The sequence below is a fragment of the Lepus europaeus genome, chromosome 3 (genome assembly GCF_033115175.1).
Source record: "Lepus europaeus isolate LE1 chromosome 3, mLepTim1.pri, whole genome shotgun sequence".
In the NCBI taxonomy this organism is placed as follows: domain Eukaryota; kingdom Metazoa; phylum Chordata; class Mammalia; order Lagomorpha; family Leporidae; genus Lepus; species Lepus europaeus.
In genome coordinates this window covers 4,126,769-4,197,161 of record NC_084829.1, presented here as the reverse complement: position 1 = coordinate 4,197,161, position 70,393 = coordinate 4,126,769, and the positions used below count along the sequence as shown (strand labels likewise).

Genomic DNA, 70,393 nt, shown 5'->3' with positions numbered 1-70,393 from the left:
GCTTCCCTCTGGGTTTTTGGCAGAAACTTTCCCTCTCAAGTTACATAAGCACAGACGTCTACAGAAAAACTGGATATGGGCAATGAGACTGTTGGGTGACATAATCCTGGCCGCAGATGTCCACGGTAGAGGACGGACAGTCCCCAGGCTGCAGGGCGGCCGACAGCCACAGTGACAGCGGCTCCACTTGAGCTCTCTGTGGTGAATCCACGCTCACGCTCAGAGCCTCCTGTTCCGGGTAAGAGGAAGTGGCACTAGAAGTCGGGACATCTGTTTCACGTGTTCCCTTTTTGACTGTACAACATGAAGGAGCATGAAACGGAATTTCCCTCCGAGTTCTGAAGCAGCCACAAGCAATTAGCCCTGATTTTATTTCAAAATCCTGCGGACTTCACATCAATCCACCAAAGGCATTTTTGGTAACAGGAGGACAGATGAGAGCATTTACAAAGGGCCTACTGTGTGCCAGACACACAGTGAGCTGGTTTTATGAGCAGTTTTCCTTATCATGCTATATGAAGGAAATGAAAGCTTAGGGGAGACTCCCCAAACGTGTAAAATAACAGAATCAGAGATTCAAATCTAACTCTACAATATTAGGTTTAAGTAAGAAATATTTGAATGCGGTAAGAGAAAGTTGAAATGCAGGCTTGATAAATTAGCACATTTGCATCCGGGCAGAAACCACAAATACTAGCACAACAAACACGATCGCTTGGCCTGCATTCTGTAACCCGCGGTCTATCCGCCACGCGCCTGGGCTGGTTTTGTTTTTGACAACTAGAAATAGATCCGTCCCAACATATCTGCAACGTGTTATCTAGTTCCTCTTGTACTCACCCGGGGTGTTTGCATAGCATTTGCCATTCAGCATTTTCTTTTCTTTTTCTTTCTTTTTTTTTTTTTTTTGACAGGCAGAGTGGACAGTGAGAGACAGAGACAGAGAGAAAGGTCTTCCTTTGCCGTTGGTTCACCCTCCAATGGCCACTGCGGCCGGCCCTCTGCGGCTGGTGCACCGCACCGATCCGAAGCCAGGAGCCAGGTGCTTCTCCTGGTCTCCCATGGGGTGCAGGGCCCAAGCACTTGGGCCATCCTCCACTGCACTCCCGGGCCACAGCAGAGAGCTGGCCTGGAAGAGGAGCAACCGGGACGGAATCCGGCGCCCCGAGCAGGACATTTTCTAAAGGGTGACTTGCAGAGTACATCTCAGCCAGGTAGTATAGAATGGAGCGCTAAGAAGTCTGGCACACACAGATTTAAGCCAAACAGATTTATTTAATGCAGGACTTTCCTGACTGCTAACATGCATTAGCGACTGTCAAGGGCATGGGGTGTCCTCAAACTTGATCTCTTTGTTGTTCTGTTTTGCTTTTAGTACCCCGTATATGCACACCTCCAAAAAAAAGTAGGGAACACAGCTTGGCAAAACCTTGGCTCCATGGTGTTGATTTTGCCTGGCACCTTATCTACAATTCCAGCAGCTGCCATCAAGGTGAACCGGGATGTTCTTCGCTAGCACTGATAACCTGGGCTGATTCTGCTTCTGGGAGTCCCAGCTGACTGTGCTTACGTTCTTCCCAAGCTGCAGTCGCTCCATGGATGTCAAACAAGAATAACTGTTCATGCAAAGTGCTTCCAAGTCTCCACGCTCCCGCCCACCTGGGAGGCACAGCCACCAGCGACCTGCTGATTCCCACTGAGAGCAGGGACCACGTCTTGCTCACTTCCCCCTCTCTCTGGTGAGCTCACTCTTGTCTGCTGACACAGACAAGAAACCCGCGCCCCTCTCCGGGTAGGTGAGGCTCCCACTTTATCTCCGGCTGGCCAGGAGTGACACGGAGGCACACGGAGGTGGAGCGCAAGGCCATGAAAGTTAGGAAAGCGCACAAACAGGACTCAAACTCATGGCTTGGAGCTTGTGACCCTGGACTTGAGAATCAGAGCATTCACAGCACACAGAGCTCTAAGCTACTGCTCAATTGTGCTTTAGAGAGAAAACAAGATTAAAGGTGAGACCGGAAACGACCAGGCTGGCCGAACCTGATGGCTGCACGGGTTGGAGGAGGCACAGCCCTTCCCCACACACAGGCTTCCTGAGCAGCCTCAGAGCAGCTGCTGCGAAGTTGAAAGTGTTAACGAGCAAAAATAACGAAATGAACTCAAGACGGGGAGAAAAGTAAAACAGAACCATGGTGCCAGTGCCCGCAGGGGGAAAAAACGCCTCCTGACATTATTCCTATGGACCATTTTGAAAGTGTGTTTCAAATAGTTAACAGAAAATAGAATTTAAAAATAAGTTTATTTAGGCCGGCGCCGTGGCTCAACAGGCTAATCCTCCACCTGCGGCACCAGCATACTGGGTTCTAGTCCCGGTCAGGGCGCCGGATTCTGTCCCGGTTGCCCCTCTTCCAGGCCAGCTCTCTGCTATGGCCCGGGAAGGCAGTGGAGGATGGCCCAGGTCCTTGGGCCCTGCACCCCATGGGAGACCAGGAGAAGCACCTGGCTCCTGGCTTCAGATCAGTGCGGTGCGCTGGCCGCAGCGCCGGCCGTGGCGGCCATTGGAGGGTGAACCAATGGCAAAGGAAGACCTTTCTCTCTGTCTCTCTCTCTCTCTCTCACTGTCCACTCTGTCGAAAATAAAATAAAAAAGTTTATTTTGATGCAAAAAAAAATCTATGCAGAGTCTTTTCATAATATGCATTTTTATGACTGTCGTGAGGACCCCATGCATGCATGGATTTCCAAAAAAATAAACTTACCAATTTATTTGCATTTTTTGTTATTTGTTTTTACATACTTGAACGACAGAGAAAGAAAGAGACAGACAGAGGTCTTCTGTCCACCAGTTCACTCCCCTGAGGCTGCAACTCCTGGGGCTGAACCTGGAACTCAGTCCAGGTCTCCCATGTGGGTGGCAGGGACATCACCTGCTGCCTCCCACGGCGCACCTTCGCAGGAAGCTGGAGCTGGAGCCAGGTCTCAACCCCAGGCACTGCATTTTGGGATGCAGGCTTAGCTTAGCTGTTGAGCTCATCTTTAATTCCATTCTCCATGAGCTTTTTGCAAGAACTCTGCCGGAAGTCTAAAACAGACTGCTCTCGCTCCTTGGCCCATTAGCTTGATCTAAGGTGGCAATTCCAAAGAAATGGAATATAGATTAAATGTAGGGAAAACACCGGTGTTTCTCCTGTGTGGCCGTGCAGGACAGGGCTCCCTGAGAGGATCTTTGAGATTTACTGCTGGCGGGGCCCTCTGGGGTCACTTCAAGGTTCTCTGTCAAAGCTCCCACGCTGGCCTGAGCAGAGAGGAAATCGAAGGATTGCCAACGACCCCTTACTGCTCCCAGGGCCAGAGAGGAAGGAAGGGGACGCACGCCAGGCCACACCCGGCTGTAGAGTTCAGAGGCTGAAGGTCAGAAAATGCTGCCTTCATCTAGGTGTTCTTTTGATTTCATACTTTCATCTTGGAAAAACCTAGAATTAGGAGCGAGTTTACTCCTCACTGTGGTTTGCAGGAACCAACCGTGTGGTGTCCACGCGGACAAGGGTGCGCATGCTCGTAAGTGGCCGACAAAGCCCAGGTTTGGAATAATTAGTACAAAACTTATTTCTTTTTTTTTTTTTAATTTTATTTTTTTTTTTATTTTTTTTAATTTTTTTTTTTGACAGGCAGAGTGGACAGTGAGAGAGAGAGAGACAGAGAGAAAGGTCTTCCTTTTGCCGTTGGTTCACCCTCCAATGGCCGCCGCGGTAGCGCGTTGCGGCCGGCGCACCGCGCTGATCCGATGGCAGGAGCCAGGGGCTTCTCCTGGTCTCCCATGGGGTGCAGGGCCCAAGGACTTGGGCCATCCTCCACTGCACTCCCTGGCCACAGCAGAGAGCTGGCCTGGAAGAGGGGCAACCGGGACAGGATCGGTGCCCCGACCGGGACTAGAACCCGGTGTGCCGGCGCCGCAAGGCGGAGGATTAGCCTAGTGAGCCACGGCGCCGGCCCAAAACTTATTTCTAAACTCTAGAGTGTGTCCAGGGATGGGGAAGCAGGTCTGAATTGATGGAGTTCAAGGACATCAGACGTGGCTAGGTGGGCCACCTCCTTGTTACAGGGTTGGCTGGACGAACACACAGCCAAAGAACAACACCGGGAAGGAAGCAGGTTTGCGAGATAACCTGGCCCAAGGCTTCCCCTCCTCTTGTGAGAAGCAGCAAACCATCACAGGGAAGAAGACAGGATCCTGGCTCTGCCGTTACCTGCTCTGAGCTGAGCAAGCTCCAGGAACACTCCGACGTGGGAGTGACTGCGTGGAGACACAGCTAAGAGCCCGGCACAGACTGTGCGCTCCGTAAGCAGCAGCCACTGGTAGCACAGTGGAGACCCAGGCGAGGGGTCCCTGCCTCGGCCCTGGGCTCCACAGGGCCCCCCGTTAGCCCCCAGTCTGCTGGACTGAGGCTGGATCCACCTGGAGCTCATGTGTCTTTTTAACTGGGACCCCAAGTTCCCCGCACAGTGTCCACTTTCAGGGCCCGCATGGATTGCATGCTGCGGATGGTCATACTCTCCTCCCAGGGAGTGCAGAGTGGCAGTGATTGGCGGGGCTGTGGGTGGAGCTTGGGCCTGCGACCTGGGGAGTCCAGGCACGCACATGAAAGACCACTCCTGTGCTAGGCTGAGAAGAGGAGAGCAGGCCATGGGCCAAGAGCCGGCTCGTCCTGCACCGTAGCGCGTGGACGCTGTTGTCTTCTATATTAGAGATCTCGACTTTGAAGCTTGCCTTCAGGTCGCGGGAGCCTCCGTTCGCAAAGGCAGGAGGGTAAGAGCCCGTTCTAACAGAGAGGCAGGCAGTTGTAAGCATTCGGACCGGCCATTTGTGCCCTGTGTGAGGTCCCAGCACATAAGCTGCAGAAGTGACTCCTGCAATCCTTTGTACTTCTCATCGCTCCACTCTATCAGACTACAGACTACCCTGCTGGACACCGACGCCCACTCTTCCAGAGGAGCGTCCTGGTGTGGCTTCACCTGTGTTTCTGCTTCACAGGAAATTCGAACCAAACCTTAAAGGACCAGCAGGAGCCAGCCGGTCACCGCTGGTCATCAGGGAGTAGCTTATCAGAACGTGGACACGTTCCAGGGTCCGCACAGCCCTAGCACAGTGACTGCTGGCTCCCTCGGAATCGGGCGTTGGCTGAGCCCTGCTCCGCGGCTCTGTCACTTGCAAGGCTCAGCTACTCCCTCTGTCTTAGCTTCTCTGTCTGTCTGCCATGAGTCAGACTGTGAAGCCCAGGATGACCGGGGTGACAGCAGCTGACGCCTGCATGGAGCAAGACTCAGTATCCACACGGGAGGCACTGAGGTTGAGGCTGTCCCCTGGGACCTCCGGGGAGGTGGAGCCCGACGCGGGGTGCTCACGTCCTGGCAGCTCTACCCTCTGGCGTGCATTGAGGCCATTCTCGCGGGAGTGGGGTAGTTCGCTCGGCAGTGTTGCAAAACCCAGTTCCCCGCAGGCGATCGCTGGTCTCTCTGCTCTTCCACCGTGAGATACCAGGGAGACGGCCCTTGCAAGATGCTGGCGCCATGCGCTTGGACCTCCGGCCTCCACAGCCGAAAGCCGAATGAAGCTCTGTCCTTTCTAACTTACCCAGACTGTGGTGTTCTGTTGTAGCAACAGAAAATGGACGGAGACAGAAGCGCTGGCCACACCTTTGTGAAGCAAGAGGCTTACTCAGTACGCACAATACTGAAAATACCAGAAACTATCCAAATGTCTAAAATTAGAAAATGATTGAAATATCGAACCGTCGTGTGATGGACTGTCAAGGAGTCATCGCAGGTTGTCTCTTTGAATGAATTCCAGTGGCGTGGGAACATTTTCACAATATAATTCAAATTCAAAAGCATGATATGAAATTATATTCAGTGGGGCGGTGCTGTGGTGTAGCAGATAGAGCTGCCAGCTGCAGTGTTGGAATCCCATATGGGTGCTGCTCCACTTCCCATCCAGCTCTCTGCTGTGGCCTGGGAAAGCAGTGGAAGATGGCCCAAGTCCTTGGGCCCCTGCACCCAGGTGGGAGACCTGGAAGAAGCTCCTGGCTCTTGGCTTTGGATCGGCCTAGCTTCGGCTGCTGCAGCCATCTGGTGGAGTGAACCCGTGGATGGAAGACCTCTCTCTGTCTCTCTCTCTCTAACTCTGCCTTTCAGAAACATAAATAAATCTTTAAAAAAAAAAAAAAAGTAATACAGTGACCACCAACTTATCTTAAGGTTACCTTTAAAAAAAAAAGAAATTACATTCAATATAAACCCAAGTGGTAAGGGACCCACCCACACATCAATTATTCTAAAACATACTGAGTTGTCCCCTAGAGTTGCGGAATTCTGAGCAATTTTTGTTTCCTAATTCACCCTTGTTGCAGGTACACATATATTACAAAAAAGTTTTTTTTTTTAAATAGAAAGCCCTATAAATAAAGTTAAAATCGAAAATTGATACTGATACCAACAGTTTTTGCAATAATATGACTCATAACGAAAAAACGGAGGTGAGTGTTTAGCCAGCCTCGTGGTTAAGACGCCGTGTCCCATGTCACCATATGTGGGTTTGGTCTCCAGCTCTGGCTCCCGACTCCAGCTTCTTGCCAATGTACATGCTAGGAGGCAGGCAGCAGGTGGTAGCCCTGCATCCATGTGGGTGACACCCGTGAGGTCCTGGCTCCGAGCTTTGACCCAGCCTAGCACCCACCACTGAGGGCGTTTGAGCAACAGATCCAGGCTTGCTCTCTCTCTCTCTCTCTCTCTCTGCCTCTCAAATTAATAAATAATTTTTGAAAGGCAAAAGATAGACATTGCAAGGAAAAATGGGTAAAATAGCTTGCACAGAGACCTCCCTGGCTGTGATGCCGGCTTTGTGCCAAGTGAGCCCGGCTGTCCAGCCACATGGTGCATTCCTGTGTCCCCATGACTTGGGTGTGACCTCACAGCCAAGTTCTCTGCCATGGAGGGTGACAGAGGAAAGCATACAGATTTTATGAAACAGTGGAATCCATTTCCCAAGCTTGGTGTAGGTATATGGGGCCATTAACATGAGCTCAGCGCTTTGCAGGCAAAACCCCGTTTAGTTCTAAGAATCCATGGGGCAGGTTTTGTTGTTTTTCCTACCGTCGATGTGAGAAAAGTGAGGCTGGAGACCAGGCTCACCCTGTGCTGGGTGGCATATGAATGAGGGTACTTCCTAAGTTCATGGGAAAATAGAATTAAAAATATATTTCGGTGATCAAACATTTGAAATCCATGCGCAGGTAACTTAATACTATGCATTTTCGATGGGCTTTCTGATGACCCCTTATCTGTATAGAAATGGCCAGGAAGACGATTCACTCAAACATTACCGTGGTTATTTCTGGACTTCCAGACTAAGTACTGTAGGTCCATGTTTTCTCAGTAAATGTACATTATTACTCTTATAATTTTAAATGGTATAAAAATGGAAACAGCAGCAATGAATTTGAATTTTCTTGATTAAAAAAATAGGTTGCAATAGCCAAAGACCTTTCAGAGGATCCAGATTTAAGTCATACCCTCCCCCCACCCATTTTCTCCAGTGTACTTTTAGACACAGAAAACAATTTCATTACCAAACTTAGAAACCACGTTTGAAAATTCCCCCGAGGAGGTCAGAATTTCTGATAGCACTGGGACTTCCACATGTCTGTCTTCTCCAGTGATGTGGCAGAGCCCAACCCATTTTTTAAAAGATGGATTATTTATTTGAAAAGCAGAATGACAGAGAGGGAGGGAGGGAGGGGAGAAGAGAGAGAGAGAGAGATCGTTCATCCACTGGTTCACTCCCCAAATGTCCATAACAACCCAGGCTGGGCCACACCTAAGCCAGGAGCCAGGAGCTCCATCCTGGTTTCCTACGTGGGTGACATGGGCCCACGCCTTTGGGTCATCTTCCTCTGTCCCCTGGGTGCATTGGAAGCATGGAGTAGCCAGGATCCAAACCAGTACTCCAGTATGGAATGCAAGTGTCCCAAGTGGCGATTTAACCCGCTTCGCCGCAATGCCCACCCCAGAGCTCTGCTCACTTTATGCCGCCTCCTGGAGGTCCCCACACTGTCCCTGATGAGCGACGGGAGGCCCTCGAGCTTGGGTATCCTTTGGCGTGTCAAGGTCAACAGCGGTTGCTGCCCTACGGGGGTGAGTGTGGTGAGGGACCAGTGCTGCCTTCGCGGGCACAGACCGCCGGCTGCTTCCAGAGGACAGTGAGACCCTCGGACTGACGTTGTCCTGTAACGAGGCGGCCTCCTGTCCCCGGTCCTCGAGTCCATGACAGATAGCGCTGTAGCATATCAGCGTGCTCTGAATCACGGCTGGCGAACGTGTTCTGTGAAGGGCCAGACAGGGACTATTCAGGCCTGGGGGCCGGTCTCTGCTGCAGCTGTGGTGGGAGTGGAGTCTGTGTCTGTGTCCCCGTAAAGCTCTACTGACCAAGACAGGGTTTATTTATTTATTTTATTATTATTTAAAAGTTATTTAATTTTTTTGAAATTTGAGCTACAGAGAGAGAGGGAGAGGCAGAGAGAGGTCTTCCATCTGCTGGTTCACTCCCCAGATGGCCACCATGGCTGGGGCTGGGCCGGTCTGAAGCCAGGAGCTTCTTCCAGGTCCCCCACAAGAATGCAGGGACCTAAACACTTGGGCCATCTTCCACTGCTTTCCCAGGCCTTTAGCATGGAACTGGATCAGAAGTGGAGCAGCTGGGAGACAAACAGGAACTCACGTAGGATGCCAACATTGCAAGTGGCTGCTTTACCAGCTGTGCCACAGTGCCAGCCCCTGGAGCAGGGTGAGTTACACACTACCACTCTTGCCACCCTACACCACTTGAAAGTATCATCACAGAACCAGCTCTGACTGGTTCCACTCTACCAGTCACAGCGGGGAGGAAGCCTTTAACTTCAGATAGCCAATGTTTTTCCCCGTGGAACCGAGGAGACCAGAAAATGACTGGAACTGAATGCCAAGGACCCTTCCAGAAGCAGGGGTCCGTTGACCCGGAAGACCTGGTGCAAAGCCCTCAGTCAGGCTGGCCCCTTCAGCACTCCGCACCCCAGCTGGCTCTCCCTCACCCACACAGCCTCCTCCAAACCCCAGCTCGAGGACCGGATCTGAGCCCTACCTCCTGTCTCCACGCTGGTCAGCCTTGCAGACACAGTCTCTCTTGTGCCACAGTATTGGTCTCTGGGCACCTGGGAGCAGGGAGCCCTCGCTCCTAATGTAGAACACCCCCGAAATGCAGACCAAGTGCTCCCAGATCTCCTGAACCAGATGTTGGTGAGATCCCCAGACGATCTGAGTGACTGCACAGTGAAGTTTGGAGAAGCGCTGTCACAGCGCTGTCTCGCGGGCCTGATGGCTCACGGGAACCACTGGAGGGGCTCTTGGAAAAACTGACGCTCAGGATAGTGAATGGGGCGCAGGCTAGAGCCCAGGTGCTGGGAGTCTTAAACACTCCCGGGTGGTTCTATCATGTGGCTGGAATTGAGAATCTATAGACACGGTCACTTGAAAACATCGCCTATCAGAAAGACCAATATAGAGTCAGCAGCTATGGCAAGAGAAATGCCCATTTTTTCACAGCTTGGCAGGGCACAGGCTGCACCCCCAGTCCTGGGGAAGCTGCCCAAAGGGACTTCCATCAGAAGCAGAAGTGGCCACCTGCTGATGACGATCTCCTGAGCCAGTTCCTGTGTGGCCTTCACCGCCTGCCTGCAGAGGGCCAGAGTCCCGGGAGCCAGGCCCAGCCACACACGGAGAACCAAGGGCTTTGATTTAGCTCCTGGCGCGCGTAGCAACACTCAGATGGCAGCCACTCAGAGAGAACAGAAGATCGTGGAGTCAGGACGGATCACGCGATGGGAAAGCCTAAGCCTGACTTTCGTTGCAGAATGAACTTACACAAAGAGCAAGCAGAAAGCTGCTGGGCACCATATGGAGCTTTGGGAAGTTCTGGGAGGTGGAGGCAGGCGTCATAGCACAAGAGGCGGTAATCAGTCTGCTGGGGGCAGGGATGGACCACCAAGGCGAGGCTTCCCCCGGGGGCAAAACATAGTACAAAAAAAAAAAAAGCTTAAAAAAATAGCACCAAACAGATTGCTACTCCTGTTCAAGTTCTGACCGTGGCACTAGGAGCTGTGACCAGCAGTGCGACACGGCGGTAACAGCAACCTGTTCCTGTGTGGAACCCGAGAACGGATTCCTGGGAAGCTTGGATGGGGTCAGAATCAGGAATCCTCGCTCCTTCTCTCGGCCCTGAAATCTACATCCTGCGCCCCGAAAACAGCTGTGCAAGGGTGCAAGGGGAGGCATGGGCCCCCCGCCCGGCTTGAGATGGTGGCAGCTCTGCACACAGGCCCAGCTCCTTCCTCATGCATGGTCCTGCCACTCACGTGGGAGACCTGGGTGGAGTTCCTGGCTCCTGCCTTTGGCTTGACCCTGCCTTGGCCATTGTGGCCTTATGGGGAGTGAACCATCAGATGAAAGATTCTCTCTCTCTCTCTCTCTCTCTCTCTCTCTCTCTCTCTCTCTCTCCTGCAGCTCAGACACTCCCTGGATCCCAGTCAGAGGAGGAAGCCTGTGAGTAAGCTTGTTCGACTATGAAGTTGTGTCCACGAGCGTAACCCGTGTTCACTTGGGGGAGCTGTGTTTATATTTTTACCTGTCTAATGAACAGCTGAAGTCTCTGATTAGCCGGAAGTGAGAACTTCTTGGGCGGTCTTGGGAAACTCACTTGGCTTCTTCCAAATCTAGAGAAGAGAGTGGCTTGGAGGCTTTCTGGGGGAAGTTAGTGTCCCTCCCTGGAGTTAAATGGCAGGGGATCCCTCGGCTGAAAGGTGACCCAGCTGTAGACTGGATCGTCCACGCTGGGACAGAGCCATGCACTGGGGCTGCTCTTGACAGGCACACAGGCACCTGCCACTTCCTGCTGCCATGCCATGTCCCGTGGCAGGGTTAGTGAGGTTAGAGGGGCCTCTACTTCTGGTCAGGCCCAGGTGTACCTGGCGCCCAAGAGGGTTTCCTAACACGTACACTCCCCTGGAAGGCCTCTGCAGTGTTATCTGGGCACACCTGCTGGGCCTTAGTGACATTACCCACCTTGGGGCACTGAACTAAGCTGCTACTTGCAACACCCACATCCCACATGATCTCCACTAAGTCCCGGCTGCTCCACTTCCCATCCAGCTCCCTGCCGATGCGCCTGGGAAAGCACAGAGGGAAGACCTGGATAGAGCTCTGAGCTCCTGACTTTGGCCTGGACCAGTCCTGGTCCATTAGCCTAGGTCCTAGTCCTGTAGCCATTGGGGAGTGACACAGCAGATGGAAGACTCTCTCTCTCTCTCTCTCTCTCTCTCTCTATCTCTCTCCCTCCTTCTCTCTCTCTCCTTGCCTTTGAAATAAATCCTTGCTAAACAGGACCCCACCTTTCCCCTAAACAGCCTTGTTTCTGGAAAGCTCCCAGTAGTGCCAAGCCGCTGAGTCCCGGAGGATAAGGATGCTCATCTCACACACAGCTCAGGAAATGGTTTACAGCCAAGACCGGGTATCAGGGCCTTGGTGCTGCCCCGGGCTGCCCCCGGGAGCAATCTAGATGTGTGCAAATGCTTCTTCATATGTCTACAGAATGCCAGGACAGAGCTGAGAGATGCCCTCCGGGAAAGGACTTTGTTTTTAAACCTGTGCTTGGCTGTGGGGACACTGAAGAGTGGGCTCCTTGGGATACAGCTGGAGAGATGGAACATTTGCAGACAGGTAAATAGGTTTGACGAGCAGGAGGTACAGCTAAACAACCAGAGAAACAAGTGCCACTCCAGACCAGATGTTTGCATGAATGGCAGCATTATTCACAACAGTTAAAATGTAGCGAATAAGTAGATACACAAAGTGTGACGCATCCATACAATGGACCACTTCGCCTTCACACAGAAAGAAATCTGATGCTCGCTGGCCACATGTGTCAGAGGGGGGAATCCTAAGGACATTTTGCTGGGTGAAATAAGCAGGTGAGACAAGGACAAGCAGTGACTCCAGAGAGGTCACCTCGGCGGAGCAAATCACAGAGGGAAAGTAGAGTGGTGGTCGCCAGGGGCCAGGGAGGGGTGCGGGGCAGTCGGTGTCTGGAGTTTGGGTTCAGAGTTTCAGTTTTGCAAGGTGGAGGGTCTGTGGCTGCAGGTAGGAGAGGCGTAGGGCAGAGTGAAGGAGCTGATTGGCACCGACCTGCACGGGTAACTCGGTTGAACGGTGCATCCTACCCTGCATGTGATACCGATGTGGGGCCAGAGGGGGCGCTCTCACTTGTTGCAGAATGCTTCCTGATGGTCCCCCACCTAAGCCCTTGGTTTCAGTTCCCCTCCACCCCACCTGCCTCACAGCCCAAGTAGATGAGCCCCTCCCCAGCCCTCCCCAGCACCCCGTGGGCCCTCCGGAAGCCAACATCTTAAAGAGGGACCCTGCACAGGGAGAGGGCGGGGCCCTCTCCTCCCTTCACACATGGCCACCAGACCCTTTGGGGCCTGTGCCCAGAGTGACAGCTACGGTTACGTGTTGCGGAACGAGGGGGTGTGCCCTGAGCCACGTGTCACTATGTGGCCATCACAGAGCGCACGCACACATACGTGGTCAGTCCCTGCATGTGGCCTCCCGGGACTGGTGATCCAGCGAGATGGAGGCTGCGTATGCTTTGTCATTTTAAGGAGAGGGAGCGCTTTCCAAAAACAATGATCAAAGTGTAGTAAATGCATAAACCGGTGACATCGGTGCTCGTCACCGTCGTCAAGCATTATGTGCCACTCATAATTGCAGGTGCTATGGTTTTATACGGCTGGTGATGCAGCAGGTGCGTTTACACCAGCGACACGCAAACACGTGAGTCATGTGTTGCCCTGGGACACTCCAGCGGCTGTGACGTCACTAGGAATTTTCCGGGTCCATTGTAGTCCTGCAGAACGCTGCCTGAAACACGATCGTCTGTGATGGACATGTCCTTATGCAGCTGGGACTGCGTTTGGTGGCAAAGCCCCATTGCTGTTGGTGGTCCCAGGCAGCGGCCGGCAGAAGAGGCATAATGACCGCAGGGGGAGCACGGGCTGGGAACACACTGGCCTCACCTCCAGCTGTCACCTTTGAGGGCAGCGCAGTCCTGGTGCCCTGGCAGGTGAGTTTCAGACGCTCACCCCAGGCAGCTGCCCTGGGCTCTGTGACAGTCCGGAAGGAAGAACTTCCTCCCAGCGAGGCTCCCCCCCACCGCCGGGTCGGCTCTGACAGATTGGTCTAGAGTCAGAGGCAACTGGAGGGAGCCCAGCGGCCCAAGGACAGGCGCTTTGTCCCGCTGAGCGGACCCCTCAGAGAGGCAGAGCGAGCCACTTGCCCTGGTGCTTTGGCAATGCCGTTGTTCTAACAAGGAGACCATCACCGTCGCTTACCTCCAAACACGGGCACCCTGAGCGACTTCAGGCTGGTTTGGACATGCAGGATTCGAAGCTAAGAACAGAACAGTCATTTACAGGACTAATTAGAACATGAGTCAGTGCAATTTGTCAGATTGGGCGATATTGCCGTATGTGCCAATTTGTAAATGGTGGAGGCAGTGGGGGCTGGGCGCCAGTGTTCTCTGTCCCGTTGCTAGGGGCAGAGGAATGGCGTGGTAGCCTGGTGACCAACACAAGTGCCCCTGGGAGGATGCCACTTGGGGATCTTATCTGGATCCTGCAGACGGCAGCAGGCTTGGCAGTGCGGGGCTGCTGGGGTCCACAGCTGTGGGAAAGTCAAACAATGCAGCCCTGTGGATGAATGAGGACTATCTGATACAACACTCACACACACACACACACACTCACACACACACTCACACACACTCACACACACACTCGCCTGCTTGTATAAAAGCAATGAATGTATGGGACCAGGGTTTAAAAGCAGGTGGGGCCGGTGATGTGGCTCACTAGGCTGATCCTCCACCTGCGGCCCTGGCACACCGGGTTCTAGTCCTGGTCGGGGCGCCTGATTCTGTCCCGGTTGCCCCTCTTCCAGGCCAGCTCTCTGCTGTGGCCTGGGAAGGCAGTGGAGGATGGCCCAAGTGCTTGGGCTCTGCACCCGCATGGGAGACCAGGAGGAAGCACCTGGCTCCTGGCTTCGGATCAGCGCAGCACGCCGGCCATAGCTGCCATTTGAGGGGTAAACCAGCTCTGCCTGTCAAAAAAAAAAAAAAAAAAGCAGGTGGGAATTTCAGTTAGGACCCCGGTGGCTGACCCAAGTACCCATGGACACGCTCAGCTCCCAGCTCTGATGAAGGGCAGGCAGCCTCGGATGAGCTGAGCCCGGGCTCCGTTGCACGCAGGCCGTCGGCAGCCAGCCGTGCGTGTCGCTGCACATCCTTACGGATTTCATCTCCTTGTGTTTTCCTGGAAGCAACGTCAAGCTGCTGCATGGACACCGCCCACAGTGGTGGGAAAAGGAAAACTGTAGCCAGAAGTGGCTTTCTTAATCAGCTGGGGGGAGGGGGAGATGCTGCAGGCATCTGGAGACCTTGTCCTCCTGCTTGCTGCAATGCCCGCTCACCTGTCTCCGTGTCTGGAGGAGAGAAGAGCTGGCACAAAAGACTCTCTCCAGAACCCTGTGCTGGAGAGCGAAACGGGGGCAGGGGGAGAGGCCCTTCTCACCCCCCGCCCCTGCAGGCCCCGGGAGAGCAGGCGCCACCTGCTTGCTCAGTGCCAGACAGTGCACTGTTGGGAAGACCCCAACCTGCAGCCCCAGGGACCCCAGAGACACTCTCCACCAGGGGCCACACTCACGGAGGCCACGTGTCTTCCTCCCACACCTCGGTCTTCCACAACATCCTCACCAGCGTTTCTGTTCGATATTAAATGAACACCATGAAAGTCTTGAGTTTCACGTTCCTTTGAGCAAAACGCTCAGTGCAGCCAGGAAACCGGCTTTTCCTGATCTCCCCTGGGCGCCTCGCTGGCTCACAGGTGTGAGCGCACTGGGTAGCCATCGTGGAGAAATGGAAGTCAGACAAGTGTGTTTTGGTGCAAACACATTTTGAAATGCATGCATGGTTTGATGGTTCTTTTAAAATTATTTTTTAAAAGATTCATTTACTTATTTGGAAGTCAGAGTTACAGAGGAAGGGAGAGACATAGAAAGAAAGAGAGAAGTCGTCCATCCGCTGGTTCACTCCCCAGATGGCTGCAATGACCGGGGCTGGGGAGCCAGGGGCCAGGAGCTTCTTCCAGGTCTCCCACGTGGGTTCCCAAACACTTGGGTCACCTCTGCTGCTTTTCCCCAGGCCGTTAGCTGGGAGCTGGATTGGAAATGGAGCAGCCAGGATATGAACCAGCGCCTACATGGGATGCTGGGGCCGCAGGCAGCGGCTGTACCAGTTCTACTACAATGCCGGGCCCCATGCAGTTTTTAAAATTATGCACATTGTCTATGAACTTTCTGAATACCCATCATGCACATGGATTTCAATTATTTTCACCAAAATAAACTTATCTTTTGGTTCAATTATCCATGAAGTTTTCAAAGTACCCTCGAATCATCATGGAGGGGATCAAACCGCAGGGCCGTCTATTCCTCTCCCTGCACCCAGCTGGTGCCAGATCCTCACATCCGCCCCCCTCTCTCTTCCCGTCCCTTTCTTCTGTTTCCACCTGTCCCTCTCAGTCCACAGCTGCCACCCGCCCTCTGCCCCAGCCAGCCGCTGTCCCCAGCTGTGCCCCCCAGCCAGCCGCTGTCCCCAGCTGTGCCCCCCCAGCCAGCCGCTGTCCCCAGCTGTGCCCCCCCAGCCAGCCGCTGTCCCCAGCTGTGCCCCCCCCCCACATGGCCAGACACCCTCCAGGACACGACTGCTCTTGTCACAGACACTCCGCACTTACACACCCATCACAACCCAACACACAAATACACAACACACACACTCCATGCACAAACCAACCCATATTCAGCATACACACAACACATGCACCATACACAGGCGTCCAACAGACAACACACACACACACGCACACGCACAATATACATGCACCCAGCAAACACCTAGAACACACACACTCACCCAATACATGCACAGATCCACATGCATGCAACACATAACTCACACCCAACACAGCAATGCTAACAAGCTCCTGTCGGCTCGGGATACCATTCTCAGCAAAGCCCATCATGGCCTGCAAACCCTCACGTGAGCTCCGATCTACTTCCCCAGCTGGGTCTCCCCGCGGCCCCCTGCTCCAAGGAGCACCCACTGGGAGATTGTTTCGCAGCGAAAGAAGTGCTCAGTGAAATATTGTGTGCCTGTGTTTATCTGTTCTGTAGACAACAACAGAAAAGCACACACATACACGAAACAAATCTGCATATCCCGCCCTTGTGCCTCCGGCAGGGGAGGCGGCTGGATTTCCACTGGCTGTAACCCATGACATCCTATGGCTGAATCACAAGTCCTCAGGGCTGGAGCCGCGTCCTCTCCATCTGCACGCCCATCTCCATCTCCAGCCCAGGCTGCCCACAGGCCTCCACCAGCTGTGCTGTCCAGGCCGGAGCCCGGTTCTGGCCGGGGCTGTTCCTGGCGGCGCTCCATGGTTTGGGTGCGAGCCTCGGAAGCCTGCACCTGCTGCCAGCTCCTGAGAGTGACTTGGAGGACAGAGTCCAAACTCCTTGGGGCAAACCAGATGTCGGGTACGTGAGGCCTCCTGAGGCCAATCCGCACCATGTAGGACTCCTTGAAGACCCGAGGCGGCAGCCAGCCTGGGGAGGTGGCCAGAGTCCTGCGGTGGTGTTTAACTGCCCCACAAGCTCGCCGCCATGTCTGCTACAGTCCTTGGTGTGGCCACAGGTCAGGATCACCACTGTCAGATCATAGCCCAGGCCTGGCACCACCCCAGACTTCAGGCCAGGGGTCTGACGGGCCAGGGACCTCTCGCTAGTCCAGCAGGAGCAACGGAGGCCCAGACCCGAGTCCTTCCTCCTGGTCTCCCACCCGCGTTCCTGGGATTGCTCCAGGGGAGAGCCTGCCACGGAGTGCTAATGGATCTGCTTCTATTTTCAGTTTCTTTTTAAAGACTTGGTTATTTATTTGAAAGGCAGAGAGAGAGAGAGAGAGAGGGCAAGAGCGAGAGCGAGAGCGAGAGCAAGAGCGAGAGAGAGAGACTTCCAGCCTCTGGTTTATTTTTGAAATGGCTAAAACAGCCAGGGCTGGTGCAGGCCAAAGCCAGGAGCCCAGAGCTCCACTGGGTCTCCCACATGTGTGGCGGCACTTGGGCCATCACCTGCTTCTTTCCCAGGAGCATTAGCAGGGAGGGAGCTGGACTGGAAGCCCAGTAGCCTGGACTCAAACCAGCGCTCTGATACTGGTTGCGGGGAGCCATAGCGGTGCTTAACCCACTGCACCAGGGCGCTGATCGCTCCAGCTGCTTTCTTGTGGTTATTCTAAGCTGCATAACAACCTGGGGCAAACTCCAGTCGCCCCGCCCTGCCGTGGACACTAGACCTTCGCCCTCCTCTCTGCATCGTGGTCTCATCAACCATCCTCCCTCTCGGCCTCTCCCTCCCCTCCCCAGCCTCTGTATACCCTGTGTCTCCTGGAGATCAGCTCTCAGCTTCCACGTGGGGAACGGCTCCGCAGAGGGAGTGACTTGGCCTTGACCTCTCTCAGTGAGAGCATTATTATTTTTTGAAGCTACAACTTGTCGTCCTATCTTTCAGGGCTGGGCAGTTTACCCACAGATCCCACCCATCTGGGATCCATGCCATTCTACTTGGCTACTGCTTCAACAGTCAGACACTCTCTCCAAGCCCGGAAGTTCTTGTTCTTTGGGATGCTCGAGTTTCAATATTTGGTAAATGGGGATAATGCATGCTGTGAGGTTTTCTGGGGGAGGGGAGGGGAGATGCATGTTCTAGAGACAGGGAGACGGCCCTCTGCCGGGTGAGCGAAGAGGCCAGCTTGGGGGTGGGTGGGGGCGTGGGCTGCCCATGCGGAGGTATTTGATTTAATCATCACTGAGCACATTCTTGGACTTCACATCTGTACTCGTGAGCCAGGCTTAGCAAGGGGAGGTATGATCCTCAACACCACGGAACAACTCCCTGGAAGCAGGCAGGCTGAACTTGAGAGCGGGGACTCCACCCCCAGACAGCTCCTGGAATAAAGCGCACCTTCAGACACCGCTCTGGAAGGCAGGGCCGGGCTCCCCTGCGGGTCCAGCAGTCGCGTACACAGTGGTGAGCATTAGGGCACTGGGGAAAAACAGAAAGCAATTGCCAGACCTCCCTCTGCCTTGAAGCAAAGGCATGGTTAGTTGCGAGTAGCTCTCCTAGGAGGACGCCTTGGCTTCCTTCCTGGCCCTGGCTGGCTCTGTAGATACAGACAGACAGACAGACAGGGGGGTAGGCTGCTCTGGGGAGGCCCATGCAAATGACCCCCACCCCCACCCCAGCTGTTGCAGGTGTCCAGGCCCTGATGCTGCAAGATGAGCAGCTGTAGGTAGTAAAGCGAAAAGGAAAGAAGGGAGTGAGCTGGCTGCTTCCCTCTTTGGTTAGGCACCGGTACTCCCAGGCTGTTGTTCCAGTTCGTTGCCTTTCCCCACCTCCACCTTCCTCCCAGATACAATGCTTTTCATGCTGGAGCCCATTAGCCTGTTTCAGCAGAAATTCCTCTTGCAGAAGTGTGTCTCGTGGCGATAATTCTTTTAATCAGAAGAATAAAAGGACCATTGGTAACGCTGCGTAGCCATAGGTTATCTCCTTGATGGTTTCCCCCGGTCTATGCACTGACTGAGACCCAGGACAATAAACATGTAAATGAATTTCATAGGGAGGGCTTGAGATGTGCGCTGTGCCCAATCTGTATCTATAATAGACCAGGAAGCTCTCAAGTGAGGACTTCCCCGACCGTGAACTCAGCCCCCCAGGGGCCATCACCCTGGGGAGAAAGTATCCCTTAAAATGGAGCAGAAGTCGGTAGGCTGACGTCTGGGCGTGTCCACGTAGCCTCGTGCACGGGGCAGGGTTCCACAGCCACCTGGTTAGTGGTGAGCAGCGTTCTAATGCCCGCGCGCTGAGACGTCAGCCACACAGTGGCTATTGCTTGCATTATGATACCAGTTTCTCCTACGTGGAAACAAAACTGTGGCGGAAATAAAAGGTGACACGGGAACCTATCAGAGACACCAGATCATCAGCTTCTAGAATATCCTCCTTCCCCTCCTGCAGGCCCCACGAGCCCAGCGATCCCTGCTCTCTCAGACTAACAAACCTAAAACAAATAAGCGAAAACCCCGGTCACCTGGCTCCGGGTGTTTCATTAAACACCCAAAAGCACAGGGGATTCTCCACTCCCGTGGACACTGCTCTCCCTTGATCAGTGCCTGGTCATAAAAATCTGTCGAATGAATGAATGAGGAGCAAAAGAACGGAAAACAGGACCAAGAGGAACTGAACACAGAGAGGAAGACATTGATGGATGACTCTTTTTTTTTTTTTTAATGACAGGTAGAGTTATAGACAGTGAGAGGGAGAGACAGAGAGAAAGGTCTTCCTTCCGTTGGCTCACCCCCCAGATGGCTGCTATGGCCCGTGCTGCGCTGATCTGAAGCCAGGAGCCAGGTGCTTCCTCCTGGTCTCCCATGGGGTGCAGGGCCCAAGCACTTGGGCCATCCTCCACTGCCTTCCCGGGCCACAGCAGAGAGCTGGCCTGGAAGAGGATCAACCGGGACTAGAACCCGGCGCCCATATGGGATGCCGGCGCTGCAGGCGGAAGATTAGCCAAGTGAGCCACGGCGCCAGCCGACTTTTTAAAAATTAAATGGAAAATTGAAAAAAATGTTCACATGTGACAAAATAACTGCTTTACTGGATAAATAGTCACAGAGTTTGCATCTGGATTTATAATCCACAAACTCAGAAAAAATAAAAAATAAAAAAAAAAAAAAAACAGAGCGAGATCTTCTTTCAAGATCACCCATAAAATCACAGTGGAATTTGGGAGTTTCACTTCCCCCGGAAGTGTGGCACTCATACCGCGTAGCCACAGGGACTTGTGTTCAGCTCTGCTTCCTGACCATTTTCCGTGGGAGAACCTGGGAGACCTCCAAGTACTGCATCGACAGGAGAGAATGTGCCTGCTCCCCGCCACCAAGAGAGCTGTGTGTTAGGCCTGCCCTGGACGGGAGGGCTCCCTGGAAATGCCTTTGGTTTTTGTAAGATTTATTTATTTATTTGAAAGTCAGAGTTACATAGAGAGAGAAGGAGAGGCAGAGAGAGAGAGAGAGAGAGAGAGAGAGAGGTCTCCCATCCGCTGGTTCACTCCCCAGACGGCCGCAATGGCCGGAGCTGTGCCAATCAGAAGCCAGGAGCCAGGAGCCTCCTCCAGGTCTCCCATGCAGGTGCAGAGACCCAAGGACTTGGACCATCTTCCACTGCTTTCCCAGGCCATAGCAGAGAGCTGGGTCAGAAGTGGAGCAGCCAAGACTGGAAACAGCGCCTGTAGGGGATGCCGGCACTGCAGGCAGCGGCTTTACCTGCTACGCCACAGCGCTGGCCCATGCCTTTGCTTTGAAAACCCTTCCTGCTTCTCACAGCTTGGAGAAAAAGTCCAGCTGTTGAGGCAGAGGGAGGCGAGGAACCTTCTGGAAGACAGTGCAAGCTTCAGTGCGGTGGCATCTCTACAGGGACAAAGTTGGTAGAAAATGGAATTAAAAGATAAACTTTCATTTAGGATGCAAAAAAAAAAAAAAGAAATCTATGAATACAAGGATCCTTCGACAAGTTCATAGAAATGTGCACTATGGGGGAAATTGTGCATGGATTTCAAAATTTGGGGCACCAAAAGCATTTATCTTTTAATTCCATTTTTCCATGAACTTCTAAAAATTGCCTCATAGAAGGGACCTGAGGATTCGAGGATTCTGGAGTCCACAGCAGGGCCTGGATGCAGTCCCCTGGGATCCTGGGGCACAGCTGGGACTGCACAGGGGCACAGGGTGCATCCACTTGGGTCCTGGGAAGAATGACATTTCTCCTAAGTGTGGGGACCCGAAGCTCTGGGCTTAATCCATTTGAGATCACGCCCCGATTCCATCTTTCCCCATTTGAAAAACACTGACCACGTGTCAAAACTTGTTTGGCCAAAAGGGTCTCAAAACAGCAACATGCAACACCCAGAGCTATCATCATTGAGTATAGAATTACCTAAGGACTCTGCAGACTAGACAGGGCTTAGGTGAGATGCGGGTGTGGTGACGGGTGTGAGCGATGTGGGCAGCCCGTGAGCCGCGGCTGTGTGCCAGAATGAGCCCACACAGCCGCCCCGGGGGAGAACAGCTCTCCCGCCAGCTTGTCTGTGAGCCAGACCATCTTCCAGCGCATCTGAGAGGGGCACTGCGGGCAGCTCCTTTTGCACGGAGTCTGCCTTTCAGATGCAGTGCACTGGCAAACCAAGAAAGCAGTCTAATTGGCTGTGGGGCTGGGATTTGCTGAGGCTGGACTTGGAGCGGAGTTTTAGGAGTATAATCAGAACCCACAGAGATGCCGGTCTGCTGAACTTGATAACAGGTTATTAACTGAAAGCAGAACCTGTGGAGGAGTCTACAGTTGCTTAGCTTCTGAGCTGGAGCTTCGTTGAGCCCAAAGTGGGCCATCAGAACCAGCACTGGTGTTTAGAGTAGGCACACTCATTTGTTGGGGTAGTGGTGGCAAGAAAGACCCTCAGTCATAAGCATTACACACACACACACACACATGAACACACACACACACGTGCTCCTCTCTGAGGTCCAATGTAAGCATTATAACAAATTCGATAATTTTTTCTACGGGACTCATTCATGTTGTGGCATAGTAGGTAGACTGCCTGCATCCCAGGCGGACACTGGTTCAAGTCCCGGCTGCTTCACTTTCCATCTGGCTCCCTGCTGATGCACCTGGGAAGGCAGTGGAAGATGGCCCAAACCCTTGGACCACTGCACCCACGTGGGAGACCCGGATGGAGCTTCTGGCTCCTGGTTTCAGCCTCTCCCAGCCCTGGCTGTTGCAGGCATTTGGGGAGTGAATGGAAAATCAATCTCTCTCTCTCTTTCTCCCTCTCTGTAACTCTGCCTTTCAAGTAATTTTTTTTTAAAAGAACAGTTCATCACACTAACCAGTACAAACATACTTAATTCCATACAAGTCACTTTTGGAACCAAGGCATCGGCATTGTTCCATGGTCCTGAGCTTGTTTTTGTTTCACTTCACCAAACGCTCTTTATCTGACTCCACTGGTGAGGAACAGGAGAGCATTTCCAATTGCGTGTGTAAAAATGGAATCGGAAGACAGGTTCACTTTGTTGCAAAAACAGTTTGAAGTCTACATGTGGTCATTTCATAATATTCATTTTCATGAAGTTTTTGGATGTCCTTTTTTTCCCCAAAGATGTATTTACTTGAAAGTCAGAGTTGCACAGAGAGAGAAGGAGAGGCAGAGAGAGAGAGAGAGAGAGAGAGAGAGAGAGAGAGAGGTCTTCCATCTGCTGTTGTTCCCCAATTGGCCGCAATGGCCGAAACTTCACCGATCCGAATCCAGGAGCCAGGAGCCTCCTCCAGGTCTCCCACGTGGGGGCAGGGGCCCAAGGACTTGGGCCATCTTCTACTGCTTTCCCAGGCCATAGCAGAGAGCTGGATCAGAAGTGGAGCAGCCGAGTCTCGAACCAGTGCCCATATGGAAGGCTGGCCCTGTAGGTGGCGGCTTTACCTGCTGCTACGCCATCCCCAGCCCCTGAATGTCCTTCTTATGCATGGATTTCAAAAAACGTTTGTACCAAAATAAACTTATCTTTGAATTCCACATTCCACCCGACTATTTGAAGTTCCCTGGTCTTGGAAATAAATATGCAGGCCAAGCAGAGAGAAGCAGAGAAGGGCAAAACGAGCTTTCACCAATAAGACCAACCCTGCAGTGGGCACACCTGGGTGACAATGCAAACGCAGTCATTTCTCCTTATCTAAGGTGTTGCTTTCCACCCTTTAAGTGACCCAACCACAGGTCCAGAACTATCCAATGGCAAGCTCCAGAAATAACTCATGGGGTTAGACATTGTGCCATTCTGAGTCGAGAGATTAAACCTCTCGCCGTGCCACCTGGGATGTGAATCATCCCTTTGTCCTTTGCATCTGCACTGTGTACACTGCCTACCCCTTAGTCTCTACCTAAAGTCTACGTCATCGGATTGACTGCTGTGGTATAGCCGCGCATGTGGGTTTCTCAATGCTTATTTATTTCTTTATTTTATTTGGAACAGAGTGGGGGGAGGGGGAGATCTTTCATCCACTGGTTCACTCCCCGAGGCTGGGCCAGGCCAGAACCAGGAGATTAGAACTCAATCTAGGTCTGCTACGTGGATGGCGGGGACCCGAGTGCCTGGGCCATCACTGCTGCCACTGCCTTAGCAGGAGCTGGGTAGAGAGCGGAGGTGGGACTCGATCCCAGGCCCTCCAATACGGGATGCTGGCACCCCAGGTGGCGGCCTCACCCGCTGCCCCAGTGCCCCTGTTTAAGCGCCCCTTATCTTATTGAACAGTGTCTCCGGAGGGACAGAATCGTGCCGCTGGCAAATTTATTACAGTTACGGAGATTTCTTTTAAGTTACTGCTGCTAATCTCTTTCAGTGTCTAATTCACTCATTAAACATTATCGTAGGTGTGCAAAAATAAGAAAAAAGCACACAGATAAGAAAACACCTGGTAGATACCGGTTCCGTACTATTCACGATTTTCGACATTCCTAGGGGTCTCAGAACTCCTGCTGATAGAGGAGACGTTAGACGCACAGAAGGGAATCAGGGTGTGATTATTCCTTCCGGGCTGAGAATCACCTGGAAGACTAAAGTCCTCTCGATTTGCAGTAAGATGTCTTCAAACACTACCGTGATGTAAATTTTCCCTGACCCCTCCCATTAACCTTGAAGAACAATTGGAATTGTGTGTAAGGAATACGAAGAGAAATAAACCAGAGATTCTCACCCCAGACTCAGGTTCTTAAGATCCCCAAAGGAGGCCGGCGCCGCGGCTCAATAGGCTAATCCTCCGCCTAGCGGCGCCGGCACACCAGGTTCTAGTCCCGGGTGGGGCGCCGGATTCTGTCCTGGTTGCCCCTCTTCCAGGCCAGCTCTCTGCTGTGGCCAGGGAGCACAGTGGAGGATGGCCCAGGTTCTTGGGCCCTGCACCTGCATGGGAGACCAGGAGAAGCACCTGACTCCTGCCTTTGGATCAGCGCGGTGCGCCTGCCGCAGCGCACCGGCTGCAGTGGCCATTGGAGGGTGAACCAATGGCAAAGGAAGACCTTTCTCTCTCTCTCTCTGTCTCTCTCTCTCTCACTGTCCACTCTGCCTGTCAAAAAAAAAAAAAAAAATCCCCAAAGGATCTTCCTGGCCACAGGAGGCCAGGAAACAAGAGTGATGTTTGGGAAGAGAGGAAAGAGCCTATCGTCACCCAGGGTGGGGGGCAGGGAATGTGGGGGCAGGGGTGCCACTGCCATGCTAGCATCCCATTTTGGGTGCTCCACTCCCCATCCAGCTCCCTGCTAAATGGCCCCAGTGCTTGGGCCCCTGCACCCGTGTGGGAGACCCAGATGGAGCTCCTGGCTCCTGTCCTCAACCAGGCCCTGTCCTGGCTGTTGTGGCCATCTCTCTCTCTCTCTCTCTCTCTCTCTCTCTCTCTGTCTGTCTCCCTTTCTGAAACTCTACCTTTCGGATAAGTAAATACATCTTTAAAAAGATTTATTCTCTCTCCAGATTTTCCCTGTGAATGTTTTCAAATATTGAGAAGAGTTGAAAAAAAATAAAAGAGTGCAATAAAACCCTGAATCCCTTCGCTTGGATTTAACAATTTACATTTTGCTCTACTTACTTCAACATGTCTACCTACCTACTATTTGTTTATTGACTTTTTTTGCTGAGCCAGTTGGAAGCCAGCTTAGAATCTTTTAATTATTTTGTGCTTAAGCATGTGAAACCAAAAAAATGGACATTGCCATTACAAAATGCCTTTATTGAGCTTAAGAAAATGCATAAATGTTCTTTATTATCAAATATTCTCTTTGTACTTAAATTTTCCAAATGATCTAAAAATGATCTTTTATGCAAGGAGTAGCTTGATTGACAGTTGCTGTCATTCTAACTGTTGTCAGAAAGGGCTTAAGAGATTGCTCTAACACCAGAGTGGTCCTTTGTAGCCCTCCACTGTTACTTGGAGGCCTATGGTGACACAAAGTTGCCACGCCGGGACCACCAGAAATCAGTCTGGTGGTCTATATGTGCAGACACAGAGCAATTAGTAAGTGTTAGTTTGTAAGTCTCACAAGCCCAAATCACAGTGGACCGACTTCAGGGCAGACAACACTGAGGTCTCGTTGTTCCATTGTTCGTGCATTAGAACAACTCGCAGCCTAAGGGAAGCGTCAGCTGTGGATTCCCCCTGCCCAACACCGCTGAGAGCTGAAATCCTCCTCAGATGTTGTGGTGTGGGTTCAGACAAGAATTTTTGCATAAAACATGTCCTTTTTTTTTCTTTTTAGAAAAAATAATTTACTTTCATTTCTATTTGCAAGGCAAAGAGACAGAGAGACTGAAAGAGGTCTTTCATCTGCTGGTTCACTCCCCAAATAGCCAGGACTGGGCCAGGTTGAAGCCAGGAGCCCAGAACTCAATCCAGGTCTCCCGGGGGAGTGGCAAGGGCTCAACTGCTTGAGCCCTCATCTGCTGCCTCCAGGGGTGCACACCAGCAGGAAGCTGGATCCGAAGCAGAGTGGTCAGGCTCAAGCCAGACAGACACTCCAATACGCAACGTAACTGCCGTGCCAGACACCCGCCCCCCGTTGGTATTTGTAAGAAGTGCATGGCTCTGGCCTGGAAGGACAAAGCAGAGCACCTGCCCTGTGGCCTGGCCCGAGAGTGCAGTCTTGGCCACTTGCTGCTCTCAGAGGGCCTCCACGCCAGGCAGGGGAACATGTGTGCCAGACATGTTGGAATGTGTCCCCCAGAGCATCATGTGTGAGAATCGGTGGCTTTAGAGGAAGAAGGAGAGAGACCTGAGCTGCCCCTGCTCCCCCGTGGTGGACGCCTTCCACACAGCGGGAAGCCTTTGCCCCGTGGCACTTGGACTTCCCGGTCTCCTGAACTGTGACAAACAAATCTCCATTCTTCACAAAGTGTCGATCCAGGTTAGCAGCCGAAAATGCACGGAGACAACGGAAGGAGATGGCGTGACAGGCCGGCATGTGCGTGCTCGTGTAGGCGGGCAAGGCCACCTCCGTGACAAAGCAGTGGAGTTAAGCAGGGACCGGGGAGCGGCCGTGTGGGAGGCCCGAGGGCGGAGCTGCGGTGGGCACAACGGCAACACAAGAACCCGAGTGTGAGCCCTGCTGGGCATCACTGAGGAGTGGACTGGAGAGCGACAGGAGGAGGAGGAGGGGCCAGTGGTGGAGTGATGGGTGCAGGCCGTGTAGACATCTTGTAGACCAGGCTAAGATACCGGATGCTGGCTCTGAGACAGGGGGCTGTGCAGGGAGCCATCTGTAATCCACAGTTAGTAACTGAATCGGCTTCCGTGGTCTCATTATCTGGACTAGTTTTCTTCTACTCTTCCTGCCTGCCACACTTCCCTCATGTTAATATCTGCATTTTTACAGAGCATACATTTTGGTAAGTCATCGTTAATCTTTCGTGGAATCAGACACGGCGTAGCTGTGCCCATGGGTCTGTGTATCTATGCCTCTGCTGTACATCGCTCAATCCCTCTGTGTGCATTAAACTTTGAAAGTTGTATTACTTGTGTGGGGCCACCATTGCTGGCTCAAGCATGAGGACCTGGGTTAGCTCAAAACTAGTAAGAACGAAGCTCAGGCGTGGGCCTTTCATTTCTACTGTGGATACAAGGAAATGCAGGATCCCTGTAGTAACGCCAATCTCTGACTTCATCTGAGCAGAGACCCACTGTTTACAGTGCAGTAGATGGTCCTAGGGCGGATATTATGGGCGTGCACTGCTCCCTCTCTCTCAGTGTTGATTCCTAAATATTCTAGATTTCAACTTCAAGCTTTCTTGTTTGTTCCACAAACAATCTCCCCAGCTCTGTGTGTTCATCCATTTCCTGTTACTATAACAAAGTCTATGAGGCAAGAGGATTACACTTTTTAAAAAAAGATTATGTGGCTCACACTTCTGGGGATTCAAGGGCACGGTCGAGGACCCTGAGGGGACAGCAGGGGCACGTGTGAGAGGCAGGAAGCCGGAGCGGCCTGGGGCCTCACGGCTCCTTCCCAGGGCAACACCTGGCCTAGGAACCCGCCCCACCCAGGTCCCACCACCACACCGAGGGCCAGCCCTTCAGTTCCGGGGGACCACAGCGCTCTGCCCATGGCAGCCTGGAGGCTGAGTGACTGTTTCAGTGAGCTAACAAGGGGGGAAAACTTCAGCTTCAAACCAAGATATCGGGTTCAAGCAGGCACTACATCCACGCATCTGCACCATCAGGGAAAACAGTGGATACGGGAAGATACGCACGTCAAGTTCTGTCCATCGGTGGCTGTTTGCTGAAGAATCTCCTGGGTGGTTTATTTATTGTAAGTTTATTTCTGGAGCACTTCCTGGGGTTCCAGTCTATGAAAAGTGTCAACCTCCAGCAGCCCTTTCAGCCCTTGGATGTGCTGGTGCCCTGGCTCACGCCGATGGCCTTAGCAGGCCTGGAGTTGTCATTGACTCTAGGAGGCCCTGCATCCACAGATGGTGACTAAAACTGGTGCCAACACTTCCCAAGCAGCTAAGGGGGAATGGAGTCCGGTGCTCAGGCCTGAAATCAGGAAAGTCCATCCTCAGGGAAGGGGACGCTCGAAACCAAGCTCAGCGTGGCAGGGGGCTGCCGGGAGCAGCCGGGAGTGGGCTTGGAGTTCCTGGAGCGGGGCAAGGCTGAGAAGGAACCCAGAGACTCACTGCGCATTCACCTTGAGTCCTGGTGATTATCTGTAGGTGAAGGAAGGGAGCCAGTGTGAGCACGAGGGAGGCACCGTGGCCCCAGAGCTCATGCAACACCCGCAGCGACGGGAGAGGCGTGATCAGACCGCTGGTACGGGAAAGAACCTACAGAGAGTGCGTAAGTGACTTGCAGGTTGTATGACAGCCCTCTTCCTCATGGCATCAAAGCTGAAAGCATAGAAAGTATGTAAGAAAACTCAATGTCTAATCCCATTCTTGATCTGTCTCCTTTTAAGATGACTCGATGTCTGGCGTTCAGGTTGCCAGTAAAATCTGTATTTGATGACGCACTGTGAAATGTCCCCAAATGCCCCACTGTTGGGTACGAGGGACCACACGGCGACGGCTCTGTGGCTCACTGAGTCTCACTCTTGTCACTCACTCACTCGTCCAAGCGGTGTTTAGAGAGCACTTAGCGCGCCCCAGGCCCTGTGCTCAGTATTGGGAATGCAAACACGGAGGCAGCGAGAGCGGTAGTCCCCGTCCTTGTGGGGGTCACACTACAGCCGGGAGGGCGTGGTGACTGCTTCATTCCAGTTCTGAACCAAGGCAGGTGTCGAGGTTGAAGTGTCCGCTTTGTGACTCACCAGGGGTGCAGCTGGACATCGCGGCCTGGGTGGTGCTCAAAATGCAGTCTCAGGCCCTGCCCAGAGCTGTCGATTCAACATCTGAGTTTTCCTTTTTTTGTTTTTTTGTTTTGTTTTGTTTTGTTTTGTTTTTTTTTGACAGGCAGAGTGGACAGTGAGAGAGAGAGAGACAGAGAGAAAAGTCTTCCTTTTTGCCGTTGGTTCACCCTCCAATGGCCGCTGCGGCTGGCGCATCTCGCTGATCCGAAGCCAGGAGCCAGGTGCTTCTCCTGGTCTCCCATGCGGGTGCAGGGCCCAAGCACTTGGGCCATCCTCCACTGCCTTCCCGGGCCATAGAAGAGAACTGGCCTGGAAGAGGGGCAACCGGGACAGAATCCGGCGCCCCAACCGGGACTAGAACCTGGTGTGCCAGCGCTGCAAGGTGGAGGATTAGCCTATTGAGCCACGGCACCGGCCTGAGTTTTCCATTTTTTTTTAAAGATTTATTTAAATATTTGAAAGGCAGAGTTACGGGGCGGGGTGGGGCCAAAGAGAGAGAGGTCTTCCATCCACTTATTCACTTTGCAAATGGCTGCAACAGCCAGAGCTGGGCTGATCTGAAGCCAGGAGCCAGGAGTTTCTCAACCTCCCAAGTGGGTGCAGGGGCCCAAGCTCTTGAGTCATCTGCTGCTGCTTTTCCAGGGCATTAGCTGGGAGCTGGATCGGAAGTGGAGAAGCCAGGACTCGAACCAGTGCCCAACATGGATGCTGGCACTATAGGTGGGGGCTTAACCCACTGCACCACAGCACTGGTCCCCCAGAATCTGCTTCTAACGAGACCCCAGAGGAGTCACAGGTACATTAGGGCTTTAGGAGCTGAAGGGCCGGCTGGGAAGCAGGGGTAGCGGGTGGGTCCAGGAGCAGTGCGGGGTGGGAGACGCGTCAGGTGACACTGGTACATCAGCAGGGCCCGGATCAAGCACGGCCTTGGAGGCCCTCAGTTCGGGGCCAGCCCATGGCTCAGGACAGTCCAGACCTCACCGGAGCCTCCCTCCTCCTTCCCTGCCCGGGAGCCATCCCCTTCCCCTCCCCATCTTCTGGAGCTGCTGTGAGGTCCAGCTACGTTGACAAGCGGGAGGTCCCTGCCCTTGCTTTGAAGAACAGACCAGAGGTGTGGTTGGCAGGACACTCGCTGGAGGACCTGCTGGTGCCCCGGGCAACTGGTGAGGCAGCACCCAAGACGGCTGTCATGCTCTGGACAAGCACGGGTGCTGATGCGGCCAGACCACCTTTAGCTGCAGCTTTGCCAGGACACTAGGGGAAGCTGGGTGGGGTGGGGGTACTGCCGGGTCACAGACAATGGCCCCTGTGGTGCCAAGGCCACCCTTCACCTTCTGGCTCTGGGCCGTGGGCCATTTTGCATTTTAATTTTCAGAATCCAGCAGCACCGGGCTCCCGATTGTGTGACGGGATGTCCAGAGAGGGTGGGTGGCGGACAGCTACCAGGAGGAATGACTCCACGCTGGTGCTGTCTTTCAACTCTGAGCCAGGAGAGGACTTTACAAAGGAGACAGATCGAAACCCAAACAAAACAACCACAGTTGAAAAGCAAACAGGGCACCCAGACATCCCCCCTCCAAGGTAAAGCCCTTGAATTTCCTGAAATCCCACTATTTGCTCGTATTAACCAAGGATCTGGTTTCCAGAGCTCTCAGCTCACCAGGCCTCATCCTGGCACACACCTGTGTAATTCTACCCTGGGCCTGGAACAGACAGGTGACCCAGAGGCGGCTTTGTTCTCCGCTGTCACATTCTATTATGCAGGCCCTGGCCCGGGACCAGCTCACCAGCTTGACTTACCACCCGAAACCACTCGCTCCTGGGCCTCTGGGACCAACATTTATGTAACACGGGTCCTCGGAGGTGTTCACAGCGCATTTACTGCCCCATCGTGCACCGTTTTACTTGTCCTCCCCGCAGTCATGAGATCAGCTTTTATTCTACTGTTACATTTCCAATGCAAGGAAAGGCAAACCAAGGCCCCGAAAGTTCAGGTGAGCAGTTTGGGATGATAGGGTTGGCGCTGTAGTGGCTGGGCAGATCTGTTAGCAGCAGGAAGTAGGTGAATCAAAGAGAAAATTCAGAGTCCTTGTTCCCATCAGTGCGCCAAGCACGGCCAGAATGCTCAGAGCCCCGTAACACATCGTGCAAGTAAAGACGCACTCACTTAACTCCAAAACGGATTAAGGACATCACAGGTAAACAGTAAGTGCCTCTTGACACCTCTTCTCACTGACCGACTCACCACCCCAGAAGTACCTTTATGGGTTCGCTAGGCATCTTTCCAAAGATACCTTTTTTTTTTTTTGAAAGGCAGAGAGACAGAGACAAACAGATATCTTCTCTTGCAGGTTCACCCCCCAAATGCTTGCAAGAGCCAGGCGTGGGCCAGGCTGAAGCCAGGAGCCCGGGACAGAAGCCGGGGCTCCCACGTGCATGGCAGGGATCCCAGGACTTGAGCCATCCTCTGCTGCCTTCCCCAGCGCACATCATCAGGAAGCCAGAATCAGAAGTGGGGCCGGGACTCAAACCCAGACACTCCTATAGGGGCTGCAGGCATCCCAGGCAGCTTCTTGTGAAGATTTCTTTGTTTATTTATTTGAAATGAAGAGTTCCAGAGAGGCAGAGGCGTGGGGCGGGGAGGAGAGGGAGAAGGAGAGGCAGAGAGAGAGAGAGAGAGAGAGAGAGAGAGAAGGAGAGAGAGAGAGAGAGAGAGAAGGAGAGAGAGAGAGAGAGAGAGAGAGAATCTTTCATCCACTGGTTCATGCCCCAGATGGACTGAGCCAGGCCGATGCCTGGAGCCAGGAGCTTCTTCTGGGTCTCCCACATGGGTGCAGGGGCCCAAGGACTTGGCCGTCCCCTGCTGCTTTCCCAGGTGCATTAGCGGGAAGCTGGATTGGAAGTAGGAGGCCCTATGGGATGCCGGCCGCTATGGGTTGTGACTTTACCCACAATGCCACAGCGCCGGCCCCCTAAGCGGCTTCTTAATGACTGCACATCACAGGTAAACATTAAGTGCCCAGATGCCCAGCCTCAAATGTACTGTTTCCACGTGTGCGTGTCACCTTTTACATGCCATCCCCATCAGCCACTTCCACCGACACAGCTTGTGTCTGAGATGTGCCCGCACTTCCACCGCTGCTTCTGGCCTGTGGCTGAAGGGTATCTGTGCATCACAAATGCATGTCTCCTCCTCTGGAGGAACATTTATTTCCAATGTTCCACTCCTGCAAATGGATGTCCGTGTCCATTTCTCCGAGTGCATATGGGGAAACGTTTCCCTAGGACTGGGTCCCACACGAGGGAATTGTTTCAGAGTTAACAACGGCTGACCTGCCTTCCAAAGAACCTGTTTGAGTTGATAGAACCAGAATCAGTCTACGAAGGCATGTGTCTCTCTATAACCTTGCAAAAAAAAAAATCCTTGCTCTTGTCGAACTCGCCAGTGGTAACACTCATGGGTTAACACTCTGACTCCCAGGCCATGTGTTAGCACAAGACGTTGATGGGCTGCGTGTATCCCGGCCCTCCGATACAAATTCCAGCTTCCTGCTAATAGACACCCTGGGAAGGCAGCCGATGATGGCCCAAGTACCTGGGTCCCTGCCCCACACGACGTCTCCCGTTTCTGGCTCCGGCCTGGCCCAGCCCTACCTGTTGGAAACTGGGGGAGTGAACCAGTATATGGAAGATCTATGCCTGCATCCCTCTGCCTTTCAAAGTGTGTGTGTGTGTTTGTGTGTGTGTGTGGACTAGTTGTTTTTACAAACAATGACTGCCTGTGTGGCACAAAGTATTCACCTCAGTTAATGAGAACATGGGTAAGATAAGAAAGCTGATCAAAGGCTATTGGGGGCCAGCGCCGAGGCTCACTAGGCTAATCCTCCCTCTGCCTGTGGCGCCAGCACACGGGGTTCTAGTCCTGGTCAGGGCTCCGGATTCTGTCCCGGATGCTCCTCTTCCAGGCCAGCTCTCTGCTGTGGCCCGGGAGTGCAGTGGAGGATGGCCCAAGTGCTTGGGCCCTGCACCTGCATGGGAGACCAGGAGGAAGCACCTGGCTCCTGGCTTCGGATCAGCGCGGCGGCCATTGGAGGGTGAACCAATGGCAAAAAGGAAGACCTTTCTCTCTGTCTCTCTCTCTCACTGTCCACTCTGCCTGTCAAAAAAAAAAAAAAAATTGGGGAAACTGGGTTTATATAGCCCTTTTGAAAACAGTGTTAGTGTTAGAAGACAGGCCAGATCAAAAATGGCTAATGCCCTACACGGCAATGCATTCTAACTTTCTGAGGTTATCTTCTCTTTGACCCGATAACACCTGCAGCTCTGCCAGGCACAAATCTACAAAATGACTTCAGAGAGCCTCAGCCCTTTATCAATAGTGAACAGCGACACTAAACGGCAGCACAGCATCCTGGAGGGTTAACCTCCCTTCACCACGGCACGGAAAAGATGGCTACAGGGGCCGGCGCTGTGGTACAGCAGGTAAAGCCGTCACCTGCAGTGCCCGCATCCAGTATGGGCGCGGTTCGAGTCCCTGCTGCTCCGTTTCCAATCCACTCCCTGCTAATGCACCTGGGAAAACAGAAGAAGATGGCTCAAGCCCTTGGGCCCCTCCACGCACGCGGGAGACCCAGAGGAAGCTCCTGGCTCCTGGCTTCGGCCTGGCCATTGTGGCCATTTGGGAGTTTGGAAGACTTCTCTCTTTCTCTGCCTCTGCCTCTCTCTGTATTTCTGCCTCTCAAATAAATAATTTTTTTTTTTTTAAAGATGACTACATCCATTCTCCCTATTGCCAGATTTTGGATAATTTTTCTTTAAAACAGTATCAACCCCACAGCTTTAAACAGGGCTTTGACTGGTTCCTTCCACGTGGCCATGGCCCCAGGGCTCTTTAAGCAAACAGTCCTAGGAAAGCAGTTGTTGTTAACACTCAAGTGTGCAAGCTTCACCAGGTTAGGGCTCGGGGCCGGTGGGGAATGAAGGCCCGAGGACAGCACACAGCCAAGGGGGCCTGGCAGCGCCAGCCAGGGAGGACCTGGGTGTGCTCTGTGGGGCCTTGGGGATGGAAGATGGAGCTCATCTCTGTCTCAGGCGCCTTCCCTGCCCGGGGAAGGGCAGACTTCGCTGGTCAGAGGCCAGTGTTTGTCACTTGGCCTCCTTAAGGTTGCCCACCCGGGGGGGAGTGGGGGGCGGGCAGCACCAGAGGTAAAGGGAAGTAGAGGTAAACCAGATGGCCACTGCGGAGGACACCTGTGGATCGGCCGCGGGCCACATCCCGGGTCTGTGCCGGCCTGCCCAGAGCTCCGCGGGGGCTGCAGCCTGGCTCTCCGCTCCCTCCGCTGCCCGCGGCGCGGTGCCGACCCTCCGGCCGCCGCGGGTGCGACCCCGCGCCCCAGGCTTCGGCTGTAGCCGGACAGCATCTCCTAGCCGGGCCCGGCCCGGCCACGGGCGGCTCCAGCGCGACCCTAAAGCGCGGCGGGCTCCGCCGAGGCCACCCCTTTCTCCTCGCCGTCCCGGGGCCCCCTCCGCCCGGCGGGCTGTGCGGCCGGGGGCGCCCTCTCCGTCTCGCCAGGCTCCGCGGGTCCCGGGGCTTCTCGGGCCTCGGCCTGCGGGAGGCACGCCCGGAATGCGCGGGAGGGCGCGGGGCCAGGCGGCCTGGTGCCTGTCCCCAAGCGCATCGCGGGGGACAGCGCGGGACCCCCGGCCGCCGCCAGCGACCCGCAGCTCGCAGCACCGCCGCCAGCGGGCCGGGGCGCGGCGCGCAGCTCCCAGACGCCGGAGGTCCGGCGGGCAGAGAAACGGAAAGAGAAAAAAAAAAAGTCGCCCCCGAGCGCCCCCGTGCGCGCTGGGCCCGCCCCGCCCCGCGGCGCGTCCCGTCCCCTCCGGCGGCGGCGGCGGCGGGGGCGCGCTCGGGGGTCGGAGGCTCGCCCGGCGCCGGGGTCGCGGCGGCCGCTGCTCGCGGGCTCCGGGGCGCGGCCGGTCCCGGGAGGCGGGCGGGAGGCGGACGCGGCCCGGCCTCGACGCCGGCCCCCGCGCCGCCGGCCATGGGAAGTGCCTTATAAAGCGGCCGCCCGGCCGGGCCGACGCACTCGTCTCCGCGCGCCGCCGGCAGTGCGCGCAGGCCGGGGCGGCCCGGCACGGACCGCAGCCCGGGCGGGCGTCGGGGGCATGCGCAGCCCGCGGCATGGCCTCGGCGGTGTTTGAGGGCACGTCTCTCGTGAACATGTTCGTGCGCGGCTGCTGGGTGAACGGCATCCGCAGGCTCATCGTCAGCCGGCGCGGCGACGAGGAGGAGTTCTTCGAGATCCGCACCGAGTGGTCGGACCGCAGCGTGCTCTACCTGCACCGCAGCCTCGCCGACCTGGGCCGCCTGTGGCAGCGGCTCCACGACGCCTTCCCCGAGGACCGGCCGGAGCTGGCGCGCGCGCCGCTGCGCCAAGGTGCGGGGGCCGGGGGGTGCCGGGGACGCCCGGGGCAGCCTGCGCGCCGGGGACAGGCACGGGGGGCGGGAAAGGGGCCATCGCCGACCGGACGCGCGCCCTGCCCCTGGGCTCGAGTCTGGGAGGCCGGCTCACGCGCGCCCGGGGCTGTCCAGGGTCCGCGCGGGACCCCGGGACGGCGGCAGGAAGGGGCTGGGGGCAGCGTTCGGGACCGCGACCACAGCGTCCGAGTTGGGGGTCGCGTCGGGCCTGGCCCCCACCCCCCGCCCTTGAGAGTCCCAGCTGGGAGGGGCGGCTGAGTGCGAGGTGCCACGCGGCCTGTCCCCGCGGGGGCCGCCCCGCCCGCGGCCGCGCCGCCCAGCCCAGCGCCTCCGCCCAGGGCCCCCGCCGCATTCGGGTTGGATTAGCGACGGCCGCCGCCTGCCTTGGCCTTGGGACTCTTGTTTTTTTAAAACTGCGGTGGTTTCCCTCTGGTCCTGGCCGCCGCTGTGCGCGCTTGAGGCCAGGCCGGGAGAGGGCGGGGAGTGGGAGGGGAGGAAGTGGGGGCGGGAAGAGGGCCGCGGGGAAGCCCCCCTCGTCCCCGCCCCTGGTGGCCACCTGCCCCTTGTGGGCTTTCCTCGGGCAGCGCTCCTGGGAGCAGAGAGCACAGCTTGGAGACTTGGGGCGCAGTGACCCAAGCCGAGGGTGGCCGGTGCAGCCCCTGGCTGGGGTCTTGGGAGAAGCGCTGTGTTCCTCCTGGCGTTGGTCCCCACCCCTGTGTGTGGCGCGTGGGTGATTAGCTGGGTTCTCATGACACATCCTCCGGCAGGCAGAAGCTCCCGGAAGCCAGCGACTTTGGAGGCCGGGCCGGGGGAGGGATCCTGCCCTGGGCTCCTGGAGTTTAACAGCTACAGCTTTGCCCCAGGCCTGCAAGTCCGCCCTGGAGTCGCTACTGATCCTACTGATCGTAGCGTTTTTAATGTAGCAAGCGAGCGCCCAAATCAAGGCCACATCGTGAGAGAACAGAGACAGACCCGATGGCAAGGCTGGCCACATAGAGATCGGGGGTGCCTGAGCCTCCCTCTGGGCAGGTGGCTGGAGTCCCGGCCTCCCCTGTACCAAGGTGCCAACCGCCCGCCCGTGTGTGGCTCATGAGCACTAAGAATAAGGTAGAAGTACTCTCAGAGAGTAATCCCTCCATAAGCACCGATTCTTATTACCGTGGCATCGGCTGCTTGCCTAAGGTTGCCGGACCACGGGGAGGGAAGCAGGCTGTGCCCTCGGCCTTGGCCTGCACAGGTGAAAATGCCTCACCTGGGGCAGGAGTGGGAGGGGCTGGCCCCGGCTCTGTGGCTGTCACGCCTGCTGGCGGGGACAGTGCCCCAGTGGTGAGGTGTGTGCACAAGGGGGGTGGTTTCTGTGGAGAAAGAAGACTTGGCAGGGGTCTGATGGCCGCCTTTCAAGGGAGACACAACTCGGAAATAATGATGGGGGCTGCCAGGTGTGGTTGGAGCGAGGACCATACGGCATGGACAGAACTGTTGGCAGAGCGCCTGGCTGGTGCAGGGTTCTGTCCCTCCTGGGTCAGCCCAGTGCCCCCGGGACAGATGCAGAGGACGGGTGACGCAAAGCCCCGTGGGCTCTGTGCCTGGGGCGGGCCCCTCCCCAGCTCCAGCTCCAGCTCCAGCTTCCTTGTGCGAAGCCGGGGAGTCCTCTTCCTGCTTCTGATGCTTTTAAGTCCAGGGACAGAGTTTGCTCAGTCGGGTACCTCCCGGGCCTGCAAAAGCAGAGTCCACCTTCTTTGCAGATTTATTATTTGCATAAACATCCGCCCGGGTCTACAAACTGGAAGCACAGAGGCACCCAGGTATGGGTGATGTTTGGCAATGCCAGCTTCTCCCCGTGGGGTGTCTTTTCCCACCAGATTCCTGGGGTATCATTTTTTAAAAATCATTTCTGGGCTGTGCGAGATGTTTCCACCGTCTGCTGTTTGTGCGCTCGAATACCCCTGGGGTCCCTGCAACTCCTGGGGCCACCCAGGGTTTCCTGCCCCAGCCCATGACCGGGGTCTGTTGCCTTGTTTCTAACCTCTCCCATCTAGAAAGATCAGCCAGGGTACTTCAAACAGTGGGAAGACGGCATTGAAAGATACGTTTATTTTGGTGGGAAAAAAATATTGAAATTTGTGCATAATTTCCATGAACTTTCTGAAGACCCCTTGGATGCCTTAAGACATAAACTCACAGAATTTCCCCGTCAACTGTTTGAGGCTCTTGGACTATTCTTTCTTAAGATTTTTTATTTCTTTAAAAGGCAGAGTGACACAGAGAGAGGGAGAGCCAGAGAGAGAGGGAGAGCCAGAGAGAGAGAGAGAGAGAGAGATCTTCTGCTCTCATTCCCCAGATGTCTGGCTGGGCCAGGCTGAAGCCAAGAGCCTGGAGCTCAGTCTGGGTCTCCCACGTGGGTGGCAGGGACCCAAGCACTTGGGCCATCATCTGCTGCCTCTCGGGAGCATTGGCAGGAAGCTGGGTCAGGATCGAACAGCCAGGACTTGAGCCAGGCACTGTGATGTGGGAGGCGGTGGCTCTACCCACTTGGCCCCAGTGCCAGCCCCACCTGGACTAATTTGATTCTTTCCAAAGGGCCCCTATTCCAGGCCTGGTGACATCAGCCAGCCCGGCCACTGCCATACAGAAGGCTTCCCAGTACTCAGGTGGTCTTGGATTCTCCATTCTGTAAAACCAGCACTTTGATTGTGCATCCGTTCCTTGAATCAAGGACCCGCTGAGTGTCCCCCATGCACCAGGCAGGGTTCCAGGCTCTGGGGACACCCCCCCCCCAATCCTTGCCCTCATGATTCTTAAATTCTGCTTGGGAGAAACCCAGTAATAGAACCAACGGGTGGAAAACTCTGTGAGTGAGAAATGTCAGAAGCAAAGGAAGGTGAGGAAGAAGTGGCTTTAGGGAGAGGGGAGAGTTTTGCTTGTAGACAGGGACAGGGACAGGGGCAGGGGCAGGGGCAGGCTTGCTGACGAGTGACCTTTGGAAGCTGGAAGAAAAGGAGGGAGCCAGCTCGGGGGTCCAGGGTTGGGGGAGCAAGTGCAAGGGCCTGAGGCCAGAGTGTGCTGGTGGGTGTGCGTGGTGAGGAGGCCAGGATGGGGGAGGGGTACAGGTCAGGGAGGTCACAGTCAAGCTGTCCTTCAGGGATGGCCATGGTCACTGGAGAGCCCTGAGCTCTCTGATCTGACCCTGAATCAGGCTGCTGGGCTGGGGGTGCCTGGGTGGAATAGGGAGGGGGCAGGCAGGCAGGTGGCAGGTGCTGGGGCTCGGGGCTGGGTGCCTGGGAGCAGGTGTGAGAAATGGCTAAGCCTTGCTGGATCTTGAAGGCGGGGCCACAGGAGGCCCTGGGAGTCTGGATGGGGAGGGGGGAGAGCCGAGGGTTTGGCCAGAGAGGTGGGACTGTGGGTGCTGTGAGGAGGCAGCGGGAGCAGCTGGCGTGGGGAGGGCGTGGTTCCGGAGACCCCTGGGAAGCAGGTCTGTAGGTGAGCGTTTTCACGGTGCTCTCTGCCTGATGTCGCACCAGAGAGGGGTGACTTGGGCCAGGCTCTCCCATGGGGCGTGGAGGCGTCCAGGTGGCTGCACACAGAGATGACAGCCGGAACCCACCCTGCTCTGGGGCATCCTGGGCTCTGTGCCCAGGGCCTGGACCTGCCCACACTGTTCCTGTGTGGACACCAGGGGGCAGTCCTACCTGAGGGAGGGTCCAGCCCAGAGCCACTGAGCACTAAAATACAGAGCAGCGGTCACGCTGGCTATGTTGGGGCAGCACAGCAGAGGACGGCTCTGCCCAGCCCTGGCGGGGGGCCCTTGTGGTTGGGGTGCTGGGGTGGGGCTGCCCTAGCCTCTGACCCAGCAGGGCGTCCCTCGGGCATCCCGCCCCTGCTTGTCGGGCCACTTTCCCTTCTCTGAGGGTCTGGGGAGACTCTTCCGACTCCCAGACCCATGGAGGCTCCTGCCCCGGGCTGTGTGTGAGCATCGTGAGCAGGGCGCGTTCAGAGTGCCGGGCAGAGCTGGTCCACCGTCAGGGATCAGGTCAGCTTGGGGTCCACTGGCGTCTGGGGGTGTTGGGACTTGGGGGGACCCGGCAGAGGTTGTTAGCGTGCATCCTGCCCGAGCTGCGACTGTGACTGACCCCCGGGCCTCTGGGGCAGCCCCTGCTGAGCGGGGGGCTGGATCCTTGTCCGTGTCCATCTTTGGTTCCGCCACCCCACTCCCGTGGGTGACAGTAGGCGCCCACGGGTCCTCTCTGACTAAGATGGCTCCTCCTGTGGAGCAGGTCTTGGCCTGGAGCCTGTTCTCGCTGCTGTGTGCGACTTGGGTTGCTCCCGCTCCGGGCCTCCCTGCAGGCTCCCCAAACACTGGCAGCCATGTCCCGCCAGGCAGGAGCCACCTGCCCAGGTGCCTGACGCTCTCAGTGGCGTCACTGGCCCCAGGATCGAGTGACGAGGGTGGACACAGCCACAGCGCTGACACTGGCACGGTTTTCTGCCGTTTGTCTTAAGAACAAGAGCCTTCGTTTAGGCCCGACTCTGGGTGACCTGACCGAAGCAGGGGAGACCGGAGGGTCTCAAGGGGCAGCCAAGGCTGCGGGCAGCGAGTGGGGAGGGCGGGGCAGTTCTGACGTCAGACACTGCTGTGTCCCACCGTGACCGGGCGGGCCCAGGGTGAGGGGCTCTGTCCTCCACCACACAGGCCCTGCCTCTGCTTACTGTGCTGCTTGTTGTGTAGACCAATGTGCCGGTGCTCTGTTATTCTCCACTTTGTGTTTTTAAAGAATTATTTAAAAGGCAAAGAGAGAGATTTGTATGCTGGGTCACGCTGAAACAGCTGGGGCTGGGCCAGGCCAAAGCCAGGAGCCTCCTCTGGGTCTCCCACTGCTTTCCCAGGCGCATTGGCAGGGAGCTGGATCGGAAGTGGAGCAGCTGGGACTTGAACTGGTGCCTATATGGGATGCTGGTGTTGAAGGTGGCAGCTCAGCTTGTGCGCCACAACGTGGGCCCCAATTCTCCACTTCCTGAGTGTTGGTGGTGTAGTTAGAAAACAGTACTGAGGAGCCGGCGCCGCGGCTCACTAGGCTAATCCTCCGCCTTGCGGCGCCGGCACACCAGGTTCTAGTCCCGGTCAGGGCACCGATCCTGTCCCAGTTGCCCCTCTTCCAGGCCAGCTCTCTGCTGTGGCCAGGGAGTGCAGTGGAGGATGGCCCAAGTGCTTGGGCCCTGCACCCCATGGGAGACCAGGAGAAGCACCTGGCTCCTGCCATCGGATCAGCGCGGTACGCCGGCCGCAGCGCGCCTACCGCGGCGGCCATTGGAGGGTGAACCAACGGCAAAAGGAAGACCTTTCTCTCTGTCTCTCTCTCACTGTCCACTCTGCCTATCAAAAAAAAAAAAAAAAAAGAAAGAAAGAAAACAGTACTGAGGAAGTAGGCATTGACTGTAGTGCAAAAACTTGGTTCCCAGGACTCCCATTGCACCCAGCCTTCCAATAGCACGCGTGGCCCATGCAGTAACACATATTTGTGCAGTAAACACATGACCCGTACAGTAACACACATGACCCATGCAGTAACATACATGTTTTGCAATGACACGCATGACCCCACGCAGTAACACGTTTTGTGCGGTAACACGTCTGACCCATGCAGTGAACATGCATGTTCCCTGCAGTAACACACATGTCCTTGCAGCACGCCAGGTGACTCGGTGTCCACGCTTCACCCACGGGGGGGCCTCTGTGTCCAGAAGATGGACGGACACACTTGTCAGGTGTGGAAACAGCGCGAGACGTAATGTAGTATGTGACCCAGTCAAAGCTCGCCTCCCCAGGCTGTCGGTTGGGTGGGGGTGGAATGCATCCCCCGCCCACGGGAGGCCGATGGCGTGGGTCATGGACGTCCCCGACCTGCTCCACTCCCAGCTGACCGGGGCAGCTTCCATCCCAGAATGAGGTCCCCGTGGAGGGAGCCCTGAGCCTCCATGTCCCCATGCGTGGGACTTTGGACCTTGGATTGTGACACTAGGAAGCCGTGTGGTTTCTGTTTGCTGTCACCGACGGGGCTCTGTGCCGACGCCAGCGCTGCTTGGTGCTGGGAGTGAGTCAGCTGTCTGGGTTCGCAGCAAGTGGCCCTCCCTGGAGTGGAGGGGACCCCCAGAGAGGACGGGGACCGCCAGCATCCTGTGTCCTCCAGGTTCAGGACCAGGCTCGCCTGGGGACCCAGGGCACCCTGGCTGCTGGGCCTGGCTCTGGCCAGACTGTCAGTCTCAAATTCTCTGGCTGTTTGGGCTGATTCTGCATAAAATGCCCACGTCACCAGCCGTGCAGGCTGGCGTTTTAGAAATTCGCGGTTAAGTTAGTGATTAGCCCTCACCAGAGACTGCAGAATGTCAGGGGGCTGGTGGTTAACCTTCTTCACCGTGGGTGGGTAGTGGACAGTCCTCCCCTCCCGCCTCGAGTTCTTCAGTGACCCAAATCTTGGGGCGTCTGCGGAGCGCTGGCTCCCCCTTCTGTCCGGGTCCGGAACAGCACCCTAGTTAAGTGGCGGTTGAGTCTGCTTCTGTGTCTTCAAATTCCCCATCATCTTGTCTTGCTGCTGGGCACTCAGGTGGCAAAACCGAGACAAGAACCCAACAGCATCCTCAAGGCTTCAACAGTGTTTAAACGCAAAAGCGAAAACCCTTGGCGTTCCTAAAATACTGTTGGAAAAATAAGATGTACAGTGGATGCAAGGAAGCATTTGGAAAAGTGTTGGGAACCACTAAGAACCAAAGGACCGAGGCCCCCCAGGACAAAGTACCAAAGATGAGAGCACATCTCGCACGTGGATTCTGCCGAGGGCTTTGCCTTGGAGCACTGCACCCCTAATGATCTGGGGCCTAGGTAGCAGGTGTCTGGGGTTCCGCCAGCTGTGAGGTTGAGACCCGGCAGTGAGCGTGTTAGGAATTCCAGGTGAAGATTTCGTCCTGTTCTGCACGGGGCAGCAGAGTACAGGGTGTTTGAAAAGCCGTTTCCTCCCACACCAAACGCATCCATGGTCTGGTGGGAGTGGCGATGCCTGGTGGGGGCGCAGGGGTCAAGGCCGCCTGTGTGGGGTCTGGGTAGCCCCGCAGGTCCCGGCCGTTCTCGCCGCTGTTCTCCGTGGCTCCCGTGGTCACGCTGCTGTTAGCCAGGGGGGCTTCAGTGTGTTCAGCCGCATGCGACCCGGCTGGGGAAGGGGACGGGGTCCATGGAGAACGCGACTGTGCCTCCTGACAGCGCGTCCAGGTGGCCAGCCGCTTGGCGCTTGGCTGATGATAAAACGCCCCCAGCTGGAAGCCCAGGGCTTAGCTGCCCATCCCAGCTCCCACGTGAGAGTTTCTGGGCTTGCCGCGTGGGATTCTAGAATCTTCCATGTCCCCATTTCAATGTTCCCAGCCTCCTTGAGTGACTTGTGCATTTGAATGTTTTATTTCAAAGGCAGAGAGAAAGAAAGAGACAGATCATCCGTTGGCGGGTTCACTCCCCAAGTGCCTTACATCAGTGGCAGTTGGGCCAGGCTGAAGCCAGGAGCCAGGAACTCCATCCGGGTCCCCCCATGTAGGGGGCAGGGGCAAGGCTCTTGGAGCCGCCACCTGCTGCCTCCCAGGCTCTGCATCAGCAGGGCGCTGGCATCAGAAGCAGAGCCTGGGCTCGAAGCCGGGGTGGGGTGGGGGCTCCCGAGAGGCGTGTGAACCGCGTGGCCAGCTGTGGGTTTTCAGTGTGTTTATGTTTCCAGGGAGCACCCCTGGCACCAGCTGCCCTGCAGAGAGACACAAGCAGGTGGTTCTTCACGGAGCCCCGGCCCGGAGCAGCTCCGGGCTTGACACCTGCTCTGCTCTGCCTGTGGCCCGACAGCCCCTGCGCCTGGCCGGCTCCTGGGCTGATGCTCGTGCCCTCTGCTTTCCTCTTGTGCAAACACGTTCAGTCGACAGAGGCGAGCACTGGGCCCTCTGTGTGTGCCAGGCACGAGGAGGTAGACCAAAGGCGCCACCTCCTTGCAGGTTCCCACGGGCTACATGAGGGGGCTGCCATACAGGATGCTGGAGTTCCCCGGAAGCCCTGTGCAGGACCAGGCCCCGTTGTCACAGAGCAGGTGGGCCTGGAGGGGACAGGCTTCCCAGAGGCAGCACCCTGAGGGCGTGGGGACCCGTTTCCTGGTGTTGGAGTCGGGTGGGCGTTGTGGGGAGGGAGGGCTCTGTTTCCAGCCTGCCCCCGTTTCTCGCTTTTCTGTTTGGGAAATACTCAGCGAGGTCTTAGCCTCTGCCAGACGCAGCACGGGACCCGCAGCTGAACCTGCGTTGCAGATGAGCCCCAAGTTTCGGAGCAAATCTGCCTCTACCGTTGCGTTAGCGTCGTGGGTGTGAAGCCAGGTTTCGCTGGCCGCCCCCCAGACAAGATCACGCTCGGGCAGGACGCACCATTCACGTCCCTGGCTGCAAGTGCAGCCGAGGCCTGGACGGGCGTCCAGTCACAGCCGCCAGCAGCCGGCTCGTCAGAGCGGACACAGCTGTAACCCCGCGCCGTGGTTTGGGATTTTAAATCTCTGCCTTGGGTCCCATACAGCGGATGTAAATGCACTGTGCACTGTGCAAGTTAAAAACCAGTGTTCCAGCCGCCGGAAGAGTTGAAATCTAACAGAAGTTTTGTTTGGCTTAGCATAAAGAAGCACTTTGTGTGGTGTTCAGAATGTTCCTGGAGGGGGCCGGCGCTGTGGTGTAGCGGGTAAAGCCACTGCCTGTGTGCCAGCATCCCATATGGCTGCTGGTTCTAGTCCCGGCTGCTCCACTTCTCTGCTGTGGCCTGGGAAAGCAGTGGAAGATGGCCCAGGTCCTTGGGTTCCTGCACCCACGTGGGAGGCCCAGAAGTAGCTCCTGGCTTCTGGTTTCAGATCGGCCCAGCTCCAACCGTTGCAGCCATTTGGGGAGTGAAATAGCGAAATAGCAGATAAAAGACTCTCTCTCTCTCTGCCTTTGCCTCTCTGTAACTCTGTCTTTTCAAATAAATAAATTAATCTTTAAAAAATGTTCTTGGAAAAAGCATATTATGGAAAAAACATAGATTTTGACATTTTTTGACAGTAAATTCAACTTATTTTTGAAAAGGATTTATTTATTTATTTGAAAGGCAGAGTTAGAAAGAGAAGGAGACAGAGAGAGAGGTCTTCCATCTGCTGGTTCAGTCTCCAAATGGCTGTATGTATACACGTATACAACACGTGTGTATATCATGCGTGCACAGGGCACATATGTGCATATGTTACACATGTATTGCGCTCTTGTGTATGGGGCCCACATGTACATGGCACACACATGTATGTGACACACACACATGCACAGCAGCACATATATGTTTGAAATACTATGCAAGGAGACCGGGGCTTGGGCCGTGGCAACCAGAGTTTGGGGGATGGCTGCGGTGGGCAGGGTGGTCCAGTCCCCTCCTCTCGTGAGGGCCAGGGCTTCTCGGTGGGTGGATCACAGCCCACCTGCCACCTCTTGGGGCTCTCACTCCTGCCACTTGGTTGCCGTGGCCTGGGTGGCTTGAGAGGGGCCTGAGCGGGACCAGAGAGTCCCTCTGACAAGCAGAGACACCTGCCCAGCTGGTGGCCAGGCGAAGAGGGGGCGGCAGGGCCTTGATTTGGCTATGAGGGAGTCCCCCTGCTGCGGCCCAGGCTTTCAGCTGTACCCCAGCCCGTGTCTGGGAGCCCCCGAGGGGAGTTTGCACGAGCCTGCCTTCTGGGCTCGCTTCCTAGCAGTCAGCGGAGGAAATGATTTCCGCCTCTTGTGGACGCAGTCCGTGCGTTCCCGGGAGACTGAGCACCTCTTAGTCGTTGGCAGACCAGAGCGAGACGAGAACGCGTGCAAAACCCAAGACGCCGTGACGGACAGCGGTTCTGGGGTTTGGGTCCGTGCAGGTGCAACTGCGGCTTGCAGGGAGGGTGAGGGAGTCCCTGACCCGTCGGAAGCTGTGCTGGGGGAGGCGTGTTCTGCTTGGCGGATGTCAAAAGTGGATGACTGCACTGGCCGCGTGCACTCCGGGCTCCCGCATGGCTCAGGTGCCTGGACATGCGATGAGTCATGGTCATGGCCACTGGGCTTTTCTCCAGGCAGGGGTCCGGCGGTTTCCCTCCCACACATGGCGTTCCCATGACTCATCTCAGCACGGGTTCTGCTTCCAGGGCCCTCAGGAATCTGGGCGGCTGTGGCCGGCAGCGTGAGCCTTCCCCTGTGTCGTTGGGGGTGGGCGGGGGCCCGGGGGCTTATGCCCCAGATGTCCCTTATTGGGGGGAGGGTCTTACACCTCCCTGCCCTCTCACTCCACCGTAGGTGGCATTGACACTGTCACAAGCGTGAGTCACTCATGGCTCAGAGAGGCTTTGAGAACAGAGATCCAGGTACACAAGGCTGAGCGAGCTCCGGGGCCCCCTCTGATTTGTGGGTTCCCCCCTTTTATAAAAAAAATTTATTTATATAATTGAAAGGCAGACTGATGGTGGTCGAGGGAGAGGTCTTGCATCCACTGGTTCATTCCCAAAATGGCTACAACAGCCAAAGACAGGCCAGCCCGAAGCGAGGATCCAGGAACTCCATCCAGGTCCCCCATGTGGGTGACAGGGACCCAAGTACTTGGGTCCTACCTGCTGCTTCCCCAGGTGTACCAGCGGGGAGCTGGGTCAGAAGCAGAGCAGCCGAGACTTGAACCCGTGCTCTGATAGGGGATGCTGGTGTTGCCCACGGCAACTGCGCCACAGCCCGGGCCCGTGGCTCCCCTTCCCGAGCTTTCCGTTTGCCACAGTCAGCCTCGGTCTGATAACGTTCCATGGCAGAAATACATGATCCTGAGTGGTCAGCTGTGCCCAGCTTTGGATGCCGCTGTCCTGAGTGTGGACCGTCTTGCAGCGTGTCCACACGGTGTACACTACCCTCCTATTCCTCACTTGGTGGCTGCCCTTGTCACCAGGCCCGTTGTTGAAGGATGGCGCTGCTATGTTCAGACAGCCCTCACTCGGCAGTGGCCCCAGAGTGCCAGAGGTGTGATGTTTGCCGTGCCGTGAGATCGTTGGTTCTGGCTCTGCCCGAGCACCCACAGGCGGGACTCGGAGTCCAGTAGGTGTTCAGCAGGCTGACCATTAACTTGAGAGTTTTGTACGGCCTGCAATGATGTTATAAACCTGCAGAGGGCCCTGGGCAGGGAAGAAGATCGCCCACCCTTGCAAGTGCAAGGTGAACGCTCGGACCTAGCATGGGAGGGGAGGCAGCCGGACGCTGAGGTTGCTGGGATGGGCGTAAAGAACTGACCCTGGACTCTCTGTGTGAACTCATGGAGGAGGGAGGAGGGACGAGAGCTAGCTTTGCCTGGACGGCCATAGTCAGGGGCCCCGGTGCCCATGGGCTATGTGGAGGTAGAACTGGCGTTTGGTGGTGGGCTGTGGCATCGTCTGTGGTTCCAGGCATGTTCCCGGGGTGGGGAGGCCTGGGGGTACACACACCCCCCTGGGGGAAGTGGAGGTGCCTCCTCTCCTGCTGGCCTGGTGCCGGGTGGCCGCTGCCGACGGTTCCGTGAGGGACACGTGCTGTCCGCTGTGCTGACCGTGGCCGTCTCCCTCTGCCTCCCAGGACTGCTCGCCATAAAGAATGCCCAGGACATAGAGAGCCGACTGGACGAGGTGGAGAAGCTGCTCAAGACGGTGATCGGCATGCCTTGCAAGGTGAGTGCCCGGCCGGCTGTGCCCTGTTCCCGTCCCTGTCTCTGCCTCCACAGCCCCTGCCTTCCCTCCCCGGCAGCCCGCAGGCTGGGAAGGGGGAGGAGACAGAGTCAGGAGGGAGGAGCTTTGTCTGCCCCCCTGGGGAGTCAGTGGAGGTGCGGGATCCAAGGGGGCATTACGGGGAGGAGGGTCAGGGTCAGGGTCAGGGTCAGGGTCAGGGACTGCCTCCCGGCCGCGGAGTCAGGGCTCTCTCGCCTCCGCTCTCATGGCCGGTCCTTGTTGTTGGGGGCATGGGTGGGATTTGGGGTCAGGCAGGAGGAAGCCAGGGGAGCATCAGGGTTGGCGCTAGCAGCCTCTGACCCATCTGGCTAACAGGAAACAGGCCCAGCTCACATATAGAGGGAGGGCGGCGTGTGCCACACGCCAGCACACACAGCACTCAGAATCCCACTGACCGCACCCCGGGGCCTTGCATGCCAGCCAGTGTGCTGTGCGGGCCGTGTAGCCTTCCCGGGCACAGTCAGCAGCCTGGTGACCGGTGGGAGCCATGCGTGTGCCGTGACAATCGGGGTCTCCTCCCAGTATTCCAGCTGTGGGTGTGTCGTGACGATCGGGTCTCCTCCCAGTATTCCAGGTCGGAAGTTGTGCTCACCTTCTTCGAGAGATCCCCTTTGGATCAGGTGTTGAAAAACGATAACGTGCACAAAATTCAACCCAGCTTTCAGAGTCCGGTCAAAATATCAGGTAAGAGACCGCAGGGACGGCACAGGCTCCACCACAGCTGTGAGGGCAGCGGCGAGGCTGCTGCCCGATCCCTCCCTTGGCTCTGCGTTTGCCCGTTCCCCCCTCCGAAACTCAGGTGTGAGTCCGGGTTTAGCAAGGAGACGTCCTTGGATGCACCTGCTGTAGTCAGTGAACCTGCACGTAAGCGGGTCTGCGGCCTTGAGCTTGCTCTTGGCGTTAGGGCAGCCGGGACACACACTGTAGGCGTGGTCAGCGTTAACACGGGACTGTGCCTGTCCACGTGGGACCGCCCGGGCTGGGGCGGCAGCGGAGGCAGTGTTTGTAGATGTGCTGTGTGGGTGCGGGGCGGGCGTTACACCTGCTGCCGCTGGTGTCTGCCCCGCCTCAGCCGGCGCCCGGTCTGCAGTACCTTCTCTATAGCAGAGCGAAGCTGGTGAGGCAGTGTGTCCTGGCTGGGCGCCTGTGGGCCCTCACGGGGCTCGTAGAAAGCTCTAGAATCCCAGGTGTCGGCTCCTGTGTGTGAGTGCCAAGAGGCCTGGCTGGGATTTCTCCACTGGCCGCTGGCTGGCCTTGCTGTCCCTGGTCAAGTCCATTCATTCGTAGCAACGCCCGGCAGAGCGAGACCCCTGCCCCTCCTCCTCTGTCCCCTCTTGGGTTTGGCACTGCCTTCGTGTGGCCCCAAGGATGGCATTTAGGGACGCTGTGCAGTGGGGTGGGTTGTAGCCCTGCTCCTTTCAATGTAAGACTGTTTGGTGTCCAGGGCTCCACTAGATGGCGCCAGGTGCCAGCAGTGGTGAGAAGGGGCGTGGGTTCCGGGAACAGCTGACCTGCAAGTTAAGAAAGCAGAACGCTTGGATGAACCGTGAGCCTCGGCCGAGGCCTGGCCGCTGGGACTGATCGGTGTCCACCACCAATGTCATCTGGCAGGTCTGGGTCCTGATGCCGCCCTTCCTCAGTCAGCGTCTCTCCCCCCAGCCTTGGTTCACAGTTACGCGGTGAACAGACTGGAACTCATGGCTTTGGGTTTGTTCTGTGCCAGAGCGCGCTGGAAATGTGGCAGCACAGCCTTGGGGGAGCCGGGCCGTGAGTGCTTGTGAGGCTGAGACAGACGCGAGCTGGGAGGAAGGAGTGGGTGAAGCGCACCTGCTGCCATCACACGCGGGCACATGGACACGCACACGCACACACAAGCCAGCATCACAGTAATGGGGCCCGTTGCCATCACTCACACGCACAGACACACATGCACACACACTCAGACACACACACACACAGGCCAGCATCACAGTAATGGGGCCCATTGACATCACTCACACGCACAGACACACATGCACACACACACTCACACACACACAGGCCAGCATCACAGTAATGGGGCCCGTTGCCATCACTCACACACACAGACACACATACACACACATTCACACACACACACAGGCCAGCATCACAGTAATGGGGCCCGTTGCCATCACTCACACGCACAGACACACATACACACACACACTCACACACACACACACAGGCCAGCATCACAGTAATGGGGCCCATTGACATCACTCACTCACACACACTCACACACGCACACACAGGCCAGCATCAGCAGGCATGGGCCTGTTGACATCACTCACACTCACACACTCACACACACACTCACACTCATACTCACACTCTCACACACCCGCACCCACTCCAGCACAGACTGCAGTCACGTGAGGGGCGAGCGTCAGCAGGAAGCAGGGGCGGGCCCCACGTGGGCTCTGTTGCTCTCCCAGCTTTCTCAGAATCACGCGTGGGGAAGCAGGGCTCTTCACATGGGAAGTGCGCGTACAGGGATCCAGGTCATTTGAGAAGGACCCCAGGGACACCTGAGGAAGCCAGGGGAGGGGCCGGCTCCTTGAGCCTGATGGTGAACATGCGCACAGCCCACGTGGAGCACTGGGCTGACCCCTGGCTCCCAGCTAGGGCAGGGCCTGGGGGCGGTGTTGATGGTGCAAGTGGTTGGGTCCCCCCCCACCCCAGACCTGCTCTGTGTTCCTGCATTGGCTCCTAGCCCTGGCCTGGCTCAGCCCTGCCCATTGCAGCCACCTGAACCGGTGGGTGGGACTCTCTCTCTCTCTCTCTTTCCCTCCTTCTCTCTCTCTCCCTCCTTACCTCCCTCTCTCTCTCCAGTGTATTTTTAAATTCTTTTTTAAAAGCTCAGGGAATGTGGAATTAAAAGCTTATTTCGGTGTCCCCCAAATTGATGTCCAAGCATGCAGGGGGTCTTCAGAAACTTTAAGGAAAATGCGTTTTTTGAAAAATTGCATGCAGTTTAAAAATTTTTTGCACCAAAATAAATTTATCTTTCAATTTCATTTTTTATGAGTTTTGCAGTCCCCTCATGTTTTATGGACTCAACTATGTATTTGATTAAAGTAGTTAAGATTGCCCAGTGGATTTTGCAGTAGGTACTAAACTGACTTCTAAGAAATCCATGTGTTAAGTATGTTTGGAAACAGGCTTTGGACACTTGTTTTCCTGTAATTGTAATTTTTTGTTCTTATTTAACATTCATTTGTTTATTTTGAAAGTCAGAGTTACAGAGAGAGATGGAAAGCTAGATACCTTCCATCCGCTGGTTCACTCCCTAGGTGGCCCTGGTGGCTAAGGCTGGGCCAGGCTGAAGCCAGGAGCGAGGAGCTCCATCCGGGTCTCCCACGTGGGTGCAGGGGCCCAAGCACTTGGGTCATCGTCCACTGCTTTCCTGGGGCATTATCAGGGAGCTGGATCGGAACTGGAGCAGCCGGGACTTGAACCACTGCCCACATGGGATGCTGGCGTCGCAGGCAGGGGCTTAACCTGCTGCTCCACAAAGCCAGCCCCAGAAGGCAAAATTTACTTTTTAATGAACCATCCCTTTCCAAACCGGACTTGGGAGTGGCTGTTACCGGGGTTGTTGCAAACCCCCTACCTGTCCCGAGAGCCTGGCTTCCCAGGGATCCTGTGGGGGCCTGGGGCTGCCTGGGCCTGGAGGTGGGACCTGGGAGGAACCCTCCTTTGTGGCACACCCACGTCTGGGCGAGGCCCGGGTGGGCCTGGACAGGGCCTGAGACTGTTCGTCCACTCAGGAGGCGCTGGGCACGGCTTAGCATCCTCGACTAAGCCCCGTGGGTGCACAAGGCTTTTTGTCGTTGACCTGCTGCTGCAGGCCCATCTCGGGGAGCTGGGTCGGGGTTCCGTGTTCTAGAGGTCGGAGTTCACCGCTGGGAAAGCTGAGGCCTGCGGGCGAGCTCGGGAGGGCTGTGCTCAGACGTGGTTTTCAGCGGTGACATCGGTTCAAGGGGTAGGGCCTGCCCCCCAGTCCCAGCCCCTAGCCCCAACTATGGCTGCACACTCTTCTTCCTGCCTTCTGCCATGGCCGCTCTATTTCCCGAGGGACGGTGCCCCCTCGTGGAGGGGCTGACCGGGGGGGGGGGCGCTGTGGGCTCTCCGTGGCCAGGATGCCCTCCGTGGCCCTGCCCTCACAGCAGCCCACGTTCGGGACCGCCTTGGTCGGTCTGTGCCCCACCCCCACCCCTCACTGCCTTGGCAAAGGGGAGGCGGGGACCCGGGCTGTCAGTCCAGCTGAGACAGGCAGACTCGGGTCAGAACTGGTAAAAACAATGAAGAACGTGGTTCTGCGCCCCCACCTCCTTTGGCTGCAGAAATGAGCGAATCTGCATGTGGCCGGTGAGCGTCCGGTCACTCTGTCTGCCTGCTGGGCCTGGCTCGGCCAAGCATCTGCCTGTCTTCCTCGCTCCCGGGAAGGTGACCGACCTCCGAGTTCCCAGCCCCGGGTCCCGGGTGCTTCTCGGAGCTCCTTCTCAGCACTGCTGACCCCAGTGCGGTGGGGCGGGGAGGAAGGCGGGGAGGGACGTCCAGGGGTTGGGGGGGTGGTGACTGAGGGGACAGTGTCGCAACAGACCTGTCAGTCACAAGAGGAACAGCCAGAAAGGCGTTTTAGCGATGACTCAGCAGATCGGATTGCTGGGTCATCATTGTGCTCCTTTAGGGACGAGGAGATCTGTTTTCTCTCTTCACGTTTATGGTTCCCTAATTCCTCTCTTAGGGAGGGAAGTTCCAAGAACAGAAGAGTAAACACCCAGACAGACTAAAAATAAGCCAGAGATGACCATTTCAGTTATTAAAAAAACCTAAGCCATCCGCAGAACCATTGCACCTCTCGATCGTGATGTCAGAGCGTGACGGAGCCCCGTGTTCTCCTGGGCTAGGCCTGGGAGGGAGCGCTGCCGTCCCTTGCATGGGAGGGCGTCCAGCAGTTTGGAGCACATGGCGAGCCTGGCTGTGAGACTGAGGTTAGCAGAGGGCCTGCTTTGCACAGACCCACCAAGGCGGTCCCGAGCGTGCGCTGCTGTGAGGACAGGGCCACGGAGGGCATCCTGGCCACGGAGACTGTCCAGTACAGTTTGGACACTTTCCAGTGGAGTCCCAAGGCCAAGGGCTCCTGGCCGGGCTGAGCTGAGGTCGCACATCCCCCCACTCAGGCTGGACCCGCAGCAGACTCCTGGCTCACAAGCAAAACACACAGGAAGTCATTCTTTGTTGGCGTCTCTAAATTCCCCAGATCGATGCTTTTTGGAAAAAACACACAGAACAATGTAGATGGAGGGAGAAAAAACCAACAGCCACCCCACCAGTTTCAAATGCACGTTGATCTCATGGAAACACCGGGGTGCACAGGGGAGAGTGGGGAGATTGGTGGACACCCCCAAACTTCTAAGCCTAAACCCTGACCCCTCGTGACACTTAGTGTCTTTGGTTTTCAGAGATCATGAGGTCCAATGGATTTTGTTTAGCCAACACGGAGACAATAGTCATTGACCACAGTATATCGAACGGAAAAGACCAGCACCTGGGCGTGGATCCCGCAGAGCACTTGTGAGTATAGTTCCATGACATCGACAGGGGTCCCCGGGCCTCGGCTTGGGGAGGGGAGGGCCCTCCCGCCAGGTGGTTTGTGGGCATTGCCAGAACACCCACAGCAGCTGGCTCAGACCTTGGTGCATCCACCTTGAGGGAGACCTGGTGGGTGGCTGTGAGGGGCATATGCGCACGGCCAAGCGGGCAGCGCTGGCCCAGGGCCCCGGGCATGGGAAGCCATGGTGCCTCCATCTCTCAGGGCCCTTGCGTCCCTGCTGGCCCATGGGGTGGAGCCTATTCCATGGCCTTGTTCTGTGGGGCGGAGCCTGCTGTCTACGGAGCCCCAGACAGCGCCGACTGTGGACTAGGAGAAGGGAGAAGAAATCACACAAGCGGCCCCTGCTACACGCTCAGCCCTGGGGGTCGCATCAGAAATCTCTTTCCAGCTTACGAGGCCCAGACTGAGTTGCACAAGGAGTAGGAGCAGGCGTGATTCCTGGGCAGTCACCACCAGAGGGTCTTTGTGTCCCCATAGGCTGGGGGGCTGTTCGTCCCTCGGACGCCCTTGCCTCGTGCACGTGTCCATGGGGCCACGCCCACCCTGCAGAGCCCTCCCTCAACACGCCAGGCAGCCGCCTGCCCAGCCCCTGGCCAGTGGGTGCTCGGTGAGGCTCGTGAGTGCCCAGTGTGACCCAGTGTGGCCACGCTGCCCGAGAACGGGCTGTGCCCACCGTGTCCATTGCTGGCCACGGCCCCGAGCCTGGTGCTGAGATGTAGAGATCACAGGAAGTGTAGGAAGGCGCCAAGGACCCCCCGCTGGTTCGACACGCGTGCATGGCAGTCACGGGGTGGTGCCAGCCAGAGGCCCTGATGGCCTCCCCCGATCGGTCTGGAACCCTGGTTCCTTGCACACGACCTCACTGCATGTGGGAGGGCCCTGTGTGCTGACCCCTCTGGTCTTATGTGCCTAGCACACAGGGCACGGCTCGCTCACGCCTTCCCTCCGTGGCCATCTGCCTTGGCTGGGGCTCCGCGGGCTGGCCCTCACCCCTCCGCCTCCTCTTGCAGGTTTGAGAACGGCAGTGAGTTCACCTCGGAGCTGGAGGAGGGCGATGACCCCGCGGCGTATGTCACCAACCTGTCCTATTACCACCTGGTCCCCTTTGAGACAGACATTCTGGACTGAGCCTCCCCGGGCTCAGGCCATGACCCTCAGTGCTGGGGCCGCTCCACTGGCCAGAGCTGCTGCTCCCCGCCTGTGACGCCGGGGGGCCTGTGTGTGGATCTGCCATGGTTCCGTGTGGCCAAAGCCATGCGGCCTGCCGCCCTAGGGTCTTCTCTCCAGGACGCCACCAGCTGCCCCTCCATCTGGGGGGCTCACTGTCCAGCACAGGGACCCCGGGCCTGTGGGCTCCGCCAGCTGTGGCTACTTTCTCTGAAGGAGAGCTGCTCAGGTGCCCACCGTGCCTCCTGGTCCAGGGCACAGGGCATTTCAGAGGAGCTTCTGATGGTGACCAAGCTCTGGACGCCACGGGCAGGCACGCGCAGTCCCCTAGGGATCCCCGGGAGCCGGCAGGGGAAGCTCTTGTACCTGGTTTTCATCTCCTCCCTGGAGACTGAGTCTTGGTCCCAGGGTGGAGCTCGCGTCGGGAGTGCGGGCTCCCAGGAGGGCGGGGAGACGGCACTGACCTTGACGGGGCTGCGGGCGCTTGGACTGGGAGTGAATGATTCCGCTACACAGCTGCACGCGTGTTCCTTCCAGCGTCCCTGCACACGGGGGCGCACAGCGAGGTGACGGCCGTGACGGCGCTGGGAGGGCTGGGCTGCGAGTTTCTCTTCTCCCAAGTCTACTAACGACCAGCACCTGCTAGTGTAAATAATAGTAAATTATTGAGATTTCTAATTCTTTTACACAGTCTGTTTTTAATCTATTTTAATGAAATAAAATCTGTTGCTCTACTCTGATCTGAGTCAGGTGTTTGTGTATGAAGGGGGGGGGGGTTCTTTTGGTCTCTGCCCGGGGCGCGAGGGAGGGGATGGCCACCCAGCCTGGATCCCCTGGGGCTGGCTGCCCTGCGTGGTGTTCCTGACTCACTGCTGTTCGGGAGAGATCTGCCCGAGCTGAGAAGTGAACAGCAGATTCACTCATTCATTCATTTCATGGGGATTTTCCCTTCCCCATTTTCCTCTCTGGCAGCCACAGGAAACCTGCCTGGTGACCCCGCTGCACGGCTCGCAGGGTTCTGTGGGTGTTGTGTTTCCCGCTGCCTTCTAGGAGGCTAGGAGACAGCTGGGAGGAGGTTGACCAGTTGCCTTTCTTTTCTCGCTACGTCAGGTTCAAGGGTAGGGAGTGGCCTAGCAGTTACAGCAGGAATCGGTCGACACATTCAGTTCATCTCCACTTGACTGCCTGGGATTGCTCCAGGGTCACTCTCATCCTCTGTGCCCTGCCCGTGCTTCCCTCCAGCTGCTCGGCCACGCCGACACGGATACCTCGGCTTGTCCACGGGCTCAGCTGGGCGGCACTGCGGTGACCCGAGTCCGGATCGCCAAGGCCCCCGTCTCAGTGCACAACGAGGTCTCCAAAGTAGGGTCAGGTGTTCGGACATTTTTTAATCGCGTTAAACACACCAGAGCGTTTTCTGGTCTCTGTTATTTGTTTTCCTGGAAGATCACGCTCTGCTACCCCCATTCCTGACATTCTGGGCTGGCACCTGCACAGTGCTCCCATGGTGGGTTACCCTGACCGGTCCCCTGGTGACAGACGTGGGGCTGTTCTCAACTTTTTGTCCTTACTGTTTGGTTATACAAGCTATGCTCCGGTGAGCACAGTGGATTTCTGGGTCACAGGGCCGATGCGTTTATACTGGCAGACATCGCTAAGCACCATTCCGTAGGAGTCATACAAGTTTGCATTCCCATCAGCAACGCGTGTGGGTGGAGAGCCCTCTATGGGTGGAAGGTGGGATTGTTTCCAACGTTTTGGTTTTTTTTTTTTCCGCTGCAAACTAAGATACACCTATACATGCAGAATTTCTTATGGTGATGATGTATTTGTAAAGTTCCTTTCTGATGGGCAGGGGCCCTTTGTGTTACAAAGACAGGCGTTCTTGTAGGAGGGAGCCCCAAAAACTCATGGATGATGGAATTGAAAGTTGATGGGGTGGGGGTGGTGGTGCTGGTGTTGTGTAGCCGGTATGCGACACCAGCATCCCATGTCAGCGCCAGTTTGTGTCCCGGCTGCTCCACTTCCCATCCACCTTCCTGCTCATGCACCTGGGAAAGCAGCAGAAGATGGTCCAAGTGGTTGGGGCTCCTGTCACCCACATGGGAGACCCTAGTGAAGCTCCTGGCTCTTGGCTTCAACCTGGCCCAGCCCTGGCCATTGGGGCCATTTGGGGATGAACCCTTGGATGGAAGAATTCTCCCAACCTCCCCATGTGTCTCCCTCTCTCTGTAACTCTGCCTTCAAATAAATAAATACATCTTTAAAAAGTGTTTTTTGAGCCTTTGGAGTCCATGCATAGTTTTCTCATAGTATACAATTTAATGAACGTTTTGAAGATCCCCTCACATGCACAGATTTCAAGCCACATTTTTGCACCAAAGTAAATTTAATCTGTAATTCCATTTTCACAAACCTTTTTAAAAATTTATTTATTTGAAAAGTAGAATGACACACACACACACACACACAGAGACACAAAAAGAGAAATCTTTTCTATCCACTAGTTCACTCCCCAAATGGCCACAGCAGGCAGGGCTGGGCTAGGCTGAAGCCAGGAGCCCAGAACTCCATGTGGGTCTTCCACTTGGGTAGAAGTAGCCCAAGCTCTTGGGCCATCATCTGTTGCCTTCCCAGGGGCAAAATTAGCAGGGAGCTGGATCAGAAGTGGATCAGCTGGGAACTCAAACCAGCACTTGGATACGGGATGCTGGTGTTGAAGGCAGCAGCTTGGCCCACTGTGTCACAACACAGGGTTCATAAATCTTTAGAAGAACCTCATATGGGAGGGATCTTAGCCCTGTAGCATACCCACTAGCTCTTGCTTTAATATTTTTTATTTTTTTTTATTTGACAGAGTTAGATAGTGAGGGAGAGAGACAGAGAGAAAGGTCTTCCTTCTGTTGGTTCACCCCCCAAATGGCCGCCATGGCTGGAGCTGTGCCGATCCGAAGCCAGGAGCCAGGTGCTTCTTCCTGGTCTCCCATGCGGGTGCCCAAGCACCTGGGCCATCCTCCACTGCACTTCTGGGCCACAGCAGAGAGCTGGACTAGAAGAGGAGCAACCAGGACTAGAACCCCGCGCCCATATGGGATGTCGGCGCTGCAGGCGGAGGATTAACCAAGTGAGCCATGGCGCTGGCTTTATTAACACGAGCTCCAAGTTGGGTACCTGAAGAACTGTTTGACACCCTGCTCTATGGCCCCACACCTAGACTTAACAGGGTGGTTCTGCGATTTGGGGCCAGGCTAGACTGACCCAGGCTGGTCTCACTGAGGGACCACCAGCATAGGAGAGCTCTTTGGACTGCCTCATCCTCTCCTCCCCGGGTGATCTCTAATCCCCCAGCTGGCTATCCCAGACTACTGATGGTTCCTGGAGCGGTTAGAGGGCAAATCCCAACGTGCAGGTGCCTTTCGAGTCTCCGTTGGCACCAGCCCATTGGCTTCAACAAATCCCATGGCCAGGGCCAGTGTCAGTGTGGTAAGGCACTGTCCAAGGGCACGGACACAGGGAGGTGCGGACAAATCAAGGCTCGGCAGCCCTCTGGCCGCATCTCGGCTCTGTGGGGAGCCTTCCTCGTGGCTACCCTCGTCTCCTTTCATCCCGACACAAGGTGCTGTGCCAGGACAGGGGATGCCCCTTGAAGCAGCTGATCACAGCAGTTGCCATTCCAGAACGTGCACTTCTTTGCTGTTGGCACCTGAAGAGGCAGCACCAGGGACAGCGGCAGAGCCCGTGCGTGCCAGGGGCAGCGCTGCTGCTGTACCTCATTGTCGTGGCTTTAAAAATAGATTTTTGTTTCCCAAAGCCGTTTTCTTTTTTTTTTCCTCACTCAGATGGGCCTTAATGATCAGGCATCCCTCTGACATTTCACACACAAACCCAGCAGGACAGGTTTGATCTTGCCTGATTGCAGCTGCAAATAGGGTTCAATGGAAATGGACCACATCCCAACCAGGGCTTCTGGGAGAGTCAGGGGATTGGATTAAAAACTTCCCCAGTGACTTGGAATTTTGATCACTAAGATAGCCTTGACCTCATCCAATTGTTTTCGTTTTCTGAGTGGAGTTGACAGAGCCAGCTCAGGAGCCTGCTGTTTTCGGTAGAAAAGTCTGTAATAAAATTCATGAAATTAGTCCTTTGAGAGTTTAGACTGACAGGTGACAAGGGCTTTGCGGCTCAGAGGCAGGATGTGACTCTGTGATGTGACTGCTACGTCCCACGCCCAGGCCCGAGAAACCAGGGAGGTAGAAGGAAAAAAGCCAAGGGGGAGGAAGAAGTGACAGTGAGTGTATCCCACGCATTGCACAAGCACCGGGGCTACAGAGTGTGCAAGACGCTGCTTCAGTCCTCGAGACGTCAGCTAGCATGTGAAAGAAAGGACCCACGGAAACACAGTGCGGGGGAGGAAGAGGAGACGGCAGAGGAGGGAACACAGAAGGGAAGGAAGTACAGTAAGAGGGGAGAGCGAGGTGTGGTGAGAGGTGACTACCTGCTGGGGCGCTTGAACACTTCCTATCTTTTTTTAAAAAAAGGTTTATTTGAAAGTCAGAGAGAGAGAGAGAGAGAGAGAGAGAGATCTTCCGTCCTCTAGTTCATTCCCCAAAAGCCCACGACGGCCAGGGCTGGACCAGGCACCAGGCTGAAGCCAGGAGCTGGTAACTCAACTTTGGTCTCCCCGACGAGTGGCAGGGACCCACCTGCTTGAGCCATGACCCGTTATCGCCAAGGCTACCCAATTAGCAGGGAGCTGGAAGTGGACGCAGAACCAGGATTTGAACCCGAGTGCTCCGCTATGAGATGTGGCCATCCCAAGAGGCATCTTAGCTGCTGTGTCAGGTGCTCACTCTCTCGAGATTGTGATGAGAATGAAATAAGAGATATAAAATTCTTAACAGAGCATCTAGAAAATGTGCCCTATAAGTGACAGATTCTACTACCAGACAGCTACTTTGGGAGATATTTGTATCAGAGTTTGGTCTGGAACAACTTATATTTGTTTCCTTGAAGATGAAGTGAGAAGTTTATATTTATAAATACGAGTTTATGCTTCTAAAGAGAACCAGGAGACTCAGAGTGAGTCACAGCCTGTGTATCCATGGCTGCTTTCCCAAGGAAGCCGAGAACAAGAGTCCAAGGACCTGGGTGCTTCTGAGGTTCCAACAGGCTCAGCCCTCGGGCCACGCTGGGTGCTGTGTGGGTGGCTGGGAGCTGGGCAGGTCACGGGCTGGACTCAGCAGGCTCTTCTAGTGCTCCCTTGGAGAGTCCACCTTAAAACACTCTGCACCTGTCGAGCACCGGGCTCGTGGAATACGCCCATGCGCCCAGAGGAGCAGTGTGGAGAGAAAGCAGGTGAAAGACAGTCTGCTGGGCATTCGACCAGCTGCTCAGACTCCTGGGAGAGTGGCCCTGGGACGCAGTGGACTCTGAGCCGTCAGAAGTGCAGGCAGTACCATCGTCCACCCCACATCCTCCTGCACGGTCACACCCTCACGTCCAGGCCTCCTGCTTCCTCTGCCCGCCCCGAGTCTGCTCTTCCACTGCGTATTTACCCGGCACTATGAGAGCCTGGTTACAGCACAAGGACTCATCCCTTCCCGGGGAATCTCAAGCCACAGGGAAGCGGCTGTGGCGGTGGGACTTCGGGGCTCAGCCTGTGGGCAGAGGGAAGGACTGGGCGGCCCGTGCCACCATGAGGGTGAGCGCCTCGTCCTACCCACAGCTTGTCCCTGGAGCACGGTGCTGAGCGTGGACCCGGGGTCGTGAAATGACAAGCTTGGCCTCGGGTCTAAGCGGACTTGTTAGAAACCAATCTCCCTGAAGATGGCACTTGACCGTGATTACAAGCACCCGGGAGAGCCTGCCTGCTCCATCACACCAGCTGCCGCCCAGAGTGTTCTGGAAGACTCTGAGATTTTAGTTTCTATGAAGTCATCCTAGAGCTGTGGTCATGACCTCAAAATCCTTCCTCCTCCTCCTTTTCCTCTTTTTCTCCCTCTCCCTCTCCCTCTCCCTCTCCCTCTCTCCCTCTCCCTCTCTCTCTCCCTCTCCCTCCCTCCGTCTCTCCCTCTCTCCCTCTCCCTCTCTCCCTCTCCGTCTCTCCCTCCCTCCTCTCTCTCTCCCTCCCTCTCTCCCTCCCTCTCTCTCTCCCTCCCTCCCTCTCTCCCTCTCTGTCTCACTCTCTCCCTCTCCCTCTCCGTCTCTTCCTCTCCCTCTCCCTCTGCCTCTCTCCCTCCCCCTCTCCCTCCCCCTCTCTTCTCCCTCTCTCCTTTCTGTTGCAGTTTGCTTGGGCTTTGGAGTCTGAGAGACGTGGATGTAAATCCTTATTCCCGCCTGCATTCAACCATTCATCTCCACTGTGTGTAGGGCAGCTGCTGTGTCTCGGGCTCTGGGTTTACACAAAGAGGCAGATGAAGACCCTGGCATGGAGGGCGCTTGTGTTCTAGGCAGAACATATGGTGTAGGGGTTAATTACCTCTGTGCCTTGTGCGTGGGTAGGAACCTGTGCAATGGAGGTGGCGGGGGGGTGGTGGTGGTGGTCTGAGTCTGTGACCCTTACACTGAAATGTGGAGAGAGGATGGTGAGGGGCCAGGGGGTAGGGAAGACCATCCCGAGAAACAAAACAGCATGTGCAAAGGCCCTGAGCAAGACAGAGCTCGGCCCTGGGTGCGAGCAGCCTTCTGCTTTCCATCTTCTTCCCAAAACGGTTCAAGAAGGCCGGCTGAAGGCAGCAAGCAGTGGGCGAGAAGCGCCTTGCTCAGCGCCAGCACACAGTAGGTCCTCTCTTCCCAGGACTGAGCGCCCTCTTCTTACGAGAGCCCTAACAAATGTTGCCCCACCCCTCGCAAAGTGAATGTTCTGGAATTTAGATGCTTTTGCCGCATGTAGCATCCAGGAAGCCGGGAACTCCGCACAGTGGGAGGGCCTGGCAGCTCCAGGCTGTAAAGTGATGACAAAGGGCTGAGCTCGTATGAGTTACAGTGAGTGCGTGGGACAGGTGGCTCCCAGGGGCAGCAGCTCCCCGGGTGACACTTCCTGCTCTGTCGTCTGCCTCTCTCAGCGAACACTTGGTTCCTTCCTTCATGCTGGGTGGAAAAGTCAAACTGCTGTAGGACTTCTCAGCTATAGGTCTCAGCTGAGCCTTAATTATTCATAGGGCCTGGATGAATTATTCAAGTGGATAAATTAGTGTGTGTGTCGTTGGGTTTACCAGTAAAACAAGAGCCCATGGGAACAGCGTTTGGCACAGGAGACGGCACCTACTGTCTCATCAAGGACTCGGTGCCTGCCTGGGGGGAGGGCTTCATGCCCTCCTGCCTCGCCTTGGACTTCCAGGTGCTCACACCCACAGGAGAAGCGTCGCGTGGCCCCCGGGGCCAGATGTGTTGATCTCGAATTGACCGGAGCTCTGCCAAGATTTTTGCTGATCGTTGTGAAGTGTGTTCCCGGCACTCACGGGGCAGGCACTCGGCACAAATTCTTGGCATGTATGATTTCATGGGGCGCATGAAATTGAAAATTGAAAACTGGCACCATGGAGGAAGGGGGAAACCGGTCTCAAGTCCAGTGTAGACCCGTCAGAAGTGTCCCCTAGGATGGCCAGGCAGCCTCTCCTCTGCCCTGTCCAATTCCCCCCCCTCCTGCGAGGGGCACCCTGGTTCTCTCCCGGGACCCCACTTTCCCTCCGCTCCTTGAAGGGGAGGCTGCTCATTTCCTGCAGCCGTGGACTGCAAGCTTAGCTCCTCATCTGTGCAGACGGTCCGCCGGCTCCCTGTGCAAGCGCCAGCGTTGCTCCAGCTCACACACACCCCCCCCCCACGCCGTCCTGGGGGTCCTCATTGCCCTTCCAGGCACAGCAACAGTGGGGAGCCGTAGCTCCCTGCTCCCTGGCCTTCCGGTCACAGCCTCCCTGCTCATCCTCACCCCCACCCCCAGGCCCACGCCCTGGACTGCAGAGATCTGAAACCGTGCAAGTCTTAGTCAGCAAAGCCACACACTGCCCTGCGGCCACAACCTCATTCCCCGTAGCTCGCTCTCTTACTGCTTCTAACTGTATCTAGTTCCGATGTGTGTGCGTGTATGAGATAAATATATATATATATATATATGTATATATCTGGTACATGTATGTATATTATATACATAGTATACATATCACCAATATATTATTATGTGTTATATATAAAACATATATTATATAAAATTGTGGTAAGATATACATAAAATTACCCTTTCAACCACTGTTTTTTTTTTAACAGATAGAGTTAGACATAGAGAGAGACAGAGAGAAAGGTCTTCCTTCTGTTGGTTCACTCCCCAAATGGCCACCACAGTCAGAACTACACCAATCCAAAGCCAGGAGCCAGGGGCTTCCTCCTGGTCTCCCATGGGGTGCAGGGCCCAAGCACTTGGGCCATCCTCCACTGCACTCCCGGGCCACAGCAGAGAACTGGACTGGAAGAGGGGCAACTGGGACTAGAACCCGGCGCCCATATGGGATGCCGGTGCCACAGGCAGAGGACTAACCAAGTGAGCCACGGCACCGGCCCCCCTTTAAGCCACTTTTAAGTGTGCAGGTTGTGGCACTCAGTCATTCGCAGTATTGTGTGTCCATCACCACCATCCAGCTCCAGAACTTTCTCGTCTTCCTACACCGGAGCTCCACCCTTAAACACTCAGCTCCTGGCTCCTTCTCCCCTTCCTGCTTCTGCCTCTATGACCTTGACTGCTCACATAACTGGATTCACAGAGCACTAGACACACACAAACATACACACAGATATATGCACACACGTGTAGACACACACTGATATGCACACGCAGACACATACTCAGACACACACAGGTACACAGACATACATGTGGCTATATGTACACACAGACACACACACATGGATGTATGCACACAAACACAGACACACAGGTACACATACACATGGATATATGCACACACACAAGTACATGGACATACATGTGGATATATGCACAGTCACACACAGGTACACATACACATGGATGTTTGCACACACAGACGCACTGCTATGCACACATAGACACACAGGTATACATACACATGATACATGCACACACAGACACACAGGTATACATACACATGGACATATGCACACACAGACGCACTGCTATGCACACATAGACACACAGGTGCACATACACACGATACATGCACACACAGACACACAGGTATACATACACATGGACATATGCACACACAGACACACAGGTACACATACACATGGATGTTTGCACACACAGACGCACTGCTATGCACACATAGACACACAGGTATACATACACACGATACATGCACACACAGACACACACGTATACATACACATGGACATATGCACACACAGACACACAGGTACACAGACACACATGTGCAGACACGCACACACCAGCAGAGACACGCTCAGCAGATGTATTGTGGGAGTCCTTTCTCTGTCGATTTGTTTTGGAAGGAAGCACGGCTGGCACGGTCGCCATCCTGAGGCTGGAAGGGACAGGTAGCCCCCGGGTGGGCTGGAGCGGCCCCCCTCCTCAGCTCTCTGAGTGGAGGGGACAGGCGGCCCCCGGGTGGGCTGGAGTGGCCCCCCTCCTCAGCTCTCTGAGTGGAGGGGACAGGCGGCCCCCGGGTGGGCTGGAGCGGCCCCCGTCCTCAGCTCTCTGAGTAGAGGGGACAGGCGGCCCCCGGGTGGGCTGGAGCAGCCCCCCTCCTCAGCTCTCTGAGTGGAGGGGACAGGCAGCCCCCGGGGTGGGCTGGAGTGGCCCCCGTCCTGGGCTCTCTGAGTGCAGGGAGGGGCGGGCAGACCTCAAGAACCGAGAACGTCTTCACGCTGGGGATGGCCAGGGCAGTGACTGAAGCCACTGCAGACCTCGGTGCATGGGCTCCCTCCCCGCGGGGTGTGCTGGGAGGAGGTGGGAGAGCAGGGCTGTCGGGGGCGCAGGCCTCGCAGCCACTGCCGGGGAGCCTGGCTGAGCGGTTGGTTCCCTGCCTGGGTGTCTTTCTGGGTCCGTCCACCCTGCGGCTGTCAGTCCACTGGAGACCACGACGCAGCAGCCCTGAGAGAAGAGCCTGGGCCCAGGCCTGTCGAGCGCTTGCCCATTCATTCCCAACATAGCCCACGAGGGGAGCAGCAGCCCTGCCGCTCTCACCTTGTTTCGTTTTTCTCTTATTTTTACTTAAAAAACTTCGAGCGGATGCATAATGGCTGCAGTGACTCATGGGGTACAGTGTGATATTTCAGCTCGTGTATTCAAGGTGTAGTGATCAGATCAGGGAACCAGCATGCATCTCACCTCCGAGAGTCAGCAGTTCTTTGCGTTGAGGGGGTGGTGGTTCAAAATCCTCTCTATCAGCTGTTTCTAAATATACAGCGAATCGTGTCCGACAGCGTTGCCTTTCTGTGCTGTAGACGCTAGGAGTTAGTTATTCTCCCTGTCCAGCTGCTCCCCACAGCTGCCAGTGGGCCCCCCGCGAGCTGCTGCCCCACACCCTTCGCAGTGTCCGGGAACCACGCTTCTGGGCCTCTCTGGGATGGAAACCTGGGCCCAGCCCTAGCGCCTTCTCAGGCCCCCGTCCCCCTCCGCCAGCCTGCACATCCCCTGCCTCCACTCTGACGATGCAAGTCAATTCCTTGCTGCGGATGGGCCCACTGCAAGGATCGGGCCAGGCACACAGGACCCGAAACCCAGTTGTCACCCCTGGTGTTCCCATCCCAACACCAGACCCGTTTTGCGATGCCTCCCAGGAACCCCAGGCCCTGCTCAAGCCCAGTGATAACCAGGCAGGCCGAGCCCACGTGGCCAGCGCAGCATCCTCTGAAGAACATGCTGACCAATCATAGGCAGGGCAGGCGCGCTGGGGGCCAACCAGCATCCTGCCCGCGAGCTGATCACCCGTGGCTGCACCCCAGCTTTGGTCTCTAAGGCTGACCGCCCTTAACCACGCCCCCAAACCTGTGCCCCGCCCCGGTGTCCGGAAATTCAGTGACAGCTGCCCGCCTCCCTGCTCTGTGCCCGGCAGAGAAATACTTTATGCCATCCCCCGGTGTCCAGGACCGGCTGGCTGTGCGCTGGGTGAGCAGACCTGGGTCTCGGATTCTGCAAAAGTCGAGCCTGCGTGTTTGCCTTTCTGGGGCTGACTCCTTCCACAGGGCAGAGCGCCCTCTGGTCCGGCCTCTGCAGCCACCAGTGGCTTCCACTTCACTTCCAGACGAGGAAGAGGAACGCGGCGGCGCAGTTGCCTGCTCAGGGTCGTGCAGGCGGCAGCCTCGGAGCCGAAGTCCACCTCTGGCTCCAGGGTCCCTGACCACCTCACCCCATCACCGCCCTCTCCTCCATCTGCGTGGGGCCGGTCGGCTTCTGCTGAGCCAGCGCCCTGCTCCAAGGCTCCCAGCCCAGCACCAGAGGGGCCTCACCGTCGGCCTTGCATTCGGAGGCCCGCTGGGTGGAGGGCAGCCTACATGCTTTGTTTGGGAGAAACCCTCTGCAGGGTTCGAGTGAGGCTGAGGAGCCTGGCTCCAGGCATCCTCTGCGAAGCTGCGATGATGTTCTGGGTGGGGCTCCGCCTGGCCCAGGCTGCTGGGACCACCGAGAGAAGAAGGGGCTGCCCGCGGCTTCCTCTTCTCAGTCATGGGGCCAACGACATCGCAGCGCTCTACAAAGCAGAACCTTTTCCATGAATAAACCGGCAGAAAACTGTTTAGTCCATGCTGGTTTCTGATTTGTGTTATTATTGTGGTGTGTGGGTTTTGTTTTTTTTTTTTTTAAGCTATGGCTCTGAGAAGCCACTATCTGTGAAATTGCCCAATTTCTGCAATGTTACCCACTCGTAAGGGGATGAGGAGGCTTTGGCTGGAGGCGCGTTGTCACAAAAGCAAGGTGCAGGGGCCGGCGCTGTGGCACAGCGGGTTAACACCCTGGCCTGAAGCGCCCGCATCCCATATGGGCGCCGGTTCTCGTCCCGGCTGCTCCTCTTCCGATCCAGCTCCCTACTGAGGGTTTGGGAAAACAGCAGAAGATGGCCCAAGTGCTTGGGCCCCTGCACCCACATGGGAAACCCAGAAGAAGTGCCTGGCTTCTGGCCTCAGATCGGCGCAGCTCTGGCCATTGTGGCCATCTGGGGAGTGAACCAGCAGATGGAAGACCTTTCTCTCTCTCTCTCCCCCTCTCTCTCCCTCTCTCTCCTTCTCTCTGTAACTCTTTCAAATAAATAAAATAAACCTTAAAAAAAAGCAAGGTGCCTTTAATTAAGCTTAGAATGTTTCCCATGTCAATCATTTACCCACATCTGTATCTATACCTACATCTATATCCATTTCCATATCTACATCCATGCCTGTAACTGATGTAGGCAGGGAGGTAGGGAGGAGCGACTGGGGACTGCACCACCCAAACCACACTCCCTTCCCTCTGTGCTGACCCAATGTGGCTGCAGGCTCAGCGCACCCGCTCCCCGTCATGCCCTGAGCCTCACTTCCCATCATGCCCTGAGCCTCATGTCCCATCATGCTCTGAGCCTCACGTCCCATCATGCTCTGAGCCTCACGTCCCATCATGCCCTGAGCCTCATGTCCCTTCATGCTCTGAACCTCACTTCCCATCATGCCCTGAGCCTTACTTCCCATCATGCTCCAGAAGCTGTGACACTCCCAGAGAGCACCATGGGCGCTGCAGCCCTGCCACACACTCCACCTGCCCTGAGTATTCAGTGGGCGCTACACCAGGCACCACGCTTGTCCTATGAGAGGGCGGCACTGGGTCTTACGCTGCAGCACTCATGGTCCCCAGTGGTGGCCTGTACCCGTGTCTGCGCACACACTCTCCCTTTGTCTTTAGAGCAACCTTACGTTCCCGCTCCCCTCCACCTGTGTCTCCTCCTTGAACTCGTTCATGTGCGGAGGCAAGGACCTAGGAGCAAGTCCAGCAGGAGTCTCTCCCCTCCCCCTCTCTCCCTCCTTCTCTTTCTCCTCTCCCCCTTCAACACACACACTCACACACACACACTCACACTCACACACTCACACTCACACACTCACAGTTTACAAGCTAAAACCAGCACCTTTCAGTTCAATAACCAATCTAGAACATGTTTAATGCTGTCAAATGAGAACACGCTATTCAATTTAAATAAGATTTTCAATTTTTTTAAAGATTTATTTTATTTTTTAAAGATTTATTTATTTGTTTAAAAGTCAGAGTTACAGAGCGAGAAGAGAGAGAGAGAGGTCTTCCACCCCCTGGCTCACTCCCCAAATGGCTGCAACAGCCAGAGCTGGGCCAGGCTGAAAGGAGGAGCCAGGAGCTCCATCCTGGTCTCCCACGTGGGAGCAGGGGCCATCCTCTGCTGGTTTCCCAGGCCACCAGCAGGGGCCTGGATCAGAAGTGGAGCAGCCAGGATTCCAATTGGCACCCGTATGGGATGCTGGCACTGCAGATGGGGGCTTTACCTGCTGCGCCACAGCACCTGCCCTGTAAAGGGTTATTTTAAAAGCTTTTATTTATTTATTTAAAAGCAGAGTGGCTGAGACAGGCAGACAGACAGAGGGACAGAGACGAGAGAGAGATCTTCCAGCTGCTGGTTCACTGCCCCAAATGGCCACAACAGCCAACTGTTCGGTCATTTCCAATGAGTTTTTTTTTTTTCTTTTCATTTTTTCAGGATGACCTGTGCTCTTCTACCACATCTCCAGCCTGGCAGAGCCCTGCCACGTCACGTGGCCTCCCCTCCCCTGAGCGTGGGCTCCGCCCCCTCCTTCCCGGTTCTTCTCTCCTACTGCCCTGGCCTGTTTGAGGCTGGGGGACTTTGCGACGCTTCGTTGTGCGTCTGCGCCTTCATGTCCGGCGTCCACAGGCACGATGAGAGAATCCCATCCATCGCACAGCTCTCGTGCATCTGACGTCGGCGAGCGCCCTCCTGTCTGTCGTCCTCGCTGGTCCCCTGTCGAAGGGAGGCGTCCTTCCACGTGGGCCTTCGCTGCAGGAAGACACAGATGGCCACGGTGCGTGCTCACCCACAGCACAGAACCTCTGCAGCTTCTCCACCACCACAGGCTCTGCTCCTTAACACCTGCAGAAAAGTCTCGAAATTCATTCCCAGAATTCCTGCACTCGCTTTACCCAAATTCCCCTAATTAGTGAACATCTGTAACCAAGTGCAGGGACCCAAACTGGGAAATTAGTGCTGACACAACACAACACCAAGCTACAGGCTTTTTAAAAAATAGTCATTTATTTATTTGAAAGGCACAGTGACAGAGAGAGAGACAGGTCTTCCATCCACTGATTCACTCCCCAAAAGTGGTGTCACCATGTCTTACCACTGGCTCTGGCTTTGATCACTGGTTCAAGGTGCTGCCTGGGTTTCTCTATGCTATAGCTCTTGTCTTTCCTTTCTATTTAATAATATTCGGGGGCGATACTTGGAGACCTGCCGATGGTGCTTTGGCTCACCAACAACTCTTGTGGTTTTCGAACGCTGATTGTCTATTGTCCTCATTCCTCCTGCATCTACCAGTTGGAATCCCTCTGCAGCAAAGAGCCGTCCTTCTTCCTCTATCATCTACCCATTTCGTTTTGTGTTTGTCCGTTTTGTGTTCCCAGACTCGGGAACCCTGGCTGCGCTCCGTGAGCTATAGCCCAGCGCGACTGTGACTTAGCGTGTTGCTCGGATTGTGCTGGCTTTGGCCGCTGGCTGCTCCCTCACTCCGAGGAGGAGGCTTGGCGTCCTGTTCCGAGATGCTGATGTCCTTGGCGGGCGCAGGGTCTTCCATCAGAGAGGCTCCACATGTCACAGTACGGGTGTTCAAAGCGGTTTGGGGAAGAAGACAGAGGGCGAGCGTCTGGGAAGCCAGCGACTTTGCCTCCCGCAGGACCCAGGCACTGGCCAGATACATTCGGGGTGGCTGATCTGGGACCACTTCCCTCCCATGTGTCCTTGCCCCTGGCTCTCCCCTCTGCCCCCCAGCCCTCCTCCATGCCTCCACCCCAGTACCGTGGCCACATGTCTGTGTATAAAGCATGGACTGTGGAGAGGCTAGAGCATTTTCTATTGGGGGTCAACTTTCCAGGAACATGTCTGCTCTTTCGGAGCCACAGGCATCCTCTGCTGGTGGCCCTCTCCTTCATCTTGCTCTCATCGCTCTCCATCGACCAGATCCATTTAAGAAAACACAGAGACTCTCTGCTCTTTGTGCCACGGCGCCTCCATTTTGTTTCTCATGCCATGTTTATGCTTGGGTGAAATTTACCGCTGCGCTGTTGCCATGGTAACGAGGAGGCTGTCTTTGTGGACTGAATCCGTGATATATAAATAAATAAGTGGGAGCCGATGCAATGTATAGCAACTCTAGTCATGTTCTTTCTTCCCTGCAATTTGTCACACAAAAAGCCAATGTGGTATTTTATTGTTCTTGGTAGATTCAATCACATTAAGCTTCCAGACAGAACACACCCCAGAATCGAGCACATCGCATCTGGTTGAGTTATCTCTTGTGTCAGCCTCCAAGATGCCTTCCCGGCATTCACACCTGCTGGGCTCCTTTCCCAGTTTTCCTGGTATTGGTCTTTGTGACCAAAGCAATACAACAGCAGTGATGGGAGGTCACTTCCGTTATCCGGCAACGGCAAGACTGTGGCCTGTGTCTGTCTCAGACAGCACTGCGGGGGAAGCCAGCTGCCTCGCCCTGAGGACAGTGAGCTCAGAGACAGGCGCTACGTCCTTGCCCACCAACTGCTGACGCCGGGAAGGCTGCTCCGATGGCCGGAGTGAGGGCAGCAGGTCCCAGCCGAGCCGTCAGATGCAACCACAGTCCTGGCTCACAGCTTGACTGACCTGGGAGACCTGGGGCCAGAACCACGCAATACACCGCTCCCCGATTCCTGATGCCCAGAGACGAGGAGATAATATATGTTTGTGTGTTGGGGGGGTAGGAGTTTAAAGATTTTATTTATTTATTTATTTGAGAGGTAGAGTTGCAGACAGTGAGAAGGAGAGACAGAGAGGAAGGTCTTCCATCTGCTGACTCACTCCCCAAATGGCTGCAATGGCCGGAGCTGTGCCGATCCAAAGCCAGGAGCCAGGAGCTTCTTCCAGGTCTCTCCTGAGGGTGCAGGGGCCCAAGGACTTGGACCATCTTCTACTGCTTTCCCAGGCTACAGCAGAGAGCTGGATCAGAAGTGGAGCAGCCGGGACTTGAACCAGCACCTATATGGGATGCCGGCACAGCACGGTACCACAGTGCAAGCCCCCATATTTTGTGTTTTTAAGTTGCTAAGGAATTACTTGTTATGCAGCAACAGACAACCCACACACCATTATTACGAAAGTATAAAGATGTCATAAATATGCTTATCACGAAAGGTATATTTAAAGCGATCATATCTTCCTTTTGTTCAAGAGAGAGTTCTGCGTTTCAAAGGTTGGAGTGTCTCCCCAGGAAAGTCTACCTTCCCTCACCAGCGTAAGGGTTCTTTGCACATGGAGCTTGTTCCCACTGCGCTGCTGGTGTCACTCCCCCTGTGGCACGTGGCACACGCTCGGTGACTACTGCCCAAGCTGTGGACATGACCGCCCACCGTCGGGCCCAGGGACTGCGGAGGCTCGGGCAAGGAGGCAGAC

General features: G+C 55.8%; 1 protein-coding gene across 1 annotated transcript; it reads left to right on the top strand.

Annotated features, from left to right (window-relative positions):
• Positions 1–34,772: 34,772 nt before the first annotated feature.
• On the top strand, positions 34,773–54,490 carry PXDC1 (PX domain containing 1). Its single transcript, XM_062184078.1, has 5 exons — positions 34,773–35,124; positions 46,794–46,885; positions 47,509–47,626; positions 52,432–52,543; positions 53,594–54,490. Exons 1-5 carry the CDS (start codon positions 34,869–34,871, stop codon positions 53,709–53,711), a joined length of 696 nt encoding a protein of 231 aa, XP_062040062.1. The 5' UTR covers positions 34,773–34,868; the 3' UTR covers positions 53,712–54,490.
• Positions 54,491–70,393: the final 15,903 nt, after the last annotated feature.

What these genes read in the sequence shown, in the direction of transcription:
- PXDC1 (XM_062184078.1), top strand. Translation starts at nt 34,869, where the DNA reads ATGGCCTCGGCGGTGTTTGAGGGCACGTCTCTCGTGAACATGTTCGTG. An exon ending in GCGCGCGCCGCTGCGCCAAG is followed by an intron (nt 35,125 to 46,793) that starts GTGCGGGGGCCG and finishes TCTGCCTCCCAG; the next exon opens with GACTGCTCGCCATAAAGAAT. An exon ending in TGATCGGCATGCCTTGCAAG is followed by an intron (nt 46,886 to 47,508) that starts GTGAGTGCCCGG and finishes GTCTCCTCCCAG; the next exon opens with TATTCCAGGTCGGAAGTTGT.